Raw genomic sequence first — 72,089 nt, 5'->3', positions numbered from 1 at the left:
CTGATTACGTAAATTATTCCGAATACATTACGCCGAGGCGGGTTTAAGCAGTACCAATTTACATTCCATTGCTACTAAGTGTTGTAGCTCTTGAAAGAAAATTATCTATTGTTTTAAGGTGATATTTTACCTTTGAATATTGTTCAAAGGAGATGAGATAACACCTCTTTGAAGATATAATTGTTATGATAATTTGTGTATCAGTTTATAATTTTTTCAAATGGTGAAAATAAAAAGGACCATATTTTTTCTGTATGGAGTCTTTTACCGATCTTTGCTATTCTCTAACCATCAGATTTCAACATATTTTCTTATACCTTAACCATACCATACCGGGAACTTAATTCCTAAAACCTATATTTACAACACACAGCACATTTTAAAACCACTCCATTCACAGTTATTGGAAAAATAAGAACTAAAAAGAACTATAATTCCCTCTTGAACGCAATGAAGTCTTAAATAACTCGCTATCAAACGGAACGAATACATTTTTACAGGCAGACGACGATGCAGGCAAATTAGAATTGCAAAGTTATAGGACTGATAGTAATGGAAACATCTTCTTGCAATCCGCTGTAGTGTGAAACTGACCAATGATTCGGAAAATTAATCTTGGATGCACCAAGGAGTGGAATGGTTCAGAGGTATGAAACGAGTGATGCAACTCCGTCGTGTTGCTGAAAACCAGCGCTGTTGTCTCGTGCCTGCGTGTGCCAGACACAGCAATATGCTGAGCGTTGCCCCTTTTCACGCATAAGTGACGCAGCTGCAGCGCTTTTCTTTTTTGTTTCACTGTTTGTTTTGTCCATTTGTTATATTTGTTTGTATTTGTGTGTGTTTGTTTTCTGCGTCATTTGTGTGTTAAATAAAATGGTTTTTCTTTCTTCTTCTTCTTTCTTTCTTCTTCTTCGTGTCTTCGTAGGATGGTTTCGTTTTTTATTTGCCATCTTGGTAGTGATGTTGTTAGAAAAGGAAGTCTTTGGTTGTGCTTTTGAGGAATGGGGTACTAAGATTTGGGCTTATAGGATGCTTGAATAACTGAGTTATGGAGCCAGTTATCCAACTAAATATTGGTACGCGATTGTATTCCGTTAGATCGGAAGACCGATAAAAAATTGACATTTTGTAGAAGACCCAAAATTGTTCTTAACAGTCTTTCACCAAATCACAGAAATCAGTGAGAAAAGGTCAACTAGGAAATTGATTTATGTAACACACTATAGTTCGGCCATTCAGAGAATGCGTTCCTGACACGTCGCGATTGAACTGACGACGTAACTACATTCATTGATTATTGATATAATAATGTTGTTTTAATGCTCCTCAATTGTTAAAACGGTAAACAACCAGCAAAAATATTTTTATCGTAACTGCAACGCCATTGCAAAGTTACGTCGTCAGTTCAATCGCGACGTGTCAGGAACGCATTCTCTGAATGGCCGAACTATAACATCCAACTACCTCTTATGAGAGCGAGCTTATTATATAGGTAGAAACCAGAGGACCCAGACAAGATGATGAATAATTCTCAAAGAGAATAATCCTCACGTACTATCCTAATATGTAACTTCTAAACCATCTAAATTCTAGCCAGCTAAAACATTTGAATCCCAAAATATACGCACATAATATGAATTACCGTAAAACACAAATTCACTTAATATCCCGCTGGGGGATAACAGTTAGGCCTAAACAAAACATAACTCTGACTAGTGCGGTTTTAGCCTGACCGTGTTAACGATTTGTTTTGGCCATTTATTTATTATCATATTATAAGCCTTCCGTGCTTCTGTGTTTGTTTCATCGTAATCCAAGTTATGGTATTTGTGTATCGAGTTATTTCCTCTGAACTGCTGGTTTTATTTTTTAGTTTCAATATATCGGTCTTGCGTCTCTTTTTGTCGGAGTCGACTTGCAGCCTAAATGGATGCTGCCTATCTGATCAACAACTAGGGTAACTCGATACCCCTTGGTAAGACTGGTTGTCAGACTTTCTGGCTTCGTACTACCAGTAACAACTGCTAAATATATTTATATGACAGCCAAGCTCCACCGTGTTTATTACCTCAAAGCACCAATACGCAGGAACTGGTCATGACATCTTCGTCACACATACACGGATCGATCGCACGCGGCTTTTACTTGACCACGAGCCCCCCCACTTTTCAATTTAATTTAATTCATTCATAAAAATAAACAATTGGCCATGTTCTATCATTTTCCTCTCTCTGTGGTTATTTTGTGCGTATCCTTTGTTCCATAACCGAGCTATAAAGGCGGGTTCACACGGGGCCACGTACCGGCGACGGCTCGGGTCGACGGTGCACAGAATGTGCGTTAATTGCTTTTTCTGCATGATCCGGTTTTATTATTTTTTGGCGAGGCACCGATGAAAGTTATTTCGACAATCTGTCGAACAAAGCCTTGTTTGTTTATTAAAAATTCAATTAATGGCATAGTTTGCTTTTATTTTAATTACGCTGCTTACGGAATTGTATTATTTTGTGGTAATAATTGATGATTGTAATAATAAAGGAGATGTTTTTTTTTTTAATTTATACTTTAAGCGTTTTCTCTTATTTCTTTACATTGATAGACAATGGTTAACATACAAGTCAAGGTTACGAGTTGTTTTACTTATAAAGTTATGGTTATATACTCCAATGTATTAATCAACAAATTGAGCGTACCCGCAATATTTCAAATAATTCTACTGATTTTGGGTTGTCCACTACCAGAAATTACAAACCCAAAACTTTCACCGTCCATAACCTAAAGCAACAATATTGTTGCTCCAAAATTACCCCATCTGAACAAACCATATTATCCTCAGATATTAAGGCTACTGAATAAATGAATAAAATTTCACGTATACACGATCGGAGTATTATGTGCCATGATATAGCACAATTGAATTCCGCCATGACTGACAGACAGAAAGGGTGCTGATATCAAATTAGGACGTGTTCCGATTTTTGGGAAGGGTCGACTTTGGCAGTGTGCAGTGTGTGTGACCTTGGCTTTTGTTTTGGACTGGCTAGAGGTTGTTATGTGTTTTGATATGTAATGGCGTCCACGGCGGCTGTTCTCACTTAAGGAGATCAGCCAGCTGCGCAGGACATATTATAGTGCACGAGTATTTGCGCAGACACAAGTGCACTCCCTATTCCTTCACTCTCATAGCCCGATGGGACGGCAATCCGACACGACCGGAAAGAGATCAGGCGCAGGACCGACATTTACGTGCTCTCCGATGCACGGGTGAATCAATCACCAACTTCCAGACTACGGGCTGCTTTGTGAAAGTTTAAGAAAACCCACAAAGCGATTTCGGCCCGACCCGGGAATCGAACCCGAGACCTCGAGCACAGCAGCCGCGCTTACGACCACTAGACCGAGGCAGTCAAAAAACTTAAACAGTAAAATCCCTCAGGGTTTTTCAATAGACATAAGGCCTTTGCTCAGGACTTCTTCATATGGAGCCATTAAGTATTTAACTTTGTAATACCTTTTTCTTTATTACCATCCATACCATTACATGAAGATCGTTAGTTAAACGATTCTTTCTAAAATACTGAGGAATCCAGGTACGACATAGAAGATCAGCAAACTATGACATTAGTCAATGCACCCCGAGTTTCTATCGAGACTTAATTTTAAAATAAGTATTATAAAAAATATTCTCGAATATGTCACGGCACATGCAAACATTATTATTAAACAGACTGTCGTTTTATTTAAATGTTCTTAAATAACTGTATTGGAATTGTCGGCAAATATAAATAAAATGAATGGTTGTGACAAGGTTGGGTTTGTGTATTTAAATTGTTGGTGTAATTCATTAAATATTGTGGATGCTTTATCTGGAAAGATAGGTAGACATAGCATCGTCTTTTTGTTAGTTAATGTTAAAAAGTCTGTGTGTTATTAACCCGACAGGACTCAAAATCCTGACACAAAGGATCTGAAACAACGAATTCTGGGCACTACAAAACCCAAGGAGGAAAAATAGAAATAAATATTTATTTAAAGAAATGAGATATTAGTATAATAAGAAACCTTGAGTAGGTTTTACGTAGGTATATTACCTTACTACTATAATGACCTTTTTTCTCATAATTCTTATTTAGAATTACGTTAAAAACAAAGAAACACCTTGACATACAAAAAACACCCCCAGTTTTCTAAGAAAACAATTTTCTTAGCAAAAATCATGCTGCTCTATAATTAAACAATTTCCAAGTCTACAAAAAACGAAAAGCCCGTTAATATAAAAGTTGGAACATAAATAAAGCTTAGTTTTCACCGGCGACTATAGTGCCTCGCGCACGGTGACAAGGCAAAGCCTGTTTAATGCCTCGCCCTTCGTAGTTAAAAGCTCCTTTCGATACGAAGATGTAGTTGAAAGTGTTTTAAAAGATAATGTTATGCATTTTACGCTGGAGTAGTTTTAATTTTGTAAAAGGTTGCCTCTGTTGTAATTATAATAAAAATTCTAGTTGTAATTTATGGTTAGTGGTTTTTTGCAGAAATAAGCAGTTTAATGTTTCTAGTGCTTTTTAAAATTAGAGGATTAATTTTAGTTTTATAGTACACTTTACATTTTACAGTCATTATTACAGAATTTCCATCACAAAACTTAATTGTCATTCGATCGAGCTCAAAATACGCAGTACCATCAATAACGTCCACGTAAACGATATTACACGTTCAAACATATCTATGTATGAGCATGTTAACAAAACATCGTCGCAGCACATATTTCACAAACACAGAATACTACCAATAATGCGCTATTTGCGGTTGGCTGGCCACAGCAAATCCCTCGCGAGGCGCGTAAATTTATACGTCATCAAAGCTACTGTGAGTTAGGCGAGGTGCGGTCGTATGTTCCTAGCTTTATGTACATTTTGGATTATGAAGCTCATTTTATTACTGTTTTTTGTTTGTGTGCTATAATAGCTTTTAGTGGTAATATTAGTAATGTGTTTAAAAAATAATGATAATTTACATTTTTTTTTTATATTAGAAAATACCAGCTGTAGGTATTCTTCAGTCTTCTGATTTCGAATATCACAATATTTTAAAAAGTTTCACCGACCTGGGTAGCTCATTTATTTATTTATCAACATATTGTTTACATTTTTAAATATTAAATTATAAAAATAAAAAAAAAACAATTGAAAATATAAACCGACCTTATTATTAATACTACAAAGCACACGTTATCAGGCGACTATATTAATATTACGAGTTAGGAGAGGAGCGCCTGTATGTTCCTAGCTTTATATTTGAGACTTAACACATTTGGGATTATGAAGCTCATTTTATTACTGTTTTTTGTTTGATGCTGGTTAGCTTTTAGTGGTAATTGTAGTAGTTTTAATATTGGTAATGTATCTAAAAAAATAATGAAATATTTTTACTTTCAAGAATGTTTGAAAGTACCAGTTGTATTTTATAGTCTTCTGATTCTGGAGAGCTCAATTCTTAGATGAAGTAATATTAGGAATCAAACGACAAACAAATTCGGAAACATTGCTGCTAGATTGAAGGCTCACTTCTGGTGACAATTTATGTCAACAATAATTTTGCACCATCCATTCGCTAACATCGTTCTACTAACATCCCGCTACTCCAAACCACTGCCAATCAATAAATTTTTGGCCATCCAAGATTAGCAAGCCACCCATCAGACCCTATCATCGTATTCATCACGACTCTAATACGCATACAAAACAAACATAACGCGTATCACGTATTTGCATAATACCATCTATCAACCGACTTTGACCGCTTACCCGTATCGGGAACGGTAATAAATACCGCGAAAGGTTCCCTACATCACAATATATGGCCGTTTAGATCGATGGACAAATGCAACGGATTTTTCATTTTCGACCCGTTGACTGACGCGAAAAAAGGTTTGACAACTTTTTTTTGCGAGCCTATTTGGGGAGTATTTTTTCTGGACTGTATCTAAGGGTTTTGTGAACCGTTGCAAACCATTTGGTGTCTTATATGAATTAGAATAATGATCAATTTGCAATAACTCAACGTCATCGCGTTTAAGATCTTCGAATCACTTTTTTTTTTTTTTTTTTAACGACGTAAAATCATCAAATGACCCCTCCCGCTGCGGGCTAGCAGCGGTGAGGGAGTGTCAGACTCTTACTGACTAAAATCGTCGTGTTCCGCCATAGACCTTTCATGTACCAGGGCCGCGGTATCTCTTTCGAACAACCCGCAGCCCCGGCAGGCCTTGGCCCTGCTGGGCCCCGCTGGGGTTGCTGACATCTCTTTGAGGAGCGCGTGGAACAACGCGCGCCGTCGACACGGGTCTGTCGTCTAGAAAGACAGAGGGACGATGAGCCACCCGAACTCACCGCCCACAGCTCCCGGCCACCGTAGGCGTGGATCTTCGAATCACTAAGCTATCGATGCATAAATTCACCTGTGACGTGAGACGCCATTAATTAATGAGGGATTACCAATAGAAGCAATGACCTATAGGTATGCGATAATAGTCGAAACTCGAATACAAAGGCTATTGATTACGAAAACGTTAATTCATTCAAATGACAAGAAAGTTCTCCCATTTCTCACGCCATCACAAACTTTGACACCAGCAAAAAGTTTTCATACATGCAGAATATTAACTACAAACTAAACTATGGGGTCAAGGAGGCCGTAAAAATGTGACCGTTTTGGCTGCAGACGACCAAAGTATTTGCCAACAACGTGAGGGTATGGCAATCAATCCCTGTTAGGTCAGTGGCCTGTTTTATTTAATAAGTGGAACGAAATTCAGCTTTGTATTTTATGTGGGTACCATGGCCAGGTTTTGGGGGTTGGTCAAATGTTGGATCAAATGTTTTTTTTGTTTGTTTGGTTGGGTGCGCGCGATGGAAATGCATTGATGTAGGTAGATTTGTATGCGATGGCTGAATCTTGGACAAAATATTTTTCTAGATAGAAGAGTTTCCTAATAAAGTTTTCATCGCCCTGCTAGTTGTATCAGAGACTAATTTAACCTTAAGCTCAAGTACCATCTTGAGAGGCCCTTACTATGCAGTGGGACTATAAAAAAGTTGATTATGATGGCATATTCTTGAGATGTTCGTACCTATTCCAAAACAATATTGATGAAAACAAAATGCTCTTATTTTGAACTGAATTATCTATCCTAAAAAACTTTAGAAAAATCTTCTTCGAGCCATCTTCCAGCATCAGTCTCCAGATTATTATTCGTCACTACACATTTGCATACGGCTCTAAAAACGGCGGAAAAACATAAAATGTATCAACTCACCCCAGTGAGTCGTAAAAGTAGATTGAGGGTAGAATGTAACTGTACTTATGTTGTTCTGTTGTCATCATGTTTTTGTCTTACGACCATAAGGAAGATGTTTTTTGTCCATGATTTTCAAGGCCGAAGTTTCTTTAGATCAACTACTGCTAACGTATGTTTCATTTCATGAGGAAATAGTAAAAAGAAATATTAATAAGAGTTATAAATTGTCAAAGTCACATTTTAGAGATTTCGACGTGGTCAGGAATTATTACAGTGTAAAACACAGGAGCTTTCGGCTTTCACCATTCCTTCACTCTCATATTTCGTTGAATATAACTACCATGCCATCACAGAAACAAGACTTTGTTGGCTGCTTTGCAGGTCACAGATAGTTTCTGCGCAACTTTTGAAAGGGGAGATAAACCTGCGGCAAGGGTGGTCATAAACCGACCACAAAATGACCAAACTATATCAGCTTATTCCTTTATTTGCATAGCCCATAAAAGTATAGCCTCTTTATCAATCAACAACCCATCTACCCCATAACGTGACCATCGCATCCCACCAGTTCATTGGCGCGTCACATTTGGACGAACGCCCGACTCCCATACATCGTGACGTCACAACCCTGCCAGCGCAATGTAGAACCATAAACCTAATGGGGGGTGAAGCAGTACATTTTCTATTTTGTTCCTACATAAGATATATTGAAACATTCGCTACAGTTTCCAGCTAAAATACCTTTAAATTTTAATGGCTATTGGTGATATAGGTTTCGTTCAATGGTTATTTATTTAGGAAGTTTGCCTGTTAGTAGCATATGGGGTTAAAAATGAGAATTTAGTGGTTATGCATGGTTTTGGTGCTTTTAAGTTATTGTTTTGGTGAATGGTTTTGTCTCGATTAATGCGATTATTGTTTTAATAAAAATATTTATAGTACCTAATATATGTATTAGGCTGGCTTTTCTACCAGTTACAACATTGCTTTGTTTGTCTCTGTCCAATAACATAATGAAATTCCAGTCCAAAAATATTCCTATGAAATTAATCTAAAGCCTAAAAATAGGTCAGAAGATGGTATAAATTCCAGAGCCTTACCGATCCACTTAGCCTTTCCTAACTTTAATCCCGAATCAGTCAATCACATTCACAACCCAAATCAAACTTAAAACCATTCCACGTATCAAAGTGAACCAAACTAAAAGTACTTACACTAAAACTGATTATAACTATTATTCCGACGTAACTCCAAAAAAGCTAAGTGCGAGACGGACTAACGCACGGAGGGTTCTGTTCTATTTTCGGTAAAATGAAAAAAAAAACTCGTTTAAAGTAGGTATGTGAGCCACTCTCAAATTATATATTTTAATGTAACTTAAAGTTATTTGTGGTTAAAGCGGCAACAGAAATATATCATCTATGAAAAATACAATTGTCTTACTTACTATAACAGTCCATGAGAAACAGCTTGGCGACAGGACATGGGCAGACGAAGTCTTAATAACAGGATCCCGTTTTACCATTTGCGTACGGAACCCAAAAAACTGTGTTCCAAAAATTTTCTCTCGATAGGCCCTATCGGAACTCACATCCAAGGGGAGTTACAATGCTGAAGTCGATTTAACTTGGGCCTTTCGCGAGCAATCCCGGCCTTCGCCCGGGGCGTAAATTTACTTCGCATATCTTCAAAACAACGGAGGTTTGAACCCCGATTGGGAAATCTGTGAGCAACTGCGCCAGAAAACTTCCTATTATTCTGAATTAAGGGAGAATTCGCTCGCTTTTTTCGCTTCCCAATCTTATTTGGTAATTCGGTTTTAACGCTGGACTTGTTTTTCTTTTAAGAGTCTGTCTGCGGAATGTATTTTGCAGGCAAAGTGGGGAGATATCCTAGTTTTAGCGCTTCTAATAAATCAACGCTTTTGAGCCTTGAAAATGAAGAATACAATAGCGGTTTGATTAATCTTTATAAGCAATTAAATCTACTAAAATTAAACAAAGGCTGACGATAAGAGAATTCAAACTACCTACATCATACGTATTCTATTTCTAAATTAAATTGCTTTATCTGATTGTTTATCGTCGTGTTTGGAAATACTGAACGAAAATAGAATCACAATAAAAGTATTTTACATTTCACACACTATTATTTTACATTCCAAGCTACAAAATTTCAATCTACAGGCATTCCCTAAGGAAAAAGGCTATGTTAGCACAAAGGTCCAGCAAAATACCCACCCAGCTTTTGTGTTTAGTCATAATGAAAATAATACAATTACATCCTGATCAAAGTAATCTTGTCTTTGAGGTAAATAATATCAAACAAGACAGTAATTCACAATTGTAACCAAAATTGCTCAAATTGGTCAACCATCCGCAAATCACACACGAATCAGTCCAATCAAATACGATAATATTCTATTTAGTAATATATTTATATCAATATATATAAAGAGGAAAGATTTGATTATGTATTTACGTACGTTTGTTTGACACGAATAGGCTCTGGATCTACTGAACAGAATAGAATAATTCTTTCACTGTTAGTAGGGCTGCCATTTCGAATTTCGCCAAACCCGGACAAACATTTAAAAAACCCGGACATTTGGTGTAAATCGCATTTTTCCCCCGAACCTAATTTGTAATCCCTTTACTATTAACATATACTTAAATTCAATGAGGTGCTTTCTTACATGAAAAGTGTCCGGGTTTTCCCCGGACACTTCTTGAAACCCCGCCCGGACGGCCCCCGGACGGCCTCCAAACGAGGACAAATCCGGGGAAACCCGGACGGATGGCAGCCCTAACTGTTAGGAAGCTGCACTATCTACGCTAAACATGGGCTATGTTTTTTTTATCCGGGTACGGGAAGAAGTTTTTTCTGAGTTTTTTCCGATTATTAGTCAAAAACCAAATTGCGGTCAAACCTAAAAGTAAAGTAGCAGGGCTGTATAAGTCACCTGAATATCGTACCAATCACGGGATGTCAATCCACCTGCTCATTAAGTACTAAGACCGCATAACATACGTACATACATGATCATACGGATGAGCAAGTAGGTATCGACGCGCCTGCTCACCATGTACCAGGACAACATAACATTTTTTTTTTAATTTAGCCTACGCTGTCCCACTGATGGACAAAGGCCTCCCCATAGCCTTCTCAATCCATCGCTGTTTGTAGCCAGTCCGCGAGGAAGTTGTGCAAGTCCTCTCTCCACCATTTCCTTGGCCTTCCTCTTAGTCACCTTCCATCATCAGGGATCTATTTTGTGGATGCATAACACAGACGAAGTAAACTCTTCGGGAAACGGGTAAAACCGCTTTCAACAGCTAGTATAATATAATTATGTATTTCCAGTCCTGTAATTTACTAATAGAGTAGTTAGGCCACCCTACACATGATTGGTTCACCAGTAATCAATGGTTAGATTGTAATAGGATCATTGTAATATGTAATCTTATTATGCTAATCACAGGAATTGTCGGCAGCTTTGATTTAGTTGCGTTTAATTTCCATCCTTAGGAACTATTTACCACACCCGGGTAAACACTTCCTAAAATTAGAGCCTTCAAACAAAGTGTTCACTTTCGTAATATTAATAGATACAGCAATTTATACTTGAGTTGTGTTATTTTGATGAAATTAGTTCGTACTTCGTGTTGAATTTTAGTATTTTTGGAAAAAATATTTCAAACGTACACACGACGTAGCGAGAACCACTACCATTAAAATATTTCTCGGAAATGATGTCAAAATACAACAAACCAACGGGTTCATTATTTTGACGACCTCGATGGCGCAATGGTCACCATGCCAGACTGCCGAACCTGAGGACCCGGGTTCGATTCCCGGTTCGGTCGACATTTGTGTGATGAGCATGCTTGTTGGCCGTGGTCTGGGTGTTATAATATGTATTTATAAATATGTATAATATGTAGCTACATGTAGTTTATCAGTTGTGTTAGCACCCATAACACAAGTTAATTAATAACTTACCATGGGGCTAATCGACCGTGTGTGAAAAAGTGTCCCAACATTATTTATTTATTATTATTATTTATTACTTAGCAAAACAAAAATCTTTGAACCAAAATTCAGCACTAATTTTGTTATCTGAAACATGAACCATTCGTGTCTAAATCTGTCTAAAAATAACTTAATCCCATTATAACACTCCACGCTATTTCATCACCAAGAATTCCCAATACCGACTTTACGACCGCTTCCATACTTACAAGAATAGATTCATTTCGTCCAAAACCATAAAAACGAGCTCTGAAACTCCCTGCCAAATATAAGCCACCTGCATTCTTTATAACTCCATCATTACACTCAAGAGACCGCAACTCTGTTAAATTCCAACAACGTTTATATTCCCCATCAATCAAGGAACATAATTTCGCTCAGAGACCGCATAAAAATTTCAAAAACACAAAGTGACAAGCAGATAAGGCCGACAGTTCCAACTAAGATATAGCTGGCAATTTCCTTAGTAAACAGGCTAATATTAAAACAGAAATACAAGAATCTTTACACAAAGATTCGAGAGACGTTGAATAATACAGGACGGGCAAGTCCATCCATAATGGAATTACACAGGGGATGGCCGTGTTTGCCCGCTAGGATAAATGGTGGAAAAATATTTGCTGTATCCATAGTATGTACTCTGGATTTTATGTGATGTCTCCTTGATTAGGATGGGAGCTGTTATTTATTTTGGAGCTGATGATCAGAATCGAGGAGTGTTTTATAGTGTTAACCAATCATCATTTTTGAAAAGTGTCTATGGAGTTTCTTGCTGGCTCTTCTCCATGAGACTAACTCTTTGGAACCGTGCAACTAGTTGAACATTTCGAAAGAGCTCTCATAAGTAAAGAAATAAAAAAAATGACTTTGACACTAATATGATTCGCAAAACTTCAAAATATGATCAACAAGTACAAGTTCAAGTTTGAATGCTGTGATTTCAAGCTCAGATTATTATCAAGATGAACAATGAAATTGTCGATGTGGAACACAGCAATAAACTATTGTGATAGCAATAAAATTATGAAGACCAACTAATCAACTGTCATTTCAGCTCAGCTATCAAATGTTGTCTTTGATAGATAGCACAATAAAGACGTATATTTATTACACTCCATTTTCTCTCAAAACGATTTCTAGACATTATTTACGTTTCTACTTCTACTTGGACTTCAGCAAAAATATTCCGAATGCGTCTTGTATTAGTTTTCTTGCTTCCTTGTCCCGTTTTCTTGGTTCGAAAATTCTTCGAAAGCCTACATTTATTATTACGGACAGTAATTCTGGTCTACTGGGGTAGACTGTACCGTTGTTTTTCAATGTCTATCTGCGTGTGGGGCGTTGTAAACATGAGTAGCTTCTAACTTATTTACAGAAACAATCTGGTACAATTCTGATTGCAACGTGTGTGCCTTAAATCTATCGAAGTAAATATTTACAAGATGTAGGTATCTATTCTATTCATTTTTGAAAACAACTGATGGAAACAACTGGCACATGACTCTCCAAAGTTACAAATGAAAAGCCCAATAAATAAAAAACCCAACCTAAAAGTACGACATCTGCTTACATGTGCATAAACCTTTCTCCCACGCACATACAACAGTTTAATTGTCAAATTAATCCACTCAAATCTCAACGCAAAATCTCACCAAGACATACGCCCAAAAGCGTAACGCCTTCAAAAATTCAACGCGAAAATTAAGCAGAAACTCACACAAACGTAATAATAACATGTCTGACTTAATCCGGCGGATCGTTGGGCTCATCCAGATGAAACTAGCATTACTCACCGTCAAGCCTTTCATATTTCACGCGTGACAAGCCGGGACATGAGGAGATTTCCTTGGGGACACTACAAGGTCATATATGTACGAGTATGGGAGTTTCGGATAAGATTATGATCAGGTGGCTTTTGTTGTAGTCTTGGATTCTGAAGTGCGATGTGGTTGAATTGAATATTTGAAGCAAGAAATGGAGAATACACTATTAAGAACTCTTGATTATAGGCAAAAATAAATATAGATGGACCTACAGGGCTTAGAGTCCTCCAATATTTTTTATTCATTTCACTTATAATAATTTGGTCTCTATGAAGCACTTCAAGCACATTGAAGACAAAATAAATGTTACATCTACCTTTATTGTTACCAACAGATTTTTGTCACAAAAGACTGACTTGATGCAAATTGGATCTTTACTAGTCTCACTACTGGTTTTGCTACACTGTTGCAATACAACTAAACAACTTTCGTTAACAGACAAACACAAACACACACAACCGATATCCAACCAATAAACTAAACAGCTAACCCAAACCGATTCCAAGAACATCCCCAAAAATAACGTGCAACGTGACGTGTTGCAAGTTACAAATCGGAATTTCTCTAAAGGAGTACCGTCGCAACACAAACATGAAAATCTTAACCAACCGATCTAGTAAACAGACCAGCGTCCACCGTACCAAGCCTCCAATTGTTTACCGTACATGGTTAAACGAAGTGTTTGCGAACAAATGTTTGGTGTACGTGCAACCATTTTATATTCTGAACGCAACTGTACGAACGAGATACTTAAGCTATCTTAGTCTTGGACTGGGTTTTAGTCGTGATCATCTCGGATTGGTTTTTGGAATGAGATATGGATTTTTTGGTAGTGGTCTGTTTCAGCTTCTATTTGGCGTCTTTCTCTTTCTGGTCTTTCTTCTTCTGGCATAACCTGCACCATAGAACTATGTATTTGAAAGCTATGTATCTTTACAATTTAAAAATATGTAGGTATTATAGACATATTTTTTCACAAGAAGTCAGATTTTTTTCAGACTACAATAAAAGGCATTTGTTAAACTCTATTTTCGATAAAAACTTTCTAGTAAAAGCTTTGTATCGATTATCGAGACACGCTCTAAGGTGCCAATAGAGTGCTTGTATTCACAAAGAGAACAAAAAAAATAAAGAAAACTTCAAAGCAAAATTTCGCTAAATATTAATTCTGCATTTTAAATTCTTGGAATAAAATCTAAAATACATGTTTGAAATCCAACGCTCTTTCTTATTGGAAAACATGAAAGTTAACACAAGGCCAATGCAGAAATACGCTTATAATTTTATTGTCATCAAAACAAAACATTTTCCAACACAGGTAATTGAAAACCGAGGATCCTGAAATCCTCTAAGCCTTTTTACTTTTTCTAGGAACTAGAAATAAAAATCTAAAAACATTTTTACATGTCGCAAATACAGTGGAATCTATTTTGACGGCTGCAAAGCCCACTTCTGTCAAAAGCCCTCCAGAGAAAAGCAGCGCTGTTGCGAACTAGAGCACCCTCAAATTCGCCTATAGATTGGACACAATGCAACTCGACAACTTTTGGGAGAAACTGAATAAATAGATAAAGCCGCTTTTTAATTATTCAAATGATGTCCCACTACCGTCCTCAGATCCCAACTTTGGATAATAGATGACGATGCAAATTGGACTTTATAATACCATTGTCCAAGTTCAATTTGGGTTAGCAACGTTTTTGAATAGAAGTGGAGCCATTTCCTTTTGCGATATCGGTACTTTATTAAGCTTTTTGCCAGTTTGTGCTTGCAGTTTGGGAGTAATATCGTTTTTGAGCAATTTGGTACGACGACAAAAAGATTGGATTAGGTGCGTTGATTACCTTATTTACATAGTGTCGTTAGTAAAATAAGCGAGGTTCGAGGTACTACAGAATTTCAGAGCTATTTCAGAAACTGTTAGTGTCTCTGCTAGATTGTTGTTCCTTGATAATGGAGAACTATTCGAGAGGTTCGCATAGGGTTTTTCTTAGCTTTTATCTCCAAACCGCATCACAATTGGTTAAGTAAGTTAAACCATATTTTTGCGCGTGTCAAAAAGAGCGTCTATTTTGTAAATAGTAGGTTTCCTAACACATTGTGATTTTAGGCCTGAACCCGTTATTTTTGGGCTATAAAACTATTGGTTCTGTGCCCGAATAGAAACCGCGACACGTAGCGCAAAAGTTAATTAATGGTTGAACCGCGGGGTCAGAGCACACTAAAACTTTCGCGTTTGTATTGGACTTGCTACTTTATTTTATTTTACTTGAAACAATAAAAAGCTCAGTAACGGTAGTACAATACCTTACATATAGGCACTTGAAAATCCTACGCTTTTACCGTAGAGGTATCAATGTAATATCTCTCATATAAATGTGTTTCAAAATAATACTGGTCGTCGTCGTTGATAAATGACAAATGCTGATTTCCAAGTCTGATAAGTACCTACTTTGAATAAACCGGCCAAGTGCGAGTCGGACTCGCGCACCGAGGGTTCCGTACAAATCCTGGTTAGATAAAAAGTGAGTCTCGCGCCAACCGTTCAGTTTAGAACAATCATAGTTATGGTAATTTCGTGAGAGTCAAAATAGCTAATATTTTTTATTTTATAATATAACTAAAATAGTAGGCCAGTACCTTGTAAAAGTTATTTTATTAAAGTTATTTATATACAACATTTTATAGTCATCATTCAGAAATCTGATTGAAAATAACTAATTATGTCTTAAAGGTCATTGGGCATATCTGACCCGCTTTGTAAAAAGTGGCGGACATGAATCAAAGTAGTTTTAAATCGTGGAGAATGGTATGACGTTTCTTTGAATGTCCAGGATCGTTTGAAAAATATAATAGACAAGCAGTTTCAGAGGATTTTACAGGTTGCAATGCTAGTTTTTATTGTTAAAGACTTTTCATAAAGAAAGGATCTGGAAACCCTGAGTAATCGAGGGCAACTCTTGAATATTGTAGTCACGCATCGAGTCAAAACCAGACATGTGAGTGTATTTTTGAGGGTACTTGTAAACAGTGAAGGTTTGGAGCTGATTTGATTATGGAGACTACAGAGAGTCGAGGGAACTCCTGAACGGTATGTTGCAACTACCACGTGTTTGGGCTTATTTTATTCGTATTGGCGAAGACTTTCCACATAGATAGGTTTAACTGCCATTGTGGGATCGATAGCAAAGATCAGATATAGTTATGGGAACTCCTTTACAATTTATAACGTAACCTTGTGTTGGAGCTTATTTTATTTTAGGTGATGAGAATTCACTACTAATGGGATCTATTATTTTTTTAAACATGCATAGAGTTCTCTCGACTTTCTCACGTCTCCATCATCAGGTAAGCTCTAAACTTTCACTGTTTGATAGTATCACCAGACATACATCTGAGAATCAAGTTTTAATCCTATGCATGCCTACAATTTTTTATAGTTGCCCTCGATTTCTCAGGATTTCCATCATCAGATCCTGACCTGATGACAATGGAAATAAACGGCGAGTATACTCTTTCACTACAAAGAAATGATTTCTCAAATCCGTCAAATTTGGTCGTTTAAATTCCCCATTGAAATGAGGAAAATATTTGATGTTTACACCTGATTTTCTCTAGATTCTCACGGTTCACATAGATGCGACTAATGCCATAGTAAATCAGAGCCTTTATCATTATACTGTGCTATATTTCGTTCGTATCCGCCGTGGGTATGGTTTTCATACTAAGGTGCCCAATGACCTTTGAATGATTTAAAATTGTTCATAGTTTAGTGGCAATTATATTTAAGAAGTGTTTGATATGAATTTCAACTTTAATATCTCTACGCGTTCATGTAAAAAAGGGTAGTTAGTAAGTTTATAATTATTAAAAAAATATTTTATGTCGTGTAAGCAAAAATAATATTTTAATATTTTATGTAACTTCAAATTAATCATTTTCGCAATTTTTCCTTTATCTGTACTATATAACGCTGCTTCGTGGCGAATTTCAAGATTCTGAGTTCACGGGAAGTACCTTGTAGGTTTTGATTCCCTAGCGTGTGACAGAAATTCGTCTAAGGTGTCGGTATAACTGCTGTATCTTTTGATCGCGTTAACTTAGAAGTTTGTTTTTTTCACTGCCTAAAGGGACAATAGACTTAGGTATTTGGTATAAATTTCAATTTGATACCTTTATTCGTTCGTGAGAAATAAGGTAGTAAGTTTCATTTTATTAAAATATATTTTTTTATATTATATAACTAAAAAAAATGAGATTTTCGTAATTTTTCCTATATTTGCATTATATGACAATACTTCATGCCAAATTTCAAGACTCTGAGTTTACGGGAAGTACCCTGTAGGTTTTGATTCCTTTGCGAGTGTCGAGAATTTGTTGAAAATATCGACATAATCGGTTGTATCTTTTGATTGGCTTGGCTTAGAAGCTTGATATTTTCACAGCTTAAAGGGACAACAGACCTGAGCATTTCATGTGAATTTCATCTTGATACGTCCACGCGTTCTTGAGATAAAGGGTCTTGACAGACAGACAGACAGACAGACAGACAGACAGACAGACAGACAGACGGACAACAAAGTGATCCTATAAGGGTTCCGTTTTTTCCTTTTGAGGTACGGAACCCTAAAAAGTGTCCTGATCCTTTGAAAGAGTGTTCATTGAATAGTGGAAAGCGATGGAGCACCTTAATGTAGTTGGATCTTCAGAAGCCCTTTTTGAGACCTACAATAATAATGATTCTGGTGTCGATGGCCATGAAATCCAAATTCAGGCACATTTTTCATTCAATTATCGACCTTTAGAACTGTATTTTTATGGATATAAATTTTATTATCAAAATATCAAACTACACCCTAAATACAGAATTCTACATTCAAAATAACATCAACACGGACGATGTCTAAACATCAAAGCTAAATTAGAAGAGCTTAACTCGATTTCCTGTACGTCTGAACTGAATAGTCAAATTTTGGGTATTTTCAGGGATGCCAACGTCACAGTAACGAAATAGGATTTATTCGAACACGTTCGCACTGGAAAGGTTTCTAAACAAGATTATGGATCCAACTGGAACTGACGCCGTGACTATTATCGTGATGAACATTTTAAGTTGACTTGTAATGCTGGGGGATTAAAGTTAATGTGCGCATTCATTTTAGTTACCGCTTTTAACTGTGTCAAAACACCACGAAGTCTATTTATGAATAGTTTTCCTAAAACATTACTTGCGTAGCCTTTTTGTGTGTGTGTTGGGGTCTACTTCTATTCTAAGTACAGTTATTTCACAAGAAGTGATTACTGGTCTGGCCTGCTCAATCCAGTTATGCAGCCACTGCGATGGTTTTGGTTAGACTGATGTTAATGCCAAGGCTACGGCTTGTTAAGCGTGACATTCATAGTATTTACGGAAGCTTCTAAGATGAGTACTATGTATGTAATTGATTGCGCTGTATGTTTCTACTTTAGGTATTACTTTATATATTCTTTGTCTACCTAAAACTTTATAATCCGAAATTCAATACATAACCAACAAAACCAAACGAAACAAAACCATATTTCATTCTCACATAGCCAAAACCGCCTCAAAACGTACATACCCGACACGGTGCGACATTCGGAAATTAATAACGTTTCCGCGACGCTCAGGACCGATTTCCATTGCAACGTAACCAGTACTGGGGATATTCAATAATAACGTCCATAGACGTTTAGTTGGCATGCATGTTTCATGATATGAGATTGGAATTCGGGATGTTCTGGGAACGTAAGATTGTTTCGTCGATAGAGTAGTTAGAAAGGGGATTTGTTTCTTTGAAGTCTTAAGTGGATTGAAATCTTTCGTAGGACATTTGATTTATACATATTCTTATAGACTAATTCTAATCTTGACTATTTACAAATGATTTATACCTATTCTCCATTTTTTCGTACACCGACATAAGAGCGAAGTTATGGCCATTTTAATACTTGACATTGCTCAACCCAGAGCCACTTCCTGTTAATATATAATCATCATCATCTTCTGCCCTTATCCCTTTTTTTTATTTTTATCGGAGCAGTAAGTATTCTTCAATTCTTCATCTTAAACAAATGTTTAGCAAATAGCAGATGTACTAAACAGGTTGACTGCCTAATATGCACTAATTCCACATTAATCTATCTCGATAATTAATCTAATTACTCCATAATTGTAACCTGATCAAGCTTATTGGAGTACATGCCTTAAGGCATTGACGCTGACGTTTCACTGCTTATGTCAATAACATGCATAAAGTTACTACAGGAGAAGAGAAGCTATAAATTAATTGACTAGTGGACTGTACAGCTAATTAGCTAAAAACCCTGTCAAATTAAGCTATTTAGGTACAGCACTGTATTAAAAAAATAATTCAGTACAAAACACTTTTTACCCTCTCCTATAGATTAATTAGCTACTTCTTAACAAACTACTTCTAAAGCAAGCAAGCTCAACAATATTTTACAAAGACTTAAAAAACATTTTAAATCACTTAAAAGAACAGCGAACTACAGATAAACTGTGTCCGGACTAAAACAAATACAGTACGGTTTTCTCAGTACATTGTCTCATTGTATCCGGACACTGGACGGGTAAGAACGCCCGGACATACGGATGTCCGGATGGCAAAGACGTCACTTATCCCCCTGTTACATTGGCCGATTTATTATTTGAACTTCTTGGATGTGTTTTAACATTTTTGTAAAGGATGGTGATGCCCTTTTGTTATTTTATTTGTTTGTGTGTGAGTATGTAGTGATATATTGGTTAAAAGATTGGCTGTCGGTCTATTTATTGTAAAGTGGCACTAAAGCCTTAAATCAACAAGCATCAATATGCTTACATTAAAAATAAGTGATACTTATAATGACTTACCTTCCAGATATTTCTGTACTTCATTAACTCCATTCGTCCATTGGAAACTATATATTTAAACTATATTATATTTAAACCTCTTTCGCTCTTCAATCCAGAGAACGACTCAAAATATGACTGGCAGTTTCACTAATATTCAAATTCAAATCCTCACGTTCGAAAATCAAGCAGTTTCGAAACAAAAACAGTGATAAATCTGCCTATAGAAAATACGGCCGGGCCTAAAAATACAAGGCCCAAAAACTAAGGAAATTGGAACTCTTCCCTATGTTTATGTTAGAAAAGAAGTTTCGTGATTACTTCCATTTATTCTTGGAATCGTAAGCCGGTTCACTATTCTAAAAGGAGAGAAAAATATTTTCAAGGCACCAGAATGTTTTCAGCCATCAATTCTTAGAAGGGACTTTGACGTGACTGGCTTTTACTGATTACTACTAGTTAGGTGCATTACCTAGAGGTTTTTCGACAGTAGACAGATGTTGATATTCTCAGAATACTAGACCTTTTAATTTACGAAATAAAAGTTTTTGAAACAGCTCAAAAAAGAAGATCAAAAGGCACATACTTGATCTATCAAAACAATTAGTGATAGCTAATTCATTTAAAAAAAAAAAAAATATTTAGGCTTTTAAAGAACCAGGAAGCATCATAAAATATTCCTACTAAGCATTATAAAGTTCCCTTTCATGATTATTATCAAATGAAGAGATAAGATGTTATGCTTCCCACATTCATCTTATTCAACCTCTTTGAAGATTTCGTGTATTAACCTATTATGTCAAAATCTGTTCACAAACAGAAATGACATTGACTTTGACGTTGACGTTTGTGACAGATCTCGACTCTTTGCGATCATAAAAGTGATATGTAGAAGGTACAATTCATTTTGAATAGCTAGGGAACAAAGTTTTGGTAGATGTTATCTGACAGCTAAGGTTGAAGATTATATGAAAATATCTACATAGGTACATGATCTTTCATGAAGATTCTCGCCACAGAGTGTCTTTGGTTAGCACGTGTGCCTAGAATTTTCAGCCGTTTTAAGTGTTTTGGTGAACTTTTGTGACTTAGTTTTGTGTTTGTGTGTTGTCCTTGTGTTTGTCTCCAGTGGTGTACTGTTATTTCGGTAACTTACTAGTTGTTTATAAGCATAATGGATCAAAATAAACCTCCCGATCCCGATCCTCCCGACATCTCTGCATATGCTCCTCTTTCCCCCAACTATCCGCTATCCCAACTCGCTGATGTTGCTTGCAGCATCGCGGACTCCCAGACCCCATCAACCTCGTATACCAGGAAACGCTCCGGAGATGATGCTAACATTAGCGTGTCAACCCCGCCATCCAAACAACAAAGGAACCTAGTTGGCCGCAGCAGGTACTCAGCTACTGATAAGGCACCTTTTATCGTTCATGTCTCTCGATTGGAGCCCCAGCCTAACGCCGGTACCTCTCTACACCCTGTTACTTTCGGAATATTCCTACAAAAACATAATATTACTAACGTTGTCCGTGATGGTGTTAAAAAAGTTGGTAGGAACCGTGTGTCTGTAGAGTTTAAATCCCCTCAGGATGCAAACTCATTTATTATCAACAGCATTTTACATAAGAACTGCTATGTTGCCTCAATCCCCACTTTTAATATAACTAGGATGGGAGTTGTGACTGGTGTTCCCACAGATTTAAATGAAGAGGAAGCCCAAAAATACTTACAGGTCCCTTCAGGTTGTGGTGAAATCCTGAAAGTTCGTCGCATAAGCAGGAAAGTAGTTATAGATGGAGTAACTGAATTCAAGGCAACAGAGACATGTGTACTTACCTTTGATGGCCAAGTATTGCCTCAAAGAGTTTTTTGCTGTTACACTTCCCTTCCAGTTCAGCAATATGTTTATCCCACCATCCAGTGCCGTAAGTGCTGCAGGTTTGGTCATGTGGAACTAGTGTGTCGGTCCAAGCCTCGCTGCAGTAAGTGCGGCCATGATCACCCTGGTGATGGTTGCAGCACTTCTGAGGCGGAGGCATTCTGTGTGCTCTGCTCAGGGAATCATTTTGCAAATAGCAAGTCATGCCCGGAGTTGGGTAGACAGAAGGCCATTAAGACGGTTATGGCTGAGAAGTCCCTTTCATATGCTGAAGCTAGCAAATCTGTCCCACTTGCTTCTCGCAATTATGCGAATGCTGCAAAAGCAGTTCCCGCCCCCACTCAGTCATACCGCAAAACTGTTTTCCTTAAGCCAAGGACCCATGCCCCTCTATCTCCCTCTTATGATAAAGCTGCCCATCAGCAGATTATTAACTCCCCTGCACCTTCACAGCCTGATGGCTGCGCTCTGAATAACCCATTCATTGATAGTAATGTTTCCTCAATAATAGATATACTTATTAAACTTCTATCTACAATCCTATCCACCAATAATACCCAATTACCGTCCAACGTTGCCTACCAATTAACTAACCTTTTATCAAATATTAGAAATGGCGCCTCGCCAAGTATTCCTTCAATGGAATGTGAGGAGCGTGTGGCATAAAAAGCACGACCTCATATTCCTCCTCAACAAATTCAAGCCTCTGGCTTGCTCTGTAGCTGAGACTTGGCTCACCCCGAGTCTCAGTTTTAATATACCACTATTTAATATTCTCAGATGTGACAGATCTGATGGCTATGGAGGGTCGGCTCTCCTTGTTAATAATCGTGTCCCCCTCTCCACCTTGTCCCTTCCGGTTCTGGATGGTGATATGAATATATAGTTGCGTGTAGAATTGAGGGTATCACTGTTTTATCGGTGTATATTTCCCATCCTCAGCGTAGGTTTTTAACCACCATTAGGGACATTTTGAATAGCATAGTAGGACCTGTGCTCGTCATGGGTGACTTCAACTGTCACCACTTTAGATGGGGCTCCAATCGTTGTGATTCGTTTGGGGAAGGTTTAGTAGAAATCTTGGATGATTTAGACCTTTGCATCTTAAATGATGGTAGCCCTACTCGTAGATCCCTTCCAGGACAGCAAAAGAGTTGTGTAGACCTCACATTCTGTTCAGTTGAGTTGGCGGCATCAATTCATTGGGAATGTACTACTCTGACGCATGGTAGCGACCATTTCCCCATTGTTGTAACTTTAATTAATAAAACTTATTTAGAGAAAACTTCTCCTCCACTATTGAAGTACAACTTGTCCAAACCTGATTGGTCGAAGTTTGCATCTTTACTGGAGGGGAAAATTAGTACGCTTCCAAATTTAAATTCAAGTTTCCAAGATTCTTCTGGTCACTGCCATGCTAAGAGCTGCTACGATGGCTTTATCTCGGCCATTACCTCAAGCGCAGACTCTACCTTTCCGTTGCGCAACTGTGCCAGAAATAAAATCCCGTCACCCCCGTGGTGGGATCAAGAATGCACATCGGTTATTAAAGAAAGAAAAGAGGCCGAAAAACAGTACAATGATGCGATGAATAGCGTCAATCTTATACGGTACAGACGAGTGTTAGCTCAATCTCGACGGCTTCTTCGCAAGAAGAAACGTCGCGGTTGGGTTAAGTTTTGCACTTCTCTATCCCCTTCCACTCCTATTTCAGCAGTTTGGAAGAGCATTAATCGTTTCAGGCGAGGCTGCTCCCCATCTATCTCTTCCCCTATCTCGAGACAAACTGCTGAATCCTTTTTCGACAAAATTTCTCCAGCCTATGTTCCTTCTTCCTCAGAACTTCTGCTCCCGTCTGTAAATATTTTGGACGATCCTATGAATGAACCATTTTCGTTGGAGGAACTTGATGCGGTGTTACGTCATGTTAGGGATTCCGCCCCAGGCATAGACGGCATACCGTACTCATTTGCAGTTCATTTTGGTTTTGAAGCAAAAAAGTATTTTTTAGGAATATTAAATTATTGTTATCAATTTGGTTGGGTTCCCGAACAGTGGAAAGCTCAGATAGTAATTCCCCTTTTGAAGCCCGGCAAGACTGCTGATGATCCGAATGGCCTTAGACCAATTGCTTTGTCCTCAGTGTTGGCCAAGATATTGGAACATTTAATTAAAAATAGACTTGAGTGGTTGGTGGAGTCTAGGGATTTACTGCCGAGCCATCAGTTTGGCTTTAGAAAGGGGCTTAGCACCATGGACAGTGTGGCAATTTTGGTTACTGATATCCGTACAGCCTTTTCCAAAAATGTATCTGCTGTAGCCACTTTCCTTGACATCTCTTCCGCATACGACAGCGTCCTTCTTCCAGTTCTCAGGCAAAAATTGCAACAGCTGAGGATTCCGGGTAAGATGGTACAATGTATATGCGCACTCCTCATGTCTCGCTCTTTGATGCTCAGAGTGCAGGGGGAGGTATTTGAGGTGAGACAGACGTGGAAGGGCCTTCCCCAAGGCTCAGTTCTGAGCCCACTACTATACAACCTGTATACAGCAGACATTGGCTCCTGCCTTAATTGTGACTGCCACCTTCTACAATACGCGGACGACCTAGTGTTGTATGTAGTAAATTCATCTATTGCGGACGCTGCCTCATCTCTCTGTCTCTCCCTGGACTCTCTGCACACATGGCTTTTGAACCATGGTCTCACGTTATCCGCCCCAAAAAGCTCGGTAGTGATTTTTTCCCGAAAACTACTGATCCCTCAGGTCTCAGTTAACATTCAAGGACAAGATATTCCCATAAATAATAAAACAAAATTTTTAGGCGTTTTCTTAGATTCAAAATTATCCGGGATTCACCACTTTAACTATTTGATCCAAAGATGCGAAAGAGCAATCTCCATCTTAAAAGCTCTCGCTGGTGTCTGGTGGGGGGCCCATCCCTTCACTATGAAACTGGTCTACAATGCCTTAGTCCGCAGTATCCTGGACTATGGGTCACACTTGGTGATTCCAAGCAACAAAGGTGCCTTGGCCGGTTTAGATAGGATTCAATCTCAATGCCTTCGAATCATCTCAGGTTGCATGAAGTCGTCGCCTATTAACGCCTTGCAGGTCGAATGCGCGGAACCTCCTCTAGCCCTGAGACGTCAGTACCTTGCTTCCCGTTTCCTATCCAGGGTTATTCCCAAGTCGTCCCACCCCCTCATCCCAAAACTCAGAGAGCTTGACACTCTTTGTCACAGCTCCAAATATTGGGAACACAAAGAAATCCCCCTATTCCTAAAAGCATACCGGTTTTTTCAAAATTTAGAATCCCCCATTGCTCCATATCCCAGACTTCCTCTATTTAATTACCCCTATGAAGTACTTTGCTTCACCCCTAAAATATTCTATAACATTGGCATATCCAAAAACTCCCCATCGGCAAATTCGGCCTTTAATGCGGTTTTGGGTGAACGATGGATTGGGTTTCAAAAGTTCTTCACGGATGCTTCCAAATCAAATGGTGGCTGTACTGGAGCCGCGGTTTACTATCAGAATTCTAAAATAATTTTGAAATTCAAATGTCCGAAGGAGTCTTCTGTATTTACAGGCGAGTGTGTGGCACTATTGGAAGCTTGTCGTTTTATAGAGTCCCATGAGATTAGCTATGGAGTTATCTTTACTGACTCCCTTAGCTGTCTCCAAGCCCTATCCCAGAATCCCTTTAGAACTAAACTCCATTTTCCTATTGTCCTGGATATTAAAAAGTCCCTTTTCTCCTGCACTAGGCAAGAGAAAGAAGTTCACTTAGTCTGGATTCCTAGCCATTGCGGTATAGCGGGCAATGAATGTGCCGATGCATTGGCCAAAGATGCGTGTTCATCTGAGTCTGCTGACCTTGTACACTTCTCCCTTCAAGGGCATGACCTGCTAAACCTCCCTAAATTGAGTCTTGAGACCTCGTGGCAGGAATGCTGGAACATCTCCAGCAAAAAGAAGGGTAGCTCTTATTTCGCCATTCAACCGGTTGTAAAACCAAAACCGTGGTTTTCAAAATTTAAAAAATACCCTAAAAGGGTAATTTCAGTCCTGTGCAGAATACGGTTAGGTCACTGTTGTACACCGGTCTTTCTGCGCAAAATTCGGGTGCAGGATTCATCCCTCTGCGAGTGTGGACTGGATGAGGGTACCCTGGACCATATATTTTTTGACTGTCCTAACAACTCATCCTTTGATTTATATGGTCGTCTCCAAAAACTTAAAATTCCTCTCCCTACTAATTTCCGTTCCCTCTTATCCCACTCCTGTCCAGAACTGCTCCAGATGCTGTTGATGTTTATACATCAAAACAATATTAAATTATAAACTGTGGCCTATATTTAGGCCTCAGTTTGTATGGTTGTGGTATATGTATGTTATGTGTTACTAACATTTTCTTGTTATTTTTATATATGTAAATGTATTTCTGTTTGTTTCAGTGCCGTCCTACTAACACATTAAGTTACACAAGATCGGCCACAGCTCCGTCTTAAATCAATATATAATTATTATTTTTATTTTTTTTTTCATTAAAAGCACTACTTGCTTGTCATCCCACTTGTCATTGGCAGAATCGTCGAATTGACATCGACACGGATTGCCATATCCAAAAATAGAATAGAATAGATCTTTCATGAATGTGGATTTTAAACGACTTCAAAATAAGGGGTTTCTTAATACAGATGTGGCAATTTTTGTGAAATTAAGATAACAATACATATATCATACCATAACATTGATGGTACTTAACCATAAAAAAATATACAGTTACAAAATATAGTACGAAATAACGTCGCACATTCACATTTCTTTTATTTCCAGCGACGGAATCCTTTTCTAAGTCTCCTCAACTCTTCGTAGGGAGTCCAAAGGACTACTTTCCTTGACATGTACTTGTGCTAGTTGCAACTCTTTTGCTCAGTTGAACGCAAAAAAGTAGGTAGTACTTGTGTCCACTCTAGCTACGAGCTAAGGACGGCCGAATCTTATTCAAGGAATTTATTCTATGAGAATTTTACGCGTCATGATTTTGTGTTCTATGTGTGTGTGTGGAGATTCAAATTTGGAATAGCGAAAAAGTGTATTAAAAAATAAAAATAGAACTACTTCGATAAAGGTATACAATTACATTCAGCTTTATAATATTTTATGTCTACTTCTGTATGGGGCATATAATGTTGTTAAAATATGTATTGCAACAATTTATTATTTTAAATTGAATACTGTACCTACTAAACTATTTATTTACCTGTCATAATAAATTAATTCATTTAACTGTTATAATAAAGATTACAACAAAAATGACTACTGAGTTTAAACGCGTCATATATTAATTTCATTCTTATTATAAAAGTGCACTATAATCTAGTTTAACTGCGCTCTTATAAAATAATAAAAAATATATAGTTTAACGACAACTTAATAGTCTGTAGTCGCCGAAGAAGTCTCTTTATAACTACAAAACTTCTTACAGTTTCTCAGACGACTTTAACAACAGCTACATTCTAAGAAACGGACTGTTGAACTTATTTCTTCAATAATTAATATTGAAGAAATAAGTTCAACAGTTCTGCAGTTTAAATTCATTCAATATGGCAACCATATTTTATATTCCAATTGCAAATTCGCAAATAAAATTATATTGTTTGAAAAACTAATAAAATTAAATATAAAAAGTCGCAATTTTTCTTTTTCGTAACACATGTATTCCAAATTCAAATTTCGAATGCATAAATGTTTTTGTTTAATTTTTATATGCGAGAATAAGCTGAATGACACAATACCTTGGGCATAGTAAAAAAGAAATTATAATTTGAATAAAAAAAATAGAATGAAGACGCGCCATTTTCTAATCAAAGTTAACATTATTCGTTGTTGTTGCAATTTTAAGCTATCTTAGTAAATGATATGTTAAAATTTTGTGAAAATGTGGAACAACGTGAATTTATATAAATATAAGGTAGTTTGACTACCAAAACGATTTCTTCTTGACGGCTTCTTAATCAAGAATGTTACCTACGCACAGAATTTATCTTGTTCATATATATTTAAGAGCTATTTTCGTGAAATCTTATGGTAACTCGGACGATTGCGCTTAGGACCATATAGAATTGCTGCTTAGAAGCTGCGTAGAAACAATTTTTAAGTATCAGCGGGTGGATGGATTTATCTCAATTTCCGAAATACAGACTTTGTCAGTCATCCAATTAGGCAATCAATGTTTGAAATACCTATATTAACCACATATCTCCTTGTCAACAGTGCCGATGACACAAGTGGTGGCCGTGGCCGGCGAGCCGGTGTATCTGCCGTGCGACATCGCGACACAGGACGACGATGACGCCGTGTTACTCGTGCTGTGGTACCGGGAGGACCTGGGCACGCCTATTTATAGGTAAGTGTGTTTGTGAGACACTTGACACAAGTGGGTGTCTCTGCCGTGCGACATCGCGACACAGGACGACGATGACGCCGTGTTACTCGTGCTGTGGTACCGGGAGGACCTGGGTACGCCTATTTATAGGTAAGCCTCTAAGACGACCCACTGACCTAAGGTCTCTTTGATAGGGAAATAGTATCAGTTGTGTGCTGGGGCGCAGACATATGTCCCGTATTACTGCAGACATGTAACTTAAGGTTCGCAAGCCTATGAAATAAAAATCTTAGTTTTTAGTTAAAAATTAATCTTTATTGCTAGCCATAATAATTTTAACATAATCGACTTTTAGAACAGTTTCCCGAATATCAAAATTTTAATACTAATTTTGTATAAAGTTCGTGAAGAGAGCCCAAAGTTAGCAAAGTTCATCTTAAAGTCAGCTCGAAGTAATTTCAATAACCATTTTAATTTTCCAAACACTCGTTTTGACTAAACTTTTGCAATCGGAGTCACCTATCGACGATATTTTTTAATAATGTCTTAGATATTTTTACTGTAGGTACGGTAACAGTCTAGAACTTGGCACTAGGTACCTACATATATCCTTGATAATATATAAATGTTTTGAGCCACTTACAGACCATTTATTTGTTGGGATGGTCACTCAAACGCAACGTGAACGAAACGTGAAGTAAAAGTGCATGATATACTAGTGTTTTGAAACGCTATACGAAACTCCAGCTTATCAAACAGCGATGACGGAATTCATTACTGAACCCAAACTCGTTGCAAAACAAAAATCAGCGTATAAATCAGTAATCGCATATTTTTTTTAACCATAAAAACCTGTAGGAACAGTTTTTTTATCCTTTGAACGTACTTTTTGCATCCGTCGATGCATACGGAAAAGTTTTGAGTGCATCGAGTGTATCGCTACAAAAAGTATCAAATGTATCCTTTGACAGACGGTGCAAGGCAAGAACTTTCGAACTTAAGGTTGGTGCACATTATGTCGTATTGGCAGTTGGTAGTTGGTACTTTAGAAGGTATTGTGAAGTTGTTCTTACAAGAATGGGGTTGGTATTTAAGCAATTGTGCAGTTGGAGAGTTGGTTGTTGTGTGTTTTATTGTATAAAATATGAGCTCCTGTTAGTAACTTGATCCGCGTCTCGAAGGGACTATTTCCCACACCCGGATAAAAAATATTGTATACACCTGATAAATGAGTTCTTGACATTAGGCGTACGAACTCTTCAACTATGTAAATCGGTATAGATTTTAGATTAATAGAATAGTCTACTCAGCAAGAACTACTTGGATAATATTCAGATCAGAAATATTCCAATTTTATTATCAGCACTGAAAATTACGAGTGATTTTCCACATTTCAATATGCAAACTACAAGTATGCACAAACCTTTGCCCTATCCTCACATAATCAGGATTCGTCTTTCAATATGCACAAACACAAGATGGACTAAGCTTGCACTACTTTTCCAAAGTCCATTTCTCAGTCCCAATTCCTAGTAAAGATGGCCTTAAAAGGGTCGTGACTCACGCTTCGTTGAACCCTATTTGGAGATTAAAGGTACCTTTTGAGTAAAGGAAAAGACATAGTTTTGGTATAATATTATCATTGCTATTTGACCGGTTTTATCGTAATTTGTGCTTGTTAGACGGATAAGGAATTGGTTTGTCGTTGTCTGTTGGCTGTTTTGTTTTTCTACGACCAATTTTATCAATGGCTGATGGAAAGCTGCTATAATTTCAGTGGTATTTCTTGAGCTTTAAATTGCGGGACAAAACAGTAATTCTTATTTATAGAATGGTTAAAATAAAAAGCCATAGTAACATCTGTTCTATTGAACTCCATCCAGATATGGGAAATGGTTCCCTCGTCACGCGGGTGAAACCACGTCAAATAGCTAATTTCATATTAATCTTCAAAACACCACAAAAACAAAGAAAAATAAACGCCCATCCACTTAGACGAAGAACAAGCACATCTTGAATATAAAAGAATTTAAAACAAATATCGCTTTTTAAAGTTTCATGAGGAAACGGCGTTCCCAGAGATTTTTAAACATTCACGCTATGCACTTTTGTTACAAAGCAGACTTGGAAACTCTTAGAAAACGCTGTTTTGATTTGTAAGTAAAAGGGGATTTTGAAGCGTCGACTGGCATCTTTCACATCTCGGTGAAAAATATTTTTTACAAGCTTTTGCTTGTAAAAATTGATTCATCAATAACAGTGAATGTATGTGGTTCTCTGAGCATGTGTGAACTTATTCAATAGTTGTAGTCCTTCCAGTTACCATTTTGAGAAAGAAAAACTCAAAAATTACCAACACATGGTCAACATTTAAAACACGTTATTTCCGATTGCAAAATTTTCCCTGCTTAGATATATTTTTCATACATCACTTAATGTGCACTTAATTACCTCAAACCGTTCAAAACCACCTTAAACCGCCACATAATCAATAAAAGCATTAAGGTTTCCATAACTAGAACGCTAGTTATACTATACATAGATACAAGTTAGTTGAACCAAATAGGCTTCCTTCTCAAACTCTTGAACATTGAACAGGCAACTTGAAACTTGGCAAGGGCTCGAGTTTAATCAGTTAATTTGATTTTCACTTATAAAACGGAATATAGTTTTGATAACAGCTTTGTAAGAAAACAATTTTGCTTTCTTGGAAGTAAAAAATGGTGTGTACGTGCCAAGTTTTTTGGCTTAAAGCCAGGGGTAAAGCTTTTTTGATAATTGAACAATTAGTTTGGGTTATTTGTTGAATTGGAGTTCTGTAGAAGTGTTGAGAAGTGGGAGTTCGTTGTTGTGTTATTGAATTTGGTTTTGTAGGTAAATAGGATTTGTAAAGTTTGTCCAATTTGTCCAATTTTTACTACCGTACTCCTAATAGGCAGACTTGAACAAGCAAATTGAAGACCCTTTACTAACATTTATTGTCAAAAAATATCCTACCTAAAGACGAACTAACATCAATTTTTTCTTCCAGTGTCGACGCTCGGGAGCGAGACTTCGGAGTCGCAGAGCGCTGGTCAGACGAGAGCGTCTTCGCATCACGAGCATACTTCCTCCCGGAGAGAAGACCAGCAGAACTCGGGGTAGACCGGGTGAAGGCTTCCGACCAAGGAGTCTATCGGTGTAGGGTGGACTTCAAGCAAGCGCAGACGAGGAATTCAAGAGTCAATTTAACTGTTATTGGTGAGTTTCTTTTGTTATTTTTTTGTATTTATTTCATCATAACACATCGAACATTTTTCATCAAATAACTTTACGGCTTTACGATGGTAAATTGTATGAAAAAACATGACTGCCTATGCGTAAGGTTTCAAATGGATCTCCATATAGAGGATACAGTTCTATGACGAGAACCGGTATTCAGTTATTTACAGTTTCAAAAAGACTTATTTCCTTACTCTTTTTATCATTTGGTTCTTTCAATACATTGTATATACCTAATCGTTTGCATCGTAAAATTATTAATTTCCTAAAACAATTATTTGAATTAAACGAAAATTTTAGCTCCCAAGTTTCCAAAGAAACTACTTTTACAAAGATAAACTTAATTGTATCCAACTTTACATAACACGTGTATCATACAATCATTCTAAATTAGCTCTTAAATCCATACATATAAGATCATAAATTGAATGGCACTGTTCTATGAAAACATTTCCTAACAAAAGTAGATTCAGTCATTTCAAGGAATTTACTTATTTGTAACAAAAGAAAGCCGTTATTTCGGTGTTCTATAAATATATGACAAGCTAATTAGGTAAAGTTACTTTTGACAATGATAAATAATGTTTTTAGAAGGAGGAATGATCATGTAAGCGGTTGCTAAGGGTATTTCACAAACATTCATATTGTATATTTGTGCCATATCGTAGCTATGATATCTTTTGTAATGTGTGTCTATTTGTGTTTACAGACTGATTTTAATATGTTTGATAATACCTATTTATTTGGATGTTACCACATAACATTCGGTGGGCTGTACCGTTTCAAATGAACATCCCTACTAATATTATAAATGCAAAAGTACTCAACTCTTGTCTGTCTGTCTGTCTGTTACGCTTTCACGCCTAAACCACTGAAGTGATTTTCATAAATCACTTCAGAAATAGAGTTGACCTTGAGAAAGAACATAGGATAGTTTTTATCCCGGACTTTTGAACAATTCTCTTGGAAACGCGATATAACCGGAAGCTCGTAGGAGATAAGTGCTATTTTAAATATTCATCAAGCCTCTTCCCAATTATGTTGGGGTCGGCTACCAGTCTTACCACAGAAAGATACAGATAAGTACCAGTGCAAGGAGCAGCTACCTATCTGACCTCCTCTACCCAGTTACCCGGGCAACCGAGTACCCCTTGGCAAGACGGTAAATGATTTAAATATATCGAGTCAATAGCATAATTTTCAAGTAACTACACAGAGCTTTCAATAAATTACAATTATTAGTTGATTGCAAACCATTTGATTTGTACTACGAGCGGAAACTATAATGCTTTTAGTGTTGACTATTAAAACCAATTTACGACTACTAGCTCACCAATAATCGGGTACCTAATGTTTGAAATTCAAACATTGAATCGAAATCAGCTTGCGAATGATAACGGATTCAACCGAATATACTTACAATAGACTAGCATTAACCACCTTCGGATAAAACGTGGTTTAAAAAGTACGGCTTTAGCGCTCAGTAGGTATAGAAAATTGACTTCGAGACCATGGCTTAAACTTAGTGCTAAAGCCGGAACTTTTTTAAGACAACGTTTTATAATAAACTGGCATTTTTTTTTTAACTTTACTTGGGTATTAACCATCGCATCGGGCAAAGTATCGGACAATGGTTAGGGCTGATATATGTGCGAAGGCTTTTAAACAAAGGAAACCGCAGTGTGTGAAATCAAATGTTAATCACCTCGCTAAGTCCTTCCAAGCTTCCATAGGTCTGTACTCATCATCTATCATCTTCCTGCCCTTATCCCAATTTTATTAGGAGTTGGCGCAGCATGTTTTCTCCTTCCAGACTTTTTTATCTGCCGTCATCTTCCAAGAACCGTTCTTTCTAAGGTTCTTTCCGTAGGTCTGCACTAATATATTAAATTGTGAACTTGTGAACCGATATAAAGGGCCCACAGATACAGAGGTACTAGGTACTTTTTATCCGCATGCGGGAAGTAGTACCCCCGTAACGCGGCGATCAATTTAGTAGTACAACATAACAATTAACCGTACAACACCACGTCATTCTCAAATAAAGCTCAATGAAAATTACATACACCAGTGTCTCAACAATTCTCACACACATCCACGCCTCCATACATATTCATGAAGAAACTGCGGAACGACTGCTGAGAAAATATGTTGCTACTCCGTATCAGGGTGTTCTAGGTTCCTACAGACTGAGGAACTATACCCCCTGTATAATAGCGAGAGACTTAGAAAAAATTCAAATGCAGCAAATTACCTACTCCATCTGTCTGTCCGACTTTGACGCCATTACTGAACCGATTTATATGAAAGTTCCACGGATGAAATCTAGAACTTGATAGCAGAAGATACTTTTTATCCAGGAATGGGAAGTAGTACCCTCATGTTACTGGTAATAACTAAATAGTACAATATAAAAATTAACTACATTCCATCACGTCATTCTCTGATAAAGCTAAATGAAAACTACTATATACATATTCATGAAGAAACTGCGGAACGACTGCTGAGAAAATATGCTGCTACTCCGTATCAGGGTGTTCAAGCTACCTAGACACTGGGGAAGTATACCCCCTGGGTGGAAAATAGCTTAGTTATACAGGGAGATTGTAGACTTGGAAAAAGTTCAGTGAAATAGGTCAAATGTAATGACGTTTGACTATGAAATATGATGGTAAACATAGTATTTGCGACTGGTTCTTTTTGCGATTGCTTGAAAATAAAATAAGTTAGTTAGACCTTAGAGTCATGTTTAAGAAAATATTATATTATTTTTCTACACAATGTCAAACGTATTTTTAACATTTATTCGCTGTATCTAAGTCTTTTAAAATACCGTATTTTCCCTATGCTAAATGGTGAAAAAGATTACCCACCAAGTTATAGATCTAAAAGGCCAAGAGAAACCTAATTATAGAATTTTCGGCGTAAATTAACTACCACAAAATCAATATACTGTTGAAAATCTTCTTCTATGTAAAAAGACTCATTTAAAAGTCTTTTCAATACCAAAAACCTTCAACATTCACAATAAATAACAATCTTGTTTTTCTTGTTCCAATTTCAAAGACCGTTCCAAATTTAAACCCTGACACAAATCGTTCCGCCTTCGTAATTAGCCGAAAACGAACGAGCACTGCGGACTACAAACAGGCCATCGTTACCATAGCAACGTGTCACATGTCAAGAGGAAAGCTATGTGACACAGAATAAGATTATTCGTAGGTTGTTGCACAAAGTAGAACTCTTGGACCGAGTACAAAGGCGACATTATTCCAATGCACTTGGGACGTAGACTATACAAATTGATATTATTAAAACGTCTCTTTGGTCCTCCTTCGTATTTCGAACGTATTTTTGGACAGCAATGCTTAGTCTGTGGCATTGGTTAACGGTTTGTATTTTTATATTTTCATATTTCGAACAAAGGCCGGTTTAGAATGCTATGAATTTAGAACAATAATCAAATTGTTTACGGTTTACAAATTCGATTTAATTATAGTTCGGCCATTCAGAGAATGCGTTCCTGACACGTCGCGATTGAACTGACGACGTAACTTTGCAATGGCGTTGCAGTTACGATAAAAATATTTTTGCTGGTTGTTTACCGTTTTAACAATTGAGGAGCATTAAAACAACATTATTATATCAATAATCAATGAATGTTATAATTTTGTGCCAAACTGAGTGTCAAATAACTTGGTAAACAATATTTTTCTAAATCTATACTGCGCTATTACAAGGTTATGTCAGCGGTTTATATTTTGTAGTGCTGTGCTAAAAATAACAGGCAAGTATCGTAATCTGTTCTTATACAGTTATAATATAAAATAATACGTTTTGATTTTCTTTTTAAGAATTGGAAAATAATGGACTATAAGACTTAATTATAACGTTTATGAAATATAAAAATAAAACTATGACCAAACCGCATTTTTATACTTAGATTAAAAATGGTAACCCCAAATGGCGTTATGGGCCGCCATTTTGTGACGCTAAAACAGTCGTCCGTTGTCGTTTCGTGCGCATAGACCACGTTTTTCAAGTGTTTTCGATCTTTTTTTATTTGATTACCCGGCTTTTGTTAGACCGAGATATCAGGATTGATTCTGTTATTGATAATAATATAATTATACATGTAGGCGAAGATGATGATGAAGACACCACCTCCTCAAGCAAATCGGAGTCTGATTAATATTCTGTTCGCACATTCAATTCAATGTACTTGTAACAAAGAATAAATAAAACAATTTTATTATATGAATATTACCTTTTTTTGGTTTCCACTTAAATAACTAAAATATAAAACAAATGATTCCGCCAATTTAAAACGAAAATAATCTTAAAATAATGCGGCGGTTCATTTTGAAGGAACGGTAACGAACTCAGTGTTATGTTGTGCCCATCACTAGTCGTGACTAACTGATAGGTGTCAGGAACGCATTCTCTGAACGGCCGAAGTTATAAAGCAAATATTACAGAGTTTGTATAAAATACCGTTATCAATTTCATTTTGGTTTATGCGGACTAATAAATTAATTTACGAATTTAAATATTTGTTTTGTGCAAAATGAAATGTTATACATAACTATGATATAATAACGATCAGAGATCACTGTAGCCCACAAAACAATGAACTTTATTGTTAGAAATAATTTAATGTCACACAAGAGCATTATAATTTCTTTTTTTAACTAAAAACAGCATTATTTCACCAAAATTGCGACATAAAAATACTAAAATGCAAATTGGCAATTTAAATGATACTAAAAGTGTGCGTTACTTTGCAATGGGGGCGGGAGACAAAGAAAACACGTTTTATATTTACGGCAAGAGCCACAATGTGCTTTATTCTAGATGATATCTTCAGCAGGTCCATGTTAATATGCATGATATGCATTTTTACTCTGGAGTGGAAAAAATATAGAATTGGTTGAGAGAAGCATTAAAGGATTACTACTCCGTTACATCTTGAATATCTTCAAAACCACGAAAGTAACTATTGGTAGCAACTAATAGCAGTTGTTAAAAAAAGATAAAAAGTCATTTATTCAAAGTAGGCCGAAAATAAGCACTTTTTGAAGGTCAAATTTACAAAAGACAGCCCCCAAAATGACCGCCCTTCACCACTTCCTATGTGCTTTTGCTGGGAAGAAGAAGTGGTAGCAATTTAGGTGTTAAGGTATTTCGAGGGAATCTATGAGAAATGACAGCGATTCTGACGGTCACAGTCCATTGGGTATTTTTTTCCTAGCAACTTTACCTACTTAGTAACAGGAAAATCCGTCCGTCCGTCCGTGATGAGAATAGGGACACCTTACACGTGGTTGCAATCAAACCTACTCAGAATCTTTATTTACACTTTGTGCTTAAGAAAATGGGTAAATGGTAAAGAAAAGAGATTATTTAGCAATAGATACTGCTTTTTGTTATTCAAGAGATGACGGCAGATAGAAGAGTATGGAAGGATAATGATAATGACTCATCATTCTCCGAGCGTTTTTCCCAACCATGTTGGGGTCGGCTTCCAGTCTAACCGGATTCAGCTGAGTACCAGTGCTTTACAAGAAGCGACTGCCTATCTGACCTCCTCAACCCAGTTACCCGGGCAACCCGATACCTCTTGGTTAGACTGGTGTCAGACTTACTGGCTTCTGACTACCCGTAACGACTGCCAAGGATGTTCAATGACAGCCGGGACCTACAGTTTAACTTGCCATCCGAAACACAGCCAATGGTGTCTAAGATATACTTAGAAAGTACATACAGACTTAGAAAAGTTGCATTGGTACTTGCCTGACCTGGGATCGAACCCGCGCCCTCATACTTGAGAGATTGGTCCTTTACCCACTAGGCCACCACGACTGCTATAATAATTTTACATTGACGAATTATTTAATGTTTAATTCGTGAATCATACCGATTCAGTTACAATTAGCTTTAATTAGTAATTACGAATAATGCAGTCAAACTGTGATTAATTGATCGAAAACATAAATACAGTTTACAGTCAAACTGATTATGTATTAAACATTTTATTCTTTCTTGAAGAGAAAATTGGTGGAAATCTATCAAAGATAACGCTAAGACATATATGTAAACATCAGTTCGCTTACAATGCACAACCCATAAAATAGGGTACTGCAGCCATCAAAGGGCGCATAGAAGAGCTGACCACCTTAGCTCGTCTGTAAACAATAATTGAAAGCAGTCACCGTAGTCGAAATCGGCAGGGAAGTTTTTAATTACAAATATGCAGGTATAGTTACCGGCACGAATCTTGAGCTCTGACCTTCACCTGCGCAGAAGTAATTTATTGGGTCCCTTTTGTGGTATGAAGTGAGGCGCGGGAGCGGGCTAAAGCGGTGATTGGCCCGCAGCACATCGCATCGTAGTCGTCACTCGGGATTGGTTCTTTGCTAATAAATCACTTCTGCGCAGGTGAAGGCCAGCGCTCAAGATTCGTGACGATGATTATATGGCTAGGTAAGAACAGAAGTAATCCAAGTAGCATTTTTTAAAAGTTGAGATATTCATAGAAATGCGTTTTTATGAATATCATAATTATGTTGAGCACATGATTTAAAATATGTTTGTTATTTGATAGATATAAACATAACTCAAACTTTCATAGCTGTTTTTCTTTAGTAAATGCAATTTTGATAAAAATATTGATTTAATTGTAGAAAATAGCAATATTTGTTGAAATACAGAAACGTAACATAAAAGAGTTTGTTTGAAAAAGTACTGAATAGCACTTGGATTACTTTTGCACAACCTCACTTCATACTCAAAAGTTCCAAAAATCGACTTAGCTCCATTTTGTCAAAAATGTTACTTGGATCACTTCTGTTCTTAACTAGCCATGTCTGTAAGACATATAATTTATAGACATATAAGTATTGTTAACCTAGATAGCTGACAATACCTATTGCCTGTCAAGCTGATTTTATGCTGTCATCACACATTGCAATATCTTTGAGATATAAGCATAATATTGCATACTAACTGTCTTGGATTGCCAATATTGAAGCGTAGAAGCACATAATGTATGATATGTATAGGGTTTCATGTAAAATACCTAATAATAATTGTCTTTTTATACGTCCATCTAACCACTATAAACTTTATAAATCAAATACAAATATTGCAAAACAATTTATATTTTGCAACCTCAATCATAAAATATAAAAACGCTCAATAAAACCACTAAGTCCATTCAAACAATAACCCAACTAGAATTTCTGCACCATTTGAAAAAAGAACAGTTTTTAAACCACTTCCACGACCGCCATCTTGGTCCATTTCCTCCAATCATAAATCGAGGAGTAAACAGTCCTGTTTTTATTTCATTCCGCCCTCCGCTTCGATATAAACGAATATAGAATCCGATAGACTTTGATCTCGAAATATTTCTTTGATCCTATCTCTTCCTTTATCAAATAGATCTTACAATCTCAGATGTTTAGTAAATTATTAATATAAGGAATATCTTATCTTTATGTTATCCGTTTTAATTTTGGAATATTTTCGGAGAGAATTTCGTACATTTTGTTCGTTTAATTAATATTTTGTTATTCCGATGTTTGTGTTGGGATTTTGAAAGCGGTATTTATTAATTAATTATTTAGTTATGTATGCAGATTTCTGCGTAAATGGAAATGCAGCTGAATAGATTAGGATAATGGTTTAAATTGTCAGCCGTGAAACCACAGTTGAATTTCGTTTTAATTTGCAAATGTTATTTAATGATAAAAGTATTTTCAGGTAGCACAGTAAAACATTATTAGTTACCAAACATCCATTGTTCCTTACAATATTCGTTAAGAACAAAAAAAGTAGGTAGTACCTAAAAGCTTACATAATAATATCAGACCCTCATTCAATTTCGTGCCTCCGTCGGAAAATTAACGGAATTCACTTAAACAAATCAACGGGAAGCATTATAAAATAATTGGACATAAAAGTTGTCCAATAAAAATGGAATTAATGCTAAATTAATAATAAAAAGTAAAGGAATAGGGCTATGAAAATTATATTAAGGCTATTATCGATATCCTTAGCTGAGATTTTATGCTTTCAGAACGATCGGCAGAATGTTGCCAGAGTAAATGCCGAACAGTTTTGGGCCATTTAGTTTTATTTTTTTCATAGAAAAACTAATATTTTGCGTTTCGTGCTTGTTGAATCAGTACATGTTTGATAACGTTAGATATTTTTCAGCGAACTATTTGCGATTCTAGAGTAAAATATTTGTAACTATATGTACGAATAAAAACAGCGTTTATAATTCTGAGTTGATTTAGTTGCATTGCTCAGTAGACATTATAGAGTAGATTGATAGACATTCTTTAGTAATTTTTCTACACGACTCAAAAAACTTGAATAATTTTCAACCATTCGATAGCTTAAACGTTTTTTATTGCTCTGAACGAATATAAGTTTGTTAATCTTCCTTACTCCTTTGAAAACACAACGGATGATTTTTTTTTACAGTTGCAAAATAGACTATACGACGACATAATAAAAACCCCAGTTAAATTAAATTACTCCAATAAACCGTGACGAAGAACAAAATGGATTTCGTACAGTCACTATCGACTTGGTTGAGCGTACCGAACAATGGCGACCAATTAGTTCGCCTCCAATTGACAACAATTAATGAACTTTGTAATTATAATTAAAGCTTATTTGTTAAACTCGGATTTTATTATGTTAATTTGATTTTATTATTTTAGATTTTAATCGCAATTTGCTAAAACGTTTGTTTGGCATAATGGTGGCCATTTTGGATTTATGCTATTGCGATTTTTTGCAACAATATGGCAAACGCACGTTTGCGTTTGATAATACGATACCACGCGATACCAGTGATTTATAAAAGGTTAGTCAATATGTCACTATGTTGGTGTTCCATTTTTGATCCCCGTGATGCATTTTTGTATTAGGCATGCGATTTTTATAGTTTGCACTGTGTAAAACATTTATGCTATTATTGACTAGCCGTTCCTTGAGGTGTCACCCGCTTCCTGAGGGAAATAGTTCCTGAAATCAGATAAAAAGTAGCCTTTGTCCTTTCTGGCACTCTGGACTGTATGCCAAGCCACTTTTAAATCGGTTTTGTAGTTTTAACACAAAAGAAACAGACATACTGAGTTACTTTCATATTTATAATATCTGTAAGGACTAGGCACTTGAGTTTGTAAATGTATGTTGTTTTAGGTTTATGTAAAATGGTGGCGCTCTAGATAAAGCTCTTAAGACTCGAAAAACGTAATTCTTTATTTGTTCTTGGCCTCCAGAAAGCCGCTTAGCAAGTCTTAGTAATGACTTTTATATGTTCCCAAATTATTTTAGCTTTTTCAAAGATTAAAAAATGAATTTATGTTAAACGTTTTTCTAGGTGAAGTAGGTATAAAGTCTGTTTTTCATAGGGCAACTTATTAACGTCGACCCAATCATCTGAGTCATACAGAAATTCTTCTTTCGAATTTAATTAGGTAAAGGTGTGGGACGCAACATGGGTCGACACCCTGGCGCCATCACATCTTCCTAGCACGGCAGGCTGTGCTGGGGCGGCTGCAGCTTCTGCAGAGACCACCAAGCGGCGCAAATATAATAACCTTATTGGAAATTATAGTTTTGAGCCGTTTGGGGTCGAAACGCTCGGACCGTGGGGCCCGAGTTCGCGGTTACTTCACAAGGACATCGCGAAAATGCTTGTCAACGCTTCGCGTGACCAGAGGGCTGGCTTATTCTTTGGACAAAGAATTAGCATTGCCATTCAACGTGGCAATGCAGCCAGTCTTCTGGGCACGTTTCCGGAGGACAGTGATGCGGAGGAATACTTTGACGCCTGATCGATGCCCTTTTATTATGTTTTATGTTTATATATATTTTGTATATAGTATTTTATTTTTAGTTTTGTATAAAAATAAGTAGTTTAAGTTTGTATATATGTATAGTGTTTATTAGGTAAAAAATCCTAAAAGTAGTGTAATTTATTCTTATTGAAGTGATATTAAGGAACAATAGTTGCAGGTCCTATATTGTCTATTGTTCACAGGATGAAGTCCCGTCGTCATAACTCGTCAATAATTTTGCCATAATCCTGCATTTGACATTAAAAGTAAAGTAATGCATGTTTTTGTCAACAGTGCCACCAAATAAGATGGTGATCACAGACGACAAGGGCGACGTTAAGCAAGCCATTGTCGGCCCTTACATCGAAGGGGACACCTTCACGTTGAAATGTGATGTCAGCGGAGGTAAGCTCGAAATAAAATAATACTACTTTCAAATAAAATAAAGCTCGTCTAAGCTAAATGACACTCCGACTAGCGCTTACCGTCAATTCAATACGCGTCATTTTAGTTTGGACTAACTGTATTAGTATTTACTTTTCATTGTATCTATCAAAGTACGAAAACATGTTTGATTGTACAACATCTACAGAGGTTTCCCTATTCAGTTGTATTAAAAGCGACATCTACAAGATGACCTTGATACATCGTGGTGCTACAAAATGAGTCGCAACCATCGACGTCTCCAATCGGTAAATTTTTCTTACTAAAGGAACATTGGAAGTTTCGATTCTATAACGGTTCATATTTTTTTATCGAGATGCAGAACGCAAAAGTTTTTTCACAGCAACTCAAGGTCATAGTAGTACCTTTCCTAAGGTTCTCATCTTAACTTTCCCTTCACAGGTCGTCCCAGACCATGGGTGAAATGGTTTCGGGACGAGGTAGAAACAGACACGCCAGCCACACCCCTCTCCTCCAACGGGGTCCGAGGGGTGCTCCATGTGGGACCACTAACCAGAGCTGATGTTAGGGCAGCCTTCACCTGTAGGGCTTCTAACCATCCGCGAGCTCATCCTATTGAGACTACGCTCACCTTGGATATGAATTGTGAGTATCATTTATTATAACCTTCTTCTGATAAAATGGCCTCAAGAAGGATCTAAATGTGGGATCACTTACAAGAGTAGTTGTAGGAGCTACATACCTACTTCTAGAGCCTCTAACCATCCATGAGCTCATCCTATTGGTACAAGACGACGGTTTCAAAGGATAAATAGAATAGGATAGTAGGAAATCACACTAATAAATTAATTTGAAGTTGATAAGAATTACAGTTTCAACGTGATAGACTCTTCAGTAGGCTTCCTTTTTTGGCAAAATCTTATTTAATCCTGACTAAAAATATATATATTTACATCAGTAACAAGAATACCAAGAACGTCATTCATACACAAGAAGGTGTTTATTTCACCAAGCTTTGCCACTCAAACTTCACCGAAGTCAAGCCACATTTGACAGTAAAGCTTTCCTCACGAAATATTGCGTGATTTCTCTTCAAACGCTTAAGTCATATTATCAAGAAATTATGTCTACGTAATACGAGAAATAAGTAATTTGTTTCTCAGTACTTATATAATGAATATATTTTCTTTGGCGAGAATGGATGTAAGAATAATTTTGTTTAGCCATTTCATCATCCTACGCAGTAGCAATTCCGTTGAGGGAAATTGAATAGCGAAAATAGGTCTACGTCCTGAATTGAATTAATTTTCGGGACTGAAACATAATTAACAGACACAAAGGTTAACAGTTCATATAAAATACAGTTGAACAGCTTTAAACGGGCTAACAAAATGAAGCACTCACTTCTGAATATTGAATATACATTTTAGTCGGATTTTTTCACCTTTAAAAATCTCTCGTGACTTGCAGAACGTATCTTAATTGCCTATGTAACATGTAACAAAATCTTAAATATATTTTTTGATTCTGATAAATATATATAGAGTAATAAAGTACTTTTCCACACAAAATACACTTCTAAAATTATATCGAATTATGTTTGTTTATTCACCTGTAATTCTAGGAATCTATACAATAATATTATAAAGCTGACAGGTTTGTATTTTTCCGCATTTGCTTGGACCCGCTAATCTTAGGGTGCGTCCACATCTGGCGAATGCGCCGCGAATGCGCAGCACGCGAGCCGATCGCGAGCTGTCCGCGAGCTGCGCGCGTGCAGTCACTGCAATAGTTCGGTGCGCCTCTTTAGCGCAACTCACGCAAGGCTCGTATAGAGCGCGCGAGCGGCGCGCGATCTGCGCGCAATCAGTTCTCGCCCTTAGGCCTCTGCCTCGAATTTTACGGGCAGCGGGGCGGCGGCGGCGGCGGCGCGGGAGCGGCAGGATCTTACGCGTATAATCAAATGGAACGGCCCTCGAATACAGCGGCGCGGGAGCGGCGCGGCGGCGGGCAACGAGCGGTGCGCTCCAGTCAAGCGGTGACCGCCCGCGTTGGGCGTCTGCATTGTAGGCATAATGTTATACATTTTTTTTGTGACGTATCAAAATGTCTTCGGACGTGCAAGAGCTAATTATTTCGGCCATCTTTGAGAGGACACCCATATGGAACAGCAAACACAACAGAACACAACACTACACTACTATAGCGCCGCGCGATCTGCCCGCTAGTTTCGAGAACAGGTATGCGTTGCCCGCCCCGCTCCCGCGCCGCCGCCGCTGCCGCCCCGCTGCCCGCACAATTCGAGGCAGAGGCCTTACAGTTCCGTATATTGGCTCAGTACTATCGAAGATGGCAGACGTCGCGCGCCGCCTGCGCGCCGCTCGCGTGCGGCGCTTAGGTCGCGCGCGAGCTGCGCGCGGGCGGCGCAGAAGCGGCGCACGAACAAAAATGCACGCGCGCAGCTCGCGGACAGCTCGCGATCGGCTCGCGTGCTGCGCATTCGCGGCGCATTCGCCAGATGTGGACGCACCCTTAGGAACTAAACATTTGATTAGAAAAATCTCTCAGTGTCTGATACCTAGGTATTTTGTTAAAAAAAGTTAAACTCAAAACCACCCCCTTCGAGGTCTAGTAACGACATTATTAGACAACCATGAATCTTTTACCATATACTTAACCAAATCATCAACCACATACTAAACCACACAATTTCTTCCAGTTCCACCACTAACAGTCCATATCCTGGGATCAAACCAGCCACTGTCAGCCAGCAGAAGATACGACCTACTCTGCCAGAGCTCAGGGTCGAGACCACCGGCTTCCATCACCTGGTGGAAGAACGGACATAGGATAAACAATGCTAAGGAAACGGTAAGTGGTTACGAAAAGAACATTGGGATTTATTTTAGGTCGGAGAAGTTTGTTGGGTCAGCTAGATATAAAATAAAAATGTCTGAAAGAGAATTTTGATTTATTTTAGGTCAGGTATATTTTGGTGAAATAGTCAGCTGTAGATACAGTCATCAACAAAAGTACATTAACATAATTAAAAAACAGAAATACATGAAAACTAAATGCAAAAGCTTTGCTACTGATATTCAGGTTATTTTGCTCTGAAGTCGTTACATTTACTTACGGGGAGATTTTATTTAGTATTCGGCTATTTCTATTTCGGTATTTTGATTGTGTTAATGGACTTTTGTTACTGCTTGTACATATACATTTCCAATTTGTAGTAGATAGTCAAATTGGGTCACGTTTTGTCCTCCATTAGTATTGATTCTATCATATTTAATTGCAACTAAAATTATTCGAAAAACTGGTGACACAGTAAACCAAAGATAATTATTTAATTCCAACCACTAAGAATAGCTACAATTATATTCCTTTCATGTATTTTTTTGAGTGACTATAAATAAACTCACGGAATGTAATTAGTCAGAAAATATTACTGTAAACATGAACAAAACTGTAAACTTAGGACTGGTAAAAGTAACTGCTCCCATAAAACACGCCTTTAATGAAGACCTTTATTATAATTGATATATGCATTAATTTCTAATATTTTGTCTTTAGAAAACAACAACCATAATGCATTATTATTAAAATTATTTAAACCACCTAATACGATCAACGAAAATTCCATCAAAAACCCGCTGCCTCAAGATTGACAACGAACCCACTAACAGATAAAACCGACTATCATAAATCCCCAAAACTTTTGCAAGGAAAGCTAATTTTGCATAGAAATTTAATCGCACTGTCTCAACTTGAAATAGGGGCACGTAAATGTAATAAATGTAGATTGAATGGGACGGGAGATGCTTATAGCGTGCACAAATCGCTCGTAAGAGACCAACAGGGCTCCTAGTGAATGGGCGTGTCAAGTGAAAGTTTCGCTAAAGTCCGGGGAGGCAAATTTGTCAGGCGTGGCGTGATTAGATGGACGATCTGGACCTAGGTTGGCTGTTTTTTGTTTTGGTAAATACTTTGTCTTTCTTTTTGGAAACTATTGCTAGAGATACCTGGTATAATATCGTTATCGTCCTCACTAATTATTGTGCATGTAAGTTTGCTTGTTTTGCTTACACGCAAAAAAATCGATTTGGAGAAGGATAACTGATAGATATGTCATGTACCTACAGGCTAATTTTGTCCGGGTGTGGGACGTAATTCCCTCAAAACGCCTAGGGCAAAATAGTATCCTCTTTCAGACCCTAAAAATAAATATCTGAACAACAAAACAAGAAGTTTTATCTACAGTGTCATTTACCTTTGTGATATAAGTCAGAAGTACCGAATAACATTTTATTGCTGTTATTAATATCACTTTTCTGAGAATTATTCATATATCATGTCACATTTCAACGTCCAATATAATATTTGAAACTTGTTGAAAACATTTATATTTAATTAATATCGCGATTCTACGAAACTACAATACAATGTCGCTTTTCCTAAATTTGTAGGTACATTTGTTGATTTCGAATCTAAAATAAAATACTCCGCAGTTTTTTTCTTATTTTAGCTTAACAGTGCCTTTTCACTTGCGGATTTTCCGCACAGCAATGTGCAGATCAAGCGAGTCTTGGCACCAAGAAACAATTTGAAAACTACAGACACAATCTATGACACGCCAAACTTGTCCTTTGTCGCGTAGAAAATACGTGCGACAAAATGTGCTGGTGTAAAAACGGTCTATATGACAAAATTTTTTAATTAAATCAGAGTGTCCGAGTATAGATTCTAGCACACATTTTATAAAGAAGACTTAACACTGCCAGTAAAATATAAATAAAATAGCAGAACATCACGCTATGAATTCCTCGAACAAACAATTTTCGGTTACAAACCTTTTTCAGCGGAACTTTCCAATCTCTAACGAACCTAATATATGGTTCGCTTTAACAAAAAATCCTTTGAAGTTATATTTTCGCTAGTTTTCCTTTACGCATGACTGTCTGCCCTGGTGCCCAATCAGTCAACAGATCTGGGTTACTTTTTATTCTGACGGCCTTTGAAAAGGGCATTATGTAATTATGGTAAAAGTATGAAAGTAAGTGTAGCTTTCAACTGTTTTTTCGCCAACCATCGTATGCTAACTAAGGACCGATTTTCAATCATTAGTTATGTTCTATCTGAAAAATAAATACGGCGGATTGACATATTTTCTGTACAAAAGCTGTCAAAATGACAAACATATCCTTTAGATAAAAGTTATTTGGAGATTGAAAAATCGGCCCTATATTGCACAAAATCTGAGGACATCTTTTGAAAAAGAACATATTTAACAAAAGTGCTCGAATTTAATGCAACCTAGTTTACTTCATGCAAATAAGAGAGTAGAAGAAACCTCTGATGCTTTATGAGACCTCTCAGTGTTTTAATTTACATTTCATCCCCGAGGCAAAGCTTATTAAAATTAAATTCTATTTATTTCTGAGGGGGCATTTGTTTCCCAAAAATAATGTAGCCACAGTATTAAGAATCATCAGAAATGAAAATAATATTATAGGTATATTATACTGTTGAATGAAATAAAGGAAAATAGTATTTCTGAAAATGTTTAATATAAAAGTAGGTACCGCTTATTTCTTACGCCCACCTTGAAAGACAGATTAATAAGAAAAATAAGGAAACAAAATAATAAACTTTATCTAAGAGTTATATAATTCTTATAATTGAAAATATAAATAGAGGAAGGGATTAGTTAATGGGAGGAAGTTTGAAAGTGGCACCGGTAACAGAGAAGCCGCGTGGCAACCAGTTGTGCGGTATGGTATAAGAAAACACTTGAGCATAAATGTGAATAGATACAGAGAAGGAGTATACCCAAAGAAACGATGGATGGTTTGTGTGAAAGGGTGTGTGTGCAAACGAGTAATAGGGCTGCAAAAAATGTTACTTGTTAGATAATATCAGTAAGGTAGATATGGAAGAAGACGACATGCTGTGTCGACCCTAGACAAGAGATTGGGATAAGAGATAATTTTAGCTTTGCCTACCAGCACCAGCTCTTTTAAAATCAAACCCAACACATTGATAAAATTCATCAAAGTATATATCACATAGATTAAATTCCTATCCGCGCTTCCTTGCACAAAAGTGACGATATAACCAGATTACATTGGCGAAGTCAAAATATCAGCGAAGACTGGCTTCTTGATTACAACACAGAGGAACGTCAATCAAATTTCACATACGCTATTCAAACCTGTTTGACTGTCGTACGTAATTTAATTAAACCAGACAACATGCCAACTAGAAATTAATATTAACAACACTCAATTAAAATCAATCTTGAATAGATTTGAAGGGTAAGCCCTGTGATTGGTTGATTTGTTTCGTGGATTTCGGGGATCGCGATTGGTATTTTTGATGTCAATTTTAACGTCTGGATTTTGATTTGGGTCTTTTGATTTTGGAACTACTTTTCTATGAAGAGTTTGAATATTTTTTTTTTTTTTAGCATTTTTTAGGAGACGTGTTTTAATGGCCTTGCAATATAAAAGCACTGAGGAAAACTTACTCTTTGTTCAAGCAACTTTTTCGAGGAATTAATTATGCGTAAATGAATTATTTATTTATACTTTATGTACAAAAATGGTACATTTGCAGAATTAGTGCCACAAGGCATACTCTACCAGTCAACCATCGGGACAACCAGTTTGAGTTTCTTCGTAGAAATGATAACGTAGTCACCATAATTATACTTGTGATTTTAAGTGGTGTTTTTTTACCACCAACATCTATATGTATGCAATAGTAACTCTATAATAAATAACTCATATAAATTAATTCAAGACAAAAATCCGACTAAGCCAGTTAGTAAGACCGACTGTAAATTATTCCCAGGTACAATAACGACACGAATCACTAAATGACCTTTTTAAGTCCTCAATCTAGTGACCTTTTGAGTTTTGATTTGTAACTCCAAAATAATATTAATTGAAGGCAATTCTGCTTATGAACAAGTTCAAAGGGGTGGGTGTAATCTGAAATCTATTATATCGAGCGCGATTTTATCTTCCCTCTGTAAAATTTAATAGCAACATAAGTCATTAGTGGATTGATAGACTGAAACTTCAAAGTTATTTTTGGCTTGGACAGGTAGACGGAGAATTTTGGAAAAGCTAGGTAATTGTTTGTTCATTTGTATTGAAGAAGTTGTTCAATCTGTAATTCGTAATCTGTTTTGGATTAGGTTTTGTAATCGATTAAGTTTTAGATATTTTAATAGGTCTAAGATTAAGTAGCTTAAAAAAAAGACAAGGATGGAAGATGTATAATACAACTATAAAATTCTCGTGCAAGCGATGAAGACACTAAGAGCAAATTTTTATTTGGAAGCCAACGAATTTGTGGTAATCCCACTTCTTCGACACTTTATGAAGTACCTAAACCTGTAAATGGTGCAAATAAAATCACATTCAAAAATTTTTTTTCTTCCAACAGCTATCAACAGACGGCAACACGACGACATCAACAGTCTCCCTTCAGCTCACGAAGTCTGATGCTGGAGCCAAGCTGGCTTGCAGAGCGTCCAACCCTCAGATGTCTTTAGTACCCGCTTTAGAAGATGATTGGACCTTGGATATTCAGTGTAAGTGATTTGTGTGTGTAAGCGTCTTTGGTGAATTTGGTCTTAGCAGACCAAAATATGTGAACAGTTGATCCTTGCAGAGTACATTTTATATCGTATCATCTTTACATAGTACCTACAACTGTCTTGTTACGGACTAGTAGAAGGAAAGCAATGGTGGACTTTTAGATATAAAAAACTTTCATATAAAATTTCCCAGGATGCAATAATGAACGCAGTTTTACAACTATGCCATATTAATTGCTATTATATTGCGATACTAATGCACCACGAAAAGTAATAAATTAATGGGTACAACACAGTACTTACATTATATTTACATTTTCTTTCCACGACCGGTATCAATTTACCCAAAAACATTATAACACCACGGAATTTTAATTCGTTGTTCCATCACGAAATTGTAAGCGTCCAAAGTTGAACGCCTTAATCTCGAGTCCCATGAGGAAGTAAAAATGCTGAAGAAAAATTAAGCTTATCCGAATATTCCCTCCCAAATTTTATTACGAGCCTTGAGAACTTTCCAGAAGTTTGTTTTTCTTGAATTCTAGATTTTATGGTCGAGAATGAAAATTTTCGCGAAAGCGCAAAAACTTCTTGATATTGAAGAGTGGGAGAACAGTGTTTTTGTTATATTGTTCGAGGAGTTGAAACTCTTTGGTTAACAATTTATTTAATATTGAAGGTTTGTTTACTGTTGCTTAGGATTTTGGTACAAAAAGCTCGAAAGTCGAATCTGAATCAGCTGTTACTATAAAATATTTCAAAATTATCACACAGTTTAATTCAACTATGAAACCAATAAAATCGAAATCAAAATGTATTTTTTTTAATAGGCAAACGCTCACTATTTACCACTTCCTAGTGCTCTGTTAGAAAAATAGTGGCGCAACAAACTCATCAGTAACACATGCCTGTCTATTAAGTATGAAACAACAATCATAACTCTAAACATATAATTTCTTATTTTCCCCCTACAGATGTCCCAGAAACAACAGTGCGATTAGGAACGAACCTGGACCCCTCAAACATCAGAGAAGGCACCGATGTGTACTTCGACTGCATCATCAGAGCGCATCCTTATGTCTATAAAGTTGAATGGAGACATAATGTAAGTATTTTTGTTTTAATTGTGAAAAGAAATGGTGTATTTTTTGGGAAAAGTATGTTTTTGCCTTTCTACTCGTTTGATTAAATAATTTTATCCATGCTAATGATATGAAGCTGAAGAGTTTGTTAGACGCGCTAATTTCGGCACGAAATGCAGGCTACTTTTTATCCGTGTACACAAAACAGTTCCCGTAAGACTTGGGTGAAACCGCTGGCAGAAGCTAGTTTCCAATAATGTTGTTTACCTCCCTTAATGAGTCTAGTTTCGTACTCAACCCCATATTTAACAGCAATAAACAACGCATTAACAACATTTTTCAATCAGCCTGCCTAACAGGAAAAACCGTGGACAATGTCCCTGAAGCCAAAAGGGTCAAACTTATATTCCGTCCATGTATCTTGTCCTGAAGAGACATAATACTAAGTTTCATCCCCATGGGACCCATGAAAGGGTTGAAACGGAGACTTAACTCCCAAACTAACTTTAGTTCGCGTTAACATCATGTACATGGTACCATTTATCTTGGCCCTTTCGTTTTGGACCATAGAGTTATTAATTACAATACAATGCCGAGAAAATTGTGGAAAATTAATATTGAACACTTCTGAAGTATATTACCTTGAAAACTTCTTGGTTGTAACATATTGACCTAAAAAAAGTTTATTTCCTGTCTTTGTCTTTAAGGATTCGTTTATTAGATTTACCATAGCACCACGATGCGTAACGTTACATGACATAAATCATCGAAACAAGGTGGTTAAACAGTTTTAAACAAGTCACCAATTTTTCCTGTAACGCCTAATTTACTTTTCTAAAAGAGCAAAGCAAGCAAGGGAAATTAACTGTTAAATGATGTTCAAGTGAAACTCACTTGTGTGAATGAATTTGGAATTTAAGTCTATTATAAGTAGGTGACATGATGGACAGTCTTATTATTGCTAAGAACGATATCTTCTAAACATCTACTCTACGGTAAACCACATTTTTATATGACTACATATGAAAATATCTTTTTTTTTTCCTAACAAGGGTAAAACTCTCCTCCACAACGTCGGACAAGGCGTGATCATCAGCAATCAGTCGCTAGTACTGCAGGGTGTGGGCAGACGGACGGCTGGTAACTACACCTGTGTGGGCTTCAATGCTGAAGGCGATGGAGAAAGCAAACCTTTCTCGTTGAATGTTTTGTGTAAGTATTTATATCTGGTAATTGTTCAGATTACTATATAAGATAATTTGATTTCGTTGTTCTAACTTATTTATCTTTCGTTTTTTTTTGGTTTAATTAACATCTTTGATGTTGACCAAAACGACCGAACGGTCCAGACCGAATGTGGGGACACATTGCCCATGCTAATTTATTTGTCCACCGTTCGGTAGTGATTCTTTTATTTGAAAGTACACCTTCATTTTGAATTTAATGTTTCCGATCTACGTATATACTTTTATCATAGATCTGTTGATTAGCTTACTAGATATTGGATTTTAATATTAGCCCCATTCGAGTAATGTCAAATTCCAATCTGTAGCAAGCAAATATAAAGTTATTTGCTTATATTATACGGAGTTGAAATTATCGTTCTATTACCAGTAACATTCTGAACCAATTTTAATTCTATTGTTCCTAATAAATCCAATATTTTGAACAGATGCACCAACTTGCCGGAGTTCCCAGCAGCGAGTGCACGGAGTCGCCAAACAGGAACGTGCGCACATCACCTGTCATGTCGACGCTAATCCACCTGAAGTTGTGGTGAGTTACCATAATTATTAGGTATATATTGTACAGTCAACTTCAGGTCAGTGGTAACACTTTTATAGGAAAATCGTACTTATTATTATTGAGTTAAAGTGCATGACAGTTACCACTGATGTGCAGTCTACCGTACTAGGCAATATTATAAATGCTAAAGTTGGTGTATTCATATGTTTCTTCTCTCGCGTAACACCTACTAAATGAATTTTGATGAAACAGTAATACCTATAGCTTGAACTTACACTTACACAACTTTGGTGTAAAAAGTAGAATGTTCGGGAAACGGGTAAATCTCTAGTAGTAAGAAAAAAATATAACCATCGGTAGCTTGAACCCTGTTCCCGGTATCGACTCTATTTTATGTTTCTTTATAGAATTGTAGATACACACAATCTTATGTCAAGAAATAAATAAATGGAAAGAAAAAATAAAGTGATGTTTCACAAAGCAATAAAATACAAAGAAAAACAAGTTGTAATAAATAAATTGGTTCTCCGAAGCAAATTAGTTAAGCTTGATTAAATAAAATAAGTCCTGTCCTAGTTACTAGTAGACACGCCCACACTCACTCACTGAAAATGGAGTAAACAACTTAGGGCTGATTTTTCAATCATCAGTTAACTTCTATCTGAAGAATAAATATGGCGGTTTGACATATTTTCCATACAAAAGCTGTCAAAACGTCAAACATATTCCTCAGATAAAAGTTATCTGGCGATTGAAAAATCAGCCCTTAGTAAAATAAAAACTACATCGACCATTTATTTTTCTACTCTCTACCTTTTGAAACATCGATCTTTAATGGTGGGTCCACACGATACCAAGATCATACAAACTTTCATAGAATTTTATCTGCGCAACAAATCGGTACCTCTTACAAAAGCCTGGTTAGTCAATGGTAGGTCTACATATACATCTTGTCATCTTTCCACTCAGACTTTAAGTGCGTACATATATTTCCACAAAATTAAAGTCGTATATCTTGCACCCACCATAAATAATATTATAGACAAAATTCTCTCATAGCAACACTTTCAATCAAGTAGTTCCTACTAAACCTCCCTTCCTGCTTCTAAAAGGAAGGTGCGAATCAATTTAGTATTCCAACTTGCTATCTACATAATTGGAAGGCACCACAGTTCATTTATGGTTTGTTAATTTAGTCAGAAATTATACAATACCCTTCATACAAATACCTATACGTATATAAAGGGTAAAATTTGCCAATCAAGAGGGAATTACTATGCGGTTTTCCTTAAAACCCTTCACTCTGGCTTTCACTCAATTTTAGTAATTCAATTGTTCGGTTTTTTCCTTGATAACTGGTAGTTTATTACTTTGTGAAGGACGTCTTCCGGGAAAGTACTTAGTGCTACTGTTGTATTTTGATGTAAAGAGATGGATGCCTCAATAAAAAGGAGTAAAGTAAGCTGATAAAAATGTTAATAAATTGGAAGTTTTCTTTAATACTACACTTATGTAGTCCTGACTTCCAAGACCACTCAAGACAATTGTATAATTACCTCAGTTTATCATCGTCATGAAACTTAGTCCTCATGAACATAATTTACGTTCTTAAAAAGTGTCTGGACAATGTAGAGATCCTTACTTTGGCTGAATACCTATTACTATCTATATCTAATTTTATGTATGAAGTTATTTTAGTTTCATTTCCCAAAATGGCCTTCCACAAAATTAGGTTAATAATACTCCCTCCCAAAAACTTGCTTAAATATTAAGTAGGTAATCGTCTACCGAAAATAGATAAGTAATTTAAAATACTTACAAAGTTTTAAGTGGAAAGTAAGTTGATCGATATCAAGGCGTTCCCTTCTAAAAGCAATCATGCATAATTAATTGTAGTCTCATTATCGGCAACGAATTTGTATAAGAAATCTGATATAGGCATTAGTACTTTATTTTTGTTTTGTTAATTATCTTGGGAATTGTTCGAGCTACTGAAGATGGATTTCATTTCTTGATTGGGTACTTTGTATAGACTTTTCGGAGTAAATTAATCCTTAGTAGGAATTATATTTTGCTCTACTACCTTAATCGTCAATGACGTCCCATCGGGTAATGAGAGTGAAGGAATAGGGAGTGCACCTGTGTCTGCGCAAATGCTCGTGCATTATAATATGTTCTGCGCAGCTGGCACTCCTTATGTGAGAACAGCCGCCGTGGCCGAAATCAGCCTTTAAACACCATTACAATATGTTAAGTTCTATAGCAGTTGGCCGGTTAATTTTCACTGATACCGAAGTATAATAAGTATTTTGTTAAAGACACGCCAAACACTGTTATAGTTAAATTATTTTTTCTATGAAGTTATACTCACTAGAAAGAAAATATTAAGTTTTATGTAGTAAATGTGATAGCATACCAGTAGTAATAAAATATTGCACAAAACAACGAACCCTCCTGGCGCAGTTGAGTAAATAGTAATAGTATTGTAAAGCATATGTCTCATAATAACAAAGCACACATTGAAAGTATAAATTGTAAATGTACGTATGGCGATACGCCAAATGTTCTCTACTTATATCTAATACCAAAACAGAACAACAGATTTATAATAATGTTTGTGTTATTTTGGACCGACTTGTTTTGTTATTATGTGTTTTACATACCTCTTTAGCAAAAAAATAAAGAATAGAACATAATTTTTCTTTGTTAAAAAGTAGATTTTGCCATTGGTTTCACTTTACTCTCGTGGGAATCACTTCCCGCCCGGGTAAGAATTAGCCTACAGTCTTCGTCAATAAATGGGCTTTTTAACACTGAAAGATTTTCTGAATCCAACCAGAGTTCTTCTTCAGCTGTTTAATATTAGAAAAGAAAGAACAAAGCTACAATGTTTTTTTTTGCGAATTAGAATCAGTATTAAAACAAAATTCTTAACTTTTAATAGTTTCAAAATACTTAACGTTGAATCAACAAAAGCATACTTGGAGTTTAGTTTGAACATAAGTTATAAGCAAAATAAAAAACATACTGCTTCGACTCCTTGTCTGTTTTCTCTGTAAATCTTAAAGAAAAACTTTTAAAATATTACAGGGTTTTTTTCTTCTATTCAAGATATTGCAGCATCTATACTGATATTATATAGTTGGAGAAGTAGTTTCCACAGCTAGCCGTCTCAACCCCTTATAAAATCTGATTGAATGAGCCAAAATTCATGATAAAGATTTAGTTTACATAATTCAGTAATTTAAATCTTCTGCCAAATAATCTTCAATCTTATCTAACCCATACTTTTGCCCCCAGTTTCGATGGACATTCAACAACACAGCGAACAGTAACGAAGTGAGCGATACGTACGTGTCCCGGGCGGGAACGAGTTCTACGGTCACCTACACTCCACATACAGAGATGGATTACGGCACATTGCTGTGTTGGGCCCATAATAGGATCGGGAAGCAGAGGGTGCCTTGTGTTTATCATATTATTGCTGCAGGTGAGTTGCTTCTTTAATCTGTATTGCTTTTTCGTCATATGCACTTGCACCTGCATATGGTGAAAACGCGTGACTATTTGCATACTTTCCTATGCCTATCTTGCAAACAATATTTAAGGTTATGAATTGCCTTAATTTTGTACGATTATTAAACAATATTCATAAACAAGCAACGTATACAATAATATCGCTAACCTCTAGCATAATCCAAGGTAAAGCCACTTTTCATACTGAGGAGGGACTGCGATTGATGTTAAACTACATAGTTATGATAGTATCTAACTCGATCCTGAATATGTTTTACTTGTAGAGTCAGCATCGAAAGCTGCTATGAGTACTTACTTATATGAAAATTATTTTTTTGATATAATTTCGAATTAAAACTTATTTATTAATATTATTACTTTAGTCTCCTAGCTGCCCTTTATATAATTTTATTTGGGGTCAGAGCAGCATATATTTTCTTTTCCATACTCTCATATCTGCGGTCATTTCCCAAGTTACATTGCAACTGTATTGTCTTTCACACAATCAATCTATCTTTTCTTTGGACGCCCACTTCCTCTATATACCTAGAGGTATATCAAGGACTATGCTCAACTGCTTACAATGTGATCCGTTTCAAAACAAATAATAAAGAAAAGCACCTGCTTTTGATTCTTGCTAACCGTACTTAAAACAAATACTCATAGATATAACTGAGTACCTACAAAACCACATAGTTCATGTAATACCGTACCAAAATTTGTATTTGTATATTTTGTACCGCAAATGCCTCGTCTTGCCCGGGGCGCCTCAAAATTCTCTCAGACTTCAACTTCTTGATATATAAGTATAAACATGGGTGTGCCTATAAACTAATTTTATAACCAAAACATAACATCAGACTTGTTATTTCGAGAAATATGTCTTTTTTGACTTTAAGCCTTTGACCGAGTCTTTAGGGACCTTGTCATTAGAAGTAACTTTGGTCTTGTTTATTCTGTATATGTGGTATGACACATTGTGATCTATTTGTACTTGTAAAGGTTTGAAAAGGTCTTCCTTTTGATGTTATTTCGTATTGGATATTACGAAAATATATTTATATCAATTTTAGGAATCTCACATGACCTCACGATAAGATGAAATTATATTAGGACTGGTGTTATTTTTGTAGGAATCAATTTCTTGAAATAAACAGCGTAGGTATAGGTAGTAGGTATGTAAGCACTGATACTCAGCTACATCTGGTTAGACTGGAAGCCGACCCCAACATAGTTGGCAAAAAGGCTCGGAGGATGATGATGAAATAGCGTGGGTATAATTTGCTATTTTATCGTAAGTGAGTCGATCTACAATACCGTGAACTTATATAAAAAATACATAATTATCTGTTTTCAAAACCAAAGCCCAACTGAAGTAAATATACATAAACTCCTACCAATTTCTAACTTAACTGGAAGATATATAACAACCTCTTTTTACTTGAAGTAGATTGAGCCTAACAAGGTAGCAACCACCGCTAAGTTTTTCTTTCATTTCGAAAATCAACACGGACGCGCTCAAGTTTACTTTATGAAACCTTAAGTTACTTATACTCACTTGGCAACTTAGTTGAATTCAGGTGCTTACTTAATATCAACATAATGTTCAACATTTATCCAGGTTTTTTAGAAAATTCGAAGGAAATTTTCTTGCGGTATCTTTTTTCGGTGGTGTATTTTTCGTTGGTATACTTTTTGTTATCTTGTCTGCCTAGATTTTTTCTATAGTGCCTATGTATTGTTGGATAAGAAAGCTATTGCATTATATCAATGGATTTCTGAAATCTATACGAATAAAATTATCCCTCTTCACTTCTTTACTTTACACCATTAGAAAACAATTTTTTCTGGTTCTTTAATTACATAATTTGTTCACAGGCCGTCCCGACCAAGTCCACAACTGCACAGTGGTGAATGCGTCATTAACATCGTTTGGGGTTCGATGTTCCGAAGGTTTCAACGGTGGCATGCCACAATCTTTCCTTTTAGAAGTGCGGGAGATTGTCACGCAGGTAAATACGTAATAAAACAATCTTTTAAGAAGTAGGTAAATAACCATGTGTCTTGTTGCGTAATATCTATCGGTGAAATAACCTCAAAGAATAATAATAAAAACTATAGCCAATTTTCTCTTAAAAACTATAGCCATTTATTTCCACTTTGCACAGCTACCTTTATGTTTTCCAAAAAAACTTTCATAAGCGCCTGTCTACGCGTCAAAATATGACAGACATGTGGAAAATCGAATTTCGTGTAATAACGTACCGAGAAGTTGTGCGTACATAAACTGGTTCATTTCGAAACTCCAGATTTAATCTGTTATCTTTCCATCATCTTCTATTATCAAAATTCAAGCTCCAAAAGACCCCTAAAACAAATTTCTTCCCCCCACAGGAGATCGTAGCGAACGTATCAAGCGCAGTACCCCGCTTCACCGCAGTAGGTTTAGCCCCGGGACGAACATATGCCGCCGCAGTCCTAGCTTACAACGCTAAGGGAAGAGGAGACCCTTACCCTTTGAGAGCCAGCACGCTGAGACCGCCTGAAAAACATCATGTACATGATAAGAGTTTAGGTAAGTTGATGTGGTATTTTTGCAATATTTTGGTTTGGGATATTCTGGCTGACTAGTACTTAAAGGGGGTCCATCAAGTTGAGGAGTTTTAGGTGCAATTTATAGTGTCAAGGATTTTGTTGAATTGCAAAAGACACAGGGGACTTTATTTGCTCAAGAAGTATACATATTTTACTAAATAAAATGTCGATATAAAAGACGAAATTATTTATGCCAACCATGTAACGGACCAAACGACGTGATTAAAGTAGTTCATGTCTTCTTAAAGACCAAAACCATTAAAAAGCATAAGGCAAAATATCTCAGAACCAAAACTTTTGGACAAAGAAAATAACAATTACTGCGACCACTGGCAGTTAAAGCAATAATACAAACCTTGACTAGATACATCCACACGAAGAAAAAAAAAACCTTAAATTTTTTCCAAAACAGATTTACCAAGAACAGCCTTCCAAATGTCGGGAGCCATGTCAGTAGCCGTCGGTGGAGGCATAATCCTCATGGTAGTCCTAATCCTCTTCATGGTGGCCATGAAACAGCGCTGTGCCAAGAGGAAGCCCAGGTCTGCCCCCCCTCCGTCGTCACAGCCTGCCAGTCCTGATAAGTTGAGGGAAAAGGAAGACAGTGAGAGTGATGATAGGAACCCTGATATTATACCGTCGGATACTGATCAGATGCAGGTGAGAGTATTGTGTAAAAAAATATTTGCTAGAGTCAGATTGCGGACTAAACTGTGGCGTATGGGTGCAGAGCTACTAAAATTCCTTATCCCCGAAACACTCGCATTTTTGCGCTCTTGTTTCTTTCATTTTGTTCTTCAAAGGCCTTGCCTCAACAGACATGAACTGCTGGACAATGGCCTCCTCCAAAGCTAGGAGAATTGGCCCATAATCACCACAATGAGTATGCGTGTTGGTGAGCGAAGTAGGTCCGTGCCCGTACCTAAGTTGATTAAAATTCTTTCCTCCATGACCAGGAGGTGGTGAAAGTAGGTTTTTTGGGGTGATTTAGCTGTGCTTTGTAAATATTGACGTGAAAAGTGCAAATTGGCTCACTTTTAATAAATAACTTTGGGTCCAGATGGATTACTACCGGCAGCAGCAGGTGTCGACGATATCGCCGCCGCTAGGGTCGCGGAACCCGCGCGGCTCCGTGGCGGGGGTGCGCGGCGGGCTGCCCGCCTACTGCGCGCTGCGCACCGCGCCGCCGCCCGCGATGCCCAACATGCACGATACACAGGTACTGTATATGGTGGAGCCTTTAACTGCCTCGTTGATCTAGCTTTAGCAAGTGCGGCTGATGACCACGAGGTCTCCGGTTCGATTCCCGAGTCAGCAAGCAGCCCGGAGCCTGGAAGTTGATGATTGATACACCCGTGCATCGGAAAGCACGTAAATGTCGGTCCTGCACCTGATCTCTCTCCGGTCGTGTCGGATTGCCGTCCCATTGGGCTATGAGAGTGAAGGAATAGTTAGTGCATCTGTGTCTGCATAAATTAAATGCTTGTGCTCTATAATAATATGTCCTGCGCAGTTGGCTAATCTCCTTACATATGTCAGGCATCGGGCCGCGATGCACAAAATTTTACCTCATGTTTTTATAACAAGTAATCATATTCTTGTTAGTGTCATATTACAATGTGTACTTATTTCATCTTCTTATGCATGATGATAACTATAACTCAAATGAACAAGTCCAAATCTCTCCAGCAGATCGAAGAAGGATATTCTTATGGTGTTCTATTCGTCCAGAACCCGTCGTCAGGCATTCCGCCGCCCGCGCGGTTCGCGTCAGGGTCGTGCACGTTACCGCGCGGGTCCGGCGCGGGGGCCCCGGGGGGCATCCCGCTGCAGCACCTGCGCACGCTCCCGCGGCCCACGGGCCCCGCGGGGCCCGCGCCGGGGCCCGTGCAGCCCTCCGCGGCCCCGCGCCTGCCCCCCCGCGACACTCCGCTCTGACAGACCACGCAGCTATAGGACATGTAAATACGACTGTGTTATCCAAGTGCTCAAAACTTTTTTTTAAATCGAGTGAGTGATTAGTGATTCTGTTGTTGATATCAAGTACTTGCTTGTTTGCTGATGAGACTGTTCAGTTTGAAATTGTAATAAAAAATCGCAAGCAATTTTATCAACGTAGATAAATCTACCTAAATATAGAAAAACTGTGTTCCGTTTCAATGATTTCTAAGCTAAAAGTAGGTAATATTCGTTAATACCTTTTCAAATTAATTAACTTTTAACTAAGTTCCCAATATACCATCGCCAATCCAATCACTGCCCTCACACTGTACAATACCTAAGTGATCAATGGTCATTCAACAGCGTTACACTGTATGCCCGACTGCCAAAACTGTTTGTATGAGACAACTGTAATTCTGTGGACACGGCTGATTGCTTGAGTCCAACTGTGACCATCTAATCTAAGGGCAATAGGGTCTATGGTCAACGTTATGCGAATGCTCTTCTCTCCCCTATTTAAATAAAGTACATAATAGTATGTATCTAGTGGAGTGTAATTACCTAATCATTGCAAAAACACAGAATAGATGTTCCAAAACTTTTGTCAATCTTAAACAATCAACTTTTTCCCAAGTTTTTTTGTCTATAGTTCGGCCATTCAGAGAATGCGTTCCTGACACGTCGCGATTGAACTGACGACGTAATAACATTCATTGATTATTGATATAATAATGTTGTTTTAATGCTCCTCAATTGTTAAAACGGTAAACAACCAGCAAAAATATTTTTATCGTAACTGCAACGCCATTGCAAAGTTACGTCGTCAGTTCAATCGCGACGTGTCAGGAACGCATTCTCTGAATGGCCGAACTATAGTGAGTATTAAGGTACAGAAACTGGGAATAAAATTTTGTTTTCCATATATCGAGATTTGTTTCGGAAATAAAAAAACATTGCATTTTCTAAAAATTATTTAGTGGTTAAAAGTATATCTCAGCGTTCAAAAATAACAAATCGAACATCATCAGTGTTTGAATGACAAATCGAAAATCATCTACAAAAATTACCTTCTCGAACAAAAACATATTAAATAAAATATTACCTTCAAAAAGAAATTGTTGCTAAGGGCATTAAAAGGGATTATTATTTTTCCTTCTAACAAAAAAAAAACTCAGCATTTCGAGCATGTACTTGATATTATTGTTAGTCGAGTTCCGATTAGGTAGGATAAAATAATTGAAAATTCTGTTACGATTCGTTTGTAAATCATAAAAAAAAAACATGTAAATATAACACATAAACCTAGTTATTAATATTAAACAAAGTAAAAACAGTATTTATACTCAGCAAAATGTTAAACAGTGTAAATCTGATTGTCGTTGTTTTTAAAGTTTTCATTTTCCGTTGATAAATGGTTGTGAAAATAAACAAGCCACGTTTGTAACTAGTTTATATGAATATCAATATAATTGTAATATGTGGGCTATCGGAATTTGTTTAACGTTGTTCGAAATAATTACTTTCAGGAACTGGTATTAACTTTATAGGTTTATTCAAAAATCGCTCGAAAAATATTGGCGTTGGTAATTTGCAAGTCATTCATGTCAAACATTCTTGCCATTTTTTGGGTTTTCAACCATTACACTACCGTTTGATATAATTCTTTGATAATAGCAAGCAGGTATTTAAATGAAACATGGAAGAAAAATGTTTTTTTTATAGATTTTATTTGACAAAAAAGCGTACAAAAATCCCTTTAAGTATACTAAAGTATATGATACACAATTGAATTAATATAGAAATTACCAGTTGCGACAAGGTTGGACAAATTTCGATAGCTCACAGTTAGTAACCATTAAAAGTTTGGAATTAAAAAAAATGTGTTGAAGATTGGACTAATATTTCCTACTGTACTATAGTAAGTATGAAACTGATATTCTAGTTAATAGACATAATCACTAAAATGTGATATTTATGCCCCTTATTTGTGAATTTTTGTACTAGTGAGGGTCTAGTTGTTTGCATGGATTGCACGACATCGACATACGACGATTGTTTGGTCTATGTACGTAGAATTAATTTAACCTCATAAGCCAAATTAAATATATTCTTGCGATCTTTTATTTTCTGTCTGATCTGTTAATGCTGTGGTAATTCTTATTTGATTAACTGCCTACCTATAGGAAATGGTGTGATTTGATAAATTCGAAGGAAGACTTTAAGTTTTATTTGGATCTCAATTGGTCTTCTCATAAAAACTAAATAGATATAATTTTGTAATTACCACTATAATTTTTCTATTCCTTTTCTATGGCCACGTGATTTATCGATTTTACATGTTAAGTTTTTACTATTTTTTAAGCAAAAGAAATCTTGGTTAACCCTCGCAAAGCGACGTACTTTTGATTATTTCAACATGCAAACCACACAATTGTCGTTTGACGATAACATGCGGTCTACGTGAACAATGAAAAAACCTAAAACGCTCTGAAATCTATAGAAAAACCGACGCATTATTAAAATGTCGATGTCAGGTAAAGATTTTACGAGCGTTTTTCACATTTTTATGAATAAGGGGTGAGTCAATTCTTTTGTTCATTTGTAGTGTTTGCTCGGGTCACATTCACATATTCAGATGGTAATAAACTTTGAAAATTCAAATCGTTTTGATTTTGCTCACCTTGCATTTATTTGAGTACTGTTAGATTGAAAATTTTGGCAGAGTAAGCGAAATTGTTGAATTAATTTTATAAGTAGCCAAATTGTTATGTTAGAAGTTTGCGCTTTTATGATGTGTCAGGGATATTTTGTTAAGTTTAATTATGTCTAAAGTGAATATGAAGTTAAAGGTCGAAATATCAGCGTATAAGTTTTTTAAACAAAATGAGATAATTAATGCATTCGTATTTATTCAATGAGGTATTTGTTGAACATACATTATCCAATAGCGATACTAATTTGTGAATTACTGTATATTTTTTAATTCTAAATTAACATTCTTCTTACTTGCTTTGAATGTTATAATATGTGTAAAATAGCACAAAGATACCGAAAGCTAGCCATTTTATGAACTAGAAGAACCATTTTGTAACCTTGATTAAAACTTGAGTGCAGTTGTTAATATTATAATTTAGTTAAGTTGAAGATATTAAGACTTTAAAAGATATGCATATAAGTATTTTGTTTGAGGTGTTTAAAAACTGTTTTTCACAAATAGTGTTGATTTTTTTTTTCTTTTTTTTTTTCGGTAAATTAAAATCGCCAAAACATTAATGTGTGTAAATTAATATTTTTAATTCCAATTTTAAATTGAACCGTGATTTCGTAAACACAAATGACTTATTAAGTATACATAAGCAAACTCTTTCAAATGAACATAAGATTTAGACTACTAACAATATAGTTCATATTACTTTGTCCATAAGAGTTTTGTACATACAGTAACATTGTAAATATGTTTTGTATCATAACGGTTATAATCCTATTTGTGTCTTAAAGTGGTGTAAACGCCATTCACTTAGACATGACTTTGTAAAACTTGACAGTTTACGTGAAAACTATGAGTCTTAATTACGTGTCATAGCAATTGTTTGGAAGTGACAGATGATATTGCTATGAAAATGTAGCAAAGAGAAGTTATTTCTTAATCCTTTTTTTGTTGGTTCAGACGAAGGTTTTTAGTACAAGTAATATGAATTAATGAAAATTTACAATCTGTAAGCATCGTTTTGAATAGTCTTGTGATTTTTAATTGAAATTGAAATGATAGTAGTTTTAGTAATAAATGTTTTTATTGTGAAAAAAGTTCAAATATCTACAGTTTGTTACAATCAGATTTTTACAAAGTCATGTTCTATCAATGGCGCCCTAAGACGGGTATCATCGAAAATGGGTACATACTCAATTACACTAAACGATATTATTATTATTAGTTAAAATTTAAAATTTTTGCAACTTTTCATTTTAGCGGATATAAAATATCCTGTTCTGTTGCTAGTTAATAATTTTATAATTAATAAAAAAAAAACAATTAAGTTTGTACGTTAAATAATTGTAAATAGTTTAAAATGGAGTCTTTCTAACTGTCGGAATGTTTTCACTAAACTATTGGGAAACGAAAATAAATGGAAATATTCGAAAATGTTCTCTTTTGAGGTTTCATTTTGTCTAAACTTCTCCTTTCTAACTAACTATTCCAATAAAATAGTTTTGGACTAGATATTTTTTGCCTGGTTTTATTACAAGTAATAACATTTAGATACCCTTATAGCTTACCAGTTGTTGAGAGTAAAAAGTAAGTATTACATTTAAGGTAAGAAAGTTTACAGTGGCTAACTGCCGAATACTGAAACGCCACCTTTTAAAGACAACTCAAACACCAAAATATCTTGTATCGAGTATGTATCAAAATGTGACTATCAGACATATCAGATCAAATAAAGCGCTTAGATATATTGACTTTTGTTTGTAATCGTATTCCCACAGAAATGTTTTTTAATCAATAAAGACATTAACATACCTATAATGTAAACGTACATAATAAACTAACATAAAAAAGGAGGAGCTTCTCAATCATCGGGATCTTTTTTTTTGATGTTTTAGTAATAGATGAAATACTTTCTTCCAAACTATTTGATACAGCAAACGTATTTGATGAAGACACCCTGTTCATACAATACCCGGTCAAAATTCGAAATCTGCCAATTTCTAAAGAATTAGTACATCCAGAATACGTTTTTTGGAACGAAAACCATACGTATGGAGCAAACAAAGCCAGTTGTAATCCAGGATCAGAGCAGTTACAGTCCAGTTATCCTAGCTTAGCCGTGTTCTGGCTATTTCACCTGAAAAATGTGAACTAACTGTGTTCGTAGGTAATTAAATGTGGGAGTAAGCTGTTTTGCTATCGGAATGAAATAGTGGGTAGTACTTTTATTCTTGAAAGAGATATTTGTACTGATTATTTTGTTTTGGAAGTAATAATTTCAATAAATATGAAGGAATATTTTTTTAATTTTCATCGCATGTCTAGCCTTTTCCCGACTATGTTGGGGTCTAGTCGAATGCATCTGAGTACCAGAGTTTTACAAGGAGTAACTGCCTATCCGGCCGCCTCAACCCAGTTATTCGGGCAACCCAATACCTACAGGGACATAGAGACTCATATTCGAGTAAGACTGGCAAAAGCATAATTATAATAAATTAAGAATCAAAATACCCTCATCAAAGTGAATAGTTAGGCAACAATGACAGTAAACACGTTTGATTCCCAACAATCTGCCGAGTTATTCCCCAAAAGGGGGCAGAAAACTTTGAGAATAGCTGAACTTGACGCATAGTCTATAACTTTTAGAGTTTCTCAAACTATTATGTGGTCGCCCCTTTATGGCAGCTATGCGACGCTCGACTGAAGTTTATGGCGAGTTTAAAATAACCATTGAAGGCTAATGAGTTAAAAATAAATTATTTTAGCGTCCATTTTATTCAGGAACATTTTTTTACCTTAACAGTGACCACTTAGCCCATAATGGAAAAAGAATAAAGATTTTTAAAGTTTCGTGATTTGTACACATACATAATAATGAAGTACCCTCACAATTTTAATTAAATTACAACCAATTGAACCAATTTCATAGATTTCGTAACAGCCAAGTGAGGGTACTTCAAAAACTCTGTGCTTCACGGAGATGCCGCTAGCTGTAATCAGTTCACGTCAGAAACGTCGGTAACATAAAGGTATCGTACCTTTACATATGTATAGTATCGCGGTAACTGCCGATTATTTATAAATGTGGAAAGAACATTTACTTTGTGTTGTAATTTTTTTTCTATAATTTTTCTCCTACAAAGCAGTAGTTACTGCAAAGCGGAAGTTAGATAGCCTGGTTCATGCACTACATCTGCATAGCTTAGATTGAAAGTACCTTCATCAGAGCTGCGCAAAGACTAAATAAATAATGATTAGTCTAGACTCGTCAAGATTCATTGCCTCCACTTATTACTTACAGGGTTTTGGTGGTTGAAGTATTTTTACAACAACTGTAGGTAGTTTCATATATTTTTTTTAAATACTTATGTTTCACTTCCATAAAGTAAATAAAACGTAATTCAACCAAACCAATTTACTTTTATAATAGTTGTTCTGGTATCCTGCGGGAGCAGTATCGAAACGCCAATCTATTGGTTGTTCATGTACGCACACCCACCAATCAGAATCGACGTCATGACTCGCGCGAAGCTTGTTAGAGTCGCCAACGCTGTTTTTTTAAAAAGGAAGCGCGCACGCATGCACAGCAGGATATTGCTGCTCAAGTTAAACCAAAAAACAAAGATTTGTCTAGTAATTTGTCCTTCTATCGAGGAAACTGAAAACCGCACCCCAGTCAACAAAATATACTACAGGGTTCAGGGTTCCCTATGTCAAATTTTATCTCAATCGGATCACCCATCTCCTTGTGAAAGCGTAACAAAGACACCATTACTCATACTATTAGTAAATTGGTACCGATTACTCTCAATCCAATACAATAATTACCTACACATTCTATAACAAATAACCTAACCCATAATACTGCAGATTACGTCAGTCACGTATTTAATCATGCATTGAAATCCTCCCTTTTCATATCGCAGTGCATCTGACCGATTGAACTATTTTCTGTACCCTCCATTGAATCGGCGACCGCTTCCTATTAGTTTCCGACGATTGCTCAGGACTTGGCAACTCGATATTGAGGAATTTAGTTTAGCTTGTACCTACTTATTTTGCTTTAGTATTTGTTGAGGGTGCTTAAAGTTGTGGGTGGGTAAAGTTTTTATGAATGTAATTCAGTCAATTTTTTTTTACATAGAAATGTAGGAAAGCTCCGAATCACTAACGCTGTTCTATCTGTGGACGACTCAGGATTCACCTACGACTTAGAACATTCACTGAATGAAATGCTGAAAGTTCTAGAAAAATTCGGCCCGTTTATCTGTCCTACAAAGTCAGATCAGGTCAGATAGGCAGTCGCTCCTTGTAAAGCACTGGTACTCAGCTGAATCCGGTTAGACTGGAAGTCGACCCCAACATGATTGGGAAAAGGCTCGGAGGATGATGATCTGTCCTACAAAAAAATCTGACGTAGTCGGGCTGCCTAAACTGCAAATACTACTGTAACTGTAGCGACAATAAATATTAATAATAATGAAATAAACAGCTGTTAAAACAACAGTTACATCAAACACACCTCAAAAACCAGCCAATAATATTTAACGACGAACCGTGTACAAGATTTTCAGTAAGCTTTTCAATACACCCGCCATCGTCGGCTTGAATTTACGAGCTCACCCCGGCACCCTTTTACCAACACTTCTGTTAATGTAGGCACATTAGGTCTGCCTATTTTACTGATTGCTTAGACGCCTTGCAAAAAACAAAAGCGCCAATCGGGCTAAGTGAGGGAGCTGAACACGGAGTAGGGAATAAACGGAGATGAAATAATGCAGGTAGGTCAGGCGCCTTCGCCGTCAAATTCGTAAAGTGGGCATGACCAGAACGATCGGTTATATGTAAATTAACAAGGCATTCTGGTTATTTTAGATATCTGTCAACGATTTTTGGTATTACAAAAAATGATCGAGTCCAAAGAGGTGTATTAGGGTGAAAAAAGTAACGTTCTTTGTTCCCCGCACACGAGCATTTTGGCGCTCTAATTTCTTAGGAGATTTTCGGTTATGACACCTCCGCTAGTCATTTTGTTCTCCATGGAGCTAAAATAGTGAATTTGGTCTGTTTAATTTGCAATTATTGTGTATTGGAAGATGGTTGGTTAAGTTTTTTGTGTTATTTTTAATGTGCGAAATAGGAGACTTGATTTGAATACTGTTACAGCCTTTTTATCGTCCCACTGCTGGGCACAGGTCTCCTCTCACAAGGAGAAGGATTGAGCATTAAACACCACGCTCGCTCAATGCGGGTTGGTGATTTCAGACTATAGTCCAGGTTTCCTCAAGATGTTTTCCTTCACCTTTTTATCAGCCATTGGTGTCCAAGATATACGTAGAAAGTGTATTCATCGATCCATCTTTATGGTAAAGTTAGCCTTATTTTACTGTTGTCACTATCTTAATCTCTCTTCTAATAAAAATTGATGTTGCATGGACTCGTGCGTGCTTTAGTGACAGGCATTGTTACTATTTAAATAAAAAATATGCTTCATCGTAGTATATGATATAAGTAGTATTTATTACCATTTAAATTCTATGAGTAGGTATGCGCATAAAAGCTGATCCCAAATTATTAACAGTAAGCACTCAAAAAGTGTCAACTATAAATAATTCATATTCGCTAGTGAATATTGCAAATGTATGCCATAAATTAAATTACTGTTGCTATAACATTTTCTGCGTAGTTTTCATAGAAATAGAAGCAATTAATCCTAGTGTTTGTCACTAAAAACCATTTCCATGACAAAAGGAGAGAGCAGTTTTCATTTAAAATTATTTTGTTTTAGTAAATTATGTAGGTAATTGGTTTGGCGGACCTAGCGTTGGATGTTTGTGGCTAAATGGACTATTCTCTTATGAGAGATCTATTGTTATTATGAAGACTCATATACGTTAGGTCTAACATTATAGTGCAAAGTCATTTATGAAGCCAAAAATGTTTGAATTAAATACATTTTTGAATTTCTAACGCAACGTAAATTAACTATTTCTCTGTCCCATGAGTCTTATGTGAAACACCAATTGTTTAAATATTATTTGTGTTCCGATCGTAGACAGTGAAATGATTAAAATAAAGCCTACAGTTAGTATAATATTACGATCTTATCCAAATACTATCTTCTCCAAACTATCACACAAAAACTACCTACTCTACATTTACCTAACCTAATTAGAATCCACCCAAAATGTATCCGAAAGCGAATGCTAAAACATTAACGGGACCAACCCAGCCCTGGACCAAAAGAAGGTTGGGTGTCAGACGGCCCAAGACATTGAGTAAGGAACAATTAGCGGAGATACCATAATGCAGGTAGGTCAGTCGCCTTCATCTAGGTCAAATACGTACGATGGTCATTACGGAAACGATCAGTTATGACTGAATTAACTAAGAGTTCTGTTTCTTTAAGACGATTTTTGGTATTACAAAAAAAGAAAGGGTTTGCTCTAAGAAACCGTATGACGGTGGAGACAGTAACATTACTCGCTCACCCGTATTTCGGAGCATTTCTTATGCGATTTTTCGTTATGGCATCTCCGCTAGTCATTTTGTTCTCCATGGTCGAAGAGAGTGCTTCTAACAATTTGCATTTATTTACTACATTTCACGGGTAAGGTGCAAAACAAAAGGTGAGACTTTTTGTGTAGTCAGTATGGACCTTGAATCGTAAATTTTATTTTGTTTATTTTTGTTTTTCGCTGATAAGCGTGGGTTGAAGTTATGGTCGTGGGTTTATGGTGAGGTATACCTTTGTTGTGTATTATAATGTAGTACTGCTCATTATGTAGGTACTTTTATTCATGACTCAGTGAGCATGAACAAGTGCTGCATAAATTCTTTTAAAAACTTTCAGTTGATAGGTATAACCAAATAAATACGTAGGTATTATCAACTGTAAGACGGTAGGTTTTTTTATCACATGCGTCTGACTTTTTTATTATCCATTACATTTTAACCATTTTTTAAATATAATATATTGAAATGAGAAATATTTAAATAAGATCTTAAGAAACATAATTACACCTGTATTACGTATTTTAAACTTTAATAAGTACAGCACTCAGATGTTTAAAGGTTTTTCAACTTGTATGCAAAGAACAAAATGTTAAAAGCCAGCTCGGTTTTAACCCAACTCTATTACCTTGGTTAAAAGCCACAGTATACAACTTTTTCACTAAAACTTGTTAAATAAATGATACTTAACTCGAGGTACTCCAAACTCGCCTTGTTGCTTTCAAGTTAAGAATTATAAGTGTTTTTGAAGTTTATAATTCTTTGAATGGTGAGAAAATAATTAAGTTATTTTATATTATTTACCAACTAAATAAGAATAGTAAAATAAGAAACAATATTCGTAAAAAATCTTTGCAAACTAATCATATGGATATTATATTCAAGCAGAGCTACAAACCTATTGGCATAGTAATTTGTTAGAAGAAAAATATTACAAAATTACCGAATTTTAATTTTCTTTTTTCTTCTAAAGCTCCATGCTCCAAATAAATAATGACACGTCCTGAACTATTATGAATATAATGAAGACGGCAAAAGACTACCAAAAGATCAACGATGTTGTAAATGTCTTTTATACCCGAAGTTTTGATTTTCCTTACATTGAAATAAAATAAATACGTAGGTAATAGAAGCATAGTCACGAACAGCATATTTTTCCAGCTCAGGACTTCAAGCATTTAGTGGTGTTTATTGGTAGAGCAAGCGCACACGTAACGCTTACATCGAATTAATATGCGCTGTTACGATATCGCGACACGATCAGGCGTGATCGCGGTACGTACAGTGCATTTGACCCTTTAAAAGAGAAAAAAAAATACTCCCTTTCTTTCCCTTTGCATCCATGAAAAATAATTATCATTATTTACTTTTCTAAACATGTATTATTTTAATGAGCTTTCGTATCATACGTATAATATAAATTATACCTTTTCTCTTGCTAAACATGAAACTCAATATACATATTTTAACTTTTGATGAGTTATATTTTCGATTAAAATAAAATAGAAAAGCTAAAGATTTGATGTATGACTCTTTCAATGAATGTCGAAAAAAATGACACGAACTCTTTTTTTATTGGTTAGCTACAAATTCGTACAAATAAGTAGATATTTATATTTTATTGCATAATATCCTTAGCCACAAACCCAGAATATTCCCACACAATGATTGTCAGCCACATCTGTAAGCGGCTGCGAGTTCACGCTTCACGGTTCACAAATAGAATGTATGCGGACTAGCCCGGAGCCTCAAATGTATTGACGATGCCAGCTGCATGATTTGTATGGAGATTTCAACTAGAAATTGTTAGGTATGACGTGGTCACTGGTCAACAAGGAGTTTCCTATGATTCTGTGGTCAATTCGTGAGTACCTAACCCATCTATATAGCTAATGGTTTGTTTATTTCAACGTGCTAACCTAAGGCAGAAGAAGACGGAATTTGAAAAATTACTTCAGTGTTACATAGCCAAAAAAAAAAAAAGAGTCGTGGTGGCCTAGTGGGTAAAGGACCAACCTCTAGAGTATGAGGGCGCGGGTTCGATCCCAGGTCAGGCAAATACCAATGCAACTTTTCTAAATTTGTATGTACTTTCTAAGTATATCTGAGACACCATTGGCTGTGTTTCGGATGGCAGTATGATGCAGATGGCCAGTAAGTCTGACACCATTCTAACCAAGGGGTATCGGGTTGCCCGGGTAACTGGGTTGAGGAGGTCAGATAGGCAGTCGCTTCTTGTAAAGCACTGGTACTCAGCTGAATCCGGTTAGACTGGAAGCCGACCCCAACATGATTGGGAAAAGACTCGGAGGATGATGTTACATAGCCCATTTATCGAGTAAGGCTGTAGGCTACTTTATAACCGGATGCATGGATGGATTCAGTACATGTTCAGCTGTGAATTAAACTAAGTAGGAATTAATTAATTCATGGCAAAATTGATAGTCGAGATAAATACGTGAAAATGCTAAAATCCAGAACCAAAATTACAATTTTTCACAAAAATCCATACCTACACAAAAAAGAAAAATCCGTGCCCGTCACGGTGA

General features: G+C 36.5%; 1 protein-coding gene across 1 annotated transcript; it reads left to right on the top strand.

The window, feature by feature from the left end:
• The first annotated feature begins 28,198 nt into the window (after nucleotides 1-28,198).
• LOC124640330 (hemicentin-2) lies at nucleotides 28,199-60,317 on the top strand. Its single transcript, XM_047178045.1, has 15 exons — nucleotides 28,199-28,326; nucleotides 31,337-31,545; nucleotides 41,721-41,831; nucleotides 42,273-42,476; nucleotides 44,551-44,702; nucleotides 49,287-49,434; nucleotides 50,415-50,545; nucleotides 51,575-51,734; nucleotides 52,195-52,298; nucleotides 55,569-55,758; nucleotides 57,663-57,796; nucleotides 58,179-58,359; nucleotides 58,792-59,039; nucleotides 59,440-59,598; nucleotides 60,111-60,317. The coding sequence occupies exons 1-15, from the start codon at nucleotides 28,199-28,201 to the stop codon at nucleotides 60,315-60,317; spliced, it is 2,466 nt and encodes an 821-aa protein (XP_047034001.1).
• The last annotated feature ends 11,772 nt before the right edge of the window (nucleotides 60,318-72,089 follow it).

Source organism: Helicoverpa zea, chromosome 20, assembly GCF_022581195.2.
Source record: "Helicoverpa zea isolate HzStark_Cry1AcR chromosome 20, ilHelZeax1.1, whole genome shotgun sequence".
In the NCBI taxonomy this organism is placed as follows: domain Eukaryota; kingdom Metazoa; phylum Arthropoda; class Insecta; order Lepidoptera; family Noctuidae; genus Helicoverpa; species Helicoverpa zea.
Note: the sequence above shows the minus strand (reverse complement) of the source record. Positions and strands in the feature narration are given on the sequence as shown.

Bases quoted from the DNA above. Each gene is read 5' to 3' on its own strand.
- LOC124640330 (XM_047178045.1), top strand. From the start codon at position 28,199: ATGACACAAGTGGTGGCCGTGGCCGGCGAGCCGGTGTATCTGCCGTGC. The intron at 28,327-31,336 runs GTAAGTGTGTTT...TTTTTCTTCCAG, and splicing joins CTGGGCACGCCTATTTATAG to TGTCGACGCTCGGGAGCGAG. The intron at 42,477-44,550 runs GTGAGTATCATT...AATTTCTTCCAG, and splicing joins GCTCACCTTGGATATGAATT to TTCCACCACTAACAGTCCAT.